The sequence below is a fragment of the Falco biarmicus genome, chromosome Z (genome assembly GCF_023638135.1).
Source record: "Falco biarmicus isolate bFalBia1 chromosome Z, bFalBia1.pri, whole genome shotgun sequence".
NCBI lineage: Eukaryota > Metazoa > Chordata > Aves > Falconiformes > Falconidae > Falco > Falco biarmicus.
In genome coordinates this window covers 55,484,141-55,544,400 of record NC_079311.1, presented here as the reverse complement: position 1 = coordinate 55,544,400, position 60,260 = coordinate 55,484,141, and the positions used below count along the sequence as shown (strand labels likewise).

General features: G+C 44.7%; 2 protein-coding genes across 3 annotated transcripts; one reads left to right on the top strand and one right to left on the bottom strand.

Annotated features, from left to right (window-relative positions):
* Nucleotides 1-31,916: 31,916 nt before the first annotated feature.
* On the top strand, nt 31,917-40,896 carry CDC37L1 (cell division cycle 37 like 1, HSP90 cochaperone). 2 transcript variants are annotated; one of them, XM_056324741.1, is made up of 7 exons: nt 31,917-32,136; nt 33,948-34,229; nt 35,617-35,707; nt 37,774-37,889; nt 38,160-38,282; nt 39,178-39,333; nt 40,166-40,896. In XM_056324741.1, exons 1-7 carry the CDS (start codon nt 31,933-31,935, stop codon nt 40,265-40,267), a joined length of 1,074 nt encoding a protein of 357 aa, XP_056180716.1. In that variant the 5' UTR covers nt 31,917-31,932; the 3' UTR covers nt 40,268-40,896. The 2 variants fall into 2 exon arrangements, with proteins under 2 accessions (XP_056180716.1, XP_056180717.1); XM_056324742.1 differs by lacking the exon at nt 31,917-32,136 and adding an exon at nt 32,190-32,551.
* A 1,783-nt stretch (nt 40,897-42,679) lies between these two features.
* AK3 (adenylate kinase 3) lies at nt 42,680-55,151 on the bottom strand. Its single transcript, XM_056324748.1, has 5 exons — nt 54,923-55,151; nt 50,604-50,723; nt 47,547-47,719; nt 45,141-45,259; nt 42,680-43,765 (listed from the first exon to the last, which is right to left on the bottom strand). The coding sequence occupies exons 1-5, from the start codon at nt 55,068-55,070 to the stop codon at nt 43,642-43,644; spliced, it is 684 nt and encodes a 227-aa protein (XP_056180723.1). The 5' UTR covers nt 55,071-55,151; the 3' UTR covers nt 42,680-43,641.
* Between the last annotated feature and the right edge of the window lie 5,109 nt (nt 55,152-60,260).

Here is a 60,260-nt window from a genome sequence, read left to right as displayed (position 1 = left end):
TATCATAGGATCATCGAATGGTTTGGGTGGGAAGGGACCTTAAAGATGCTGCTTCATGGCGTTTCCTCGTGACTTACCACTGGTCACCAGAGAGAGGAGATCAGCGCTGTCCTCTCCACTGCCCCCAGTGAGGAAGTGAGCAGTGAGACCTGCTGAGATCACACAAAAGCTCCAGCCCGTATCTGGCACTGGGCAATGCTGCCAGACCTTTGAGGGGATTTATATTTTAGCGCGGGAGGCCAAGAAAGCGCACTGACTGGCTACCGGGACTATTGGTCTAGCCCCAGGGGGCTGCCTGTTGGTGTAATCAGTGCTTGGAAGAGGGCAAGGAGGAGTCTTTTTCCTGCCTGGGAGCGGGGATCAAGAGGACAGGAACTGGGAGCCAAGGGTGTGTTTCTCTGAGGAAGAGAGAACATGCCTCTTACAGTGACAGCTCTTGGTTGTTTCTTCCACAGCAGCATTTCTGAACTGTTGAAAGAGGGCACCTTGCTTTTGAATGCTTTTCACTGCGCAGAGCTGAGGGCTGGTGCAGGAAGCAGAGAGCAGAAGAGTTGCTGTCGCTTCCAGAAACAATGTGTCACTTTATATTCCTAAAACTTGTGTGTGTTTCTTGCTGTGCATTTTGTCCTGAAACTTGACGTTGTGTGAGACGTCTCCAGTTCTAAAAATTAAATCTAAAAATCAGAGCAAACTGGGTTCTTAGAGGAGACGATTTTACAAAAAGCTCTTGCATCGTGCCGTGTACGTACTTTAGCGCTTTGGAGGAGAAAAACAAAAGAAGATGAGAGGGACAACCGGTGAGTTCACTGTTGTCTGGGCAGGCTGGAGATGCTTCACATTAGAGCAAGTGTTTGTATGTTAAGCAGTGCGTCTTCTTCTCACTTGTCCATTTTTAGGTGGACAGTTCTAAATGATTCAGCAAAGTCACCTCGCCCTTACCTTATCGTGAGGTGAAGCAAAGTGTCAGACCAGCAAGAGCGTCTCTTGGGTTCCGTGTGAAATGAGGTTCTTGTGATTCGCTGCTAGTAGCGACAGAACAGGGCTACTACCGCTGTTGATACTACTGCCTGCTGCAAACAAATCTTTTAAAAACTCTATGCAGGCTTGTGTTGCTTTTTGGTTCAGATGAATTGTCCCCAAAAGAAAAAACCTGTTTGGGATGGACAGGTAGCAATACCTGGCCAGGAGGGGTGGAACATGAACACATAGGTGGGAGTTCCAGCAAGTCCCCTGTGTTAAGCAGCAATGTGCCTCTGAAGAAAACCAATCCTGAAGTAATTCCAGGAAAAAGGGATCCCGATGTCTGTCTTCTTCACTGACTGAGGCTGTATGTCTTGCCTCAGTTGTTTGTTGTTTCAGCGAGTACCTCTCAGGGTCCCCACCCACAGTTCATTCACATGAATACAAATACTTGGGGGGGGGATAGCCAAATCCCTGCGTCAGTATGACGTTGTCGTGCTTGTGACGTGGCATCTGTTCTGCCCCTTGTCACACGCAAACTGTTCACAATCCAATCAGCATATTGGGAAATGACAAAGAAGTCCTACAGTCCAGGAGAATTTGTGCACTTCTGTTCTGAGAAACAGCTTGGTGCAAATTGTCCCTGCTTACTCATGCATATTTCTTTGGAGCACCCAGAAATTTAAGAGGCGTTGTCTAGTGGAGGCACTTTCCCAGTAGTAGTTTCTCCAGGTGGAAAGACCGTACCACAAGTATGTAACGTATTTGAGATTACACAGAGCACTTCCTGCAAGAAACATTCCATGCGTTATCTTGTCTACTTTAGTGCTAATGTATTGAAAGTACCATTGTAAGATTAATTGCCAATAACAGCCGCTGAAATACTTTGTTCTTCTTTTTTTTAGCTTCATCTTTTGATAACTGCAAAGCACCAAATACCTCAGTTAGGGTAATTAAAAAATAACAAGTGGAAAATTCTGTCTCTTCTGTTACCACGTATTCTAACAGAGCAGTTCCAGGGGGAAGGCTGATGATTCAGAAGACAGTAATGGGTAGTTCTGGTTACCTGTCATGGAGAAAATGTCAGGGGCATGGCATTTTGGCGTAGAGAAGATGAAAGCCCCACAGAAGTAAGCAGAGGCATTTAACAAGAAGTAATAATAATACTTCACCCCAAGTCCTTGATTTTGCAAAAGGCAGCGATAGACTGTACTGAAGTTTCCCTGCCCCACGCTACTGTTCACGACTGTTTACAACTTTACAGATGACGTTTTAATAGAAACTGTAGAGAAGTCTAGCTTCTAAGTGCCCTACAACCAGTCTGAAATGGAGAAGACCAAACGGCTCTTTGCCAATGCCTGCATTTCACCTGGGGGCGTAGTAAAGTAAAAACACACTCGTGTCGGCGCTAGTCTGACTTGCCTGACTATTAGCAGCAGCAAAACTAACCTAGTGTGGTCTTGAATGAGAGTTTCTTGTGCAAATGCAACCTTTGGTGTAGGATTCCTTGTCCAGTTGCTAAAGAAAGTCACTGCCAGCGCGATAAAAGACCTGAACTAACTTGAGACCGGGTCAGTGTTTTGTCATATGCTGCATTGCTACGTCGGACTGCACGGCAGTGGGACCCAAGAAGTGGTCGCTGCGTCAAATGTGCAGAAGGCTTTCAGACAAAAGCTGTAGCTTTGGGGCATATCGTTACGGTGATGTGATCGAGGGCAGCTTTGCTCTCAGTCGTGAATTCAAACCTGCCTCAGATTAGCCGTAGCAGAAAGTGATCAGTATTGATGAGAAAAGGCTCTAGAGCCATTGCTCAGCATCTGCAGGTACAGCCACGTGCTGAAAGGTTTTGTGTCCTGACCATCTCTACCAAGGACTGCTCAACCAAACCACCAGGCTTGTGGCAGAAAACAATGTCTGCTCTTCACGTGCATTATTCTTGGTCATTCTCCGCCTGTCATTCATCAACTATCCTCTAGGTTCAGTCAGACTCCAGCCTTCGTAGCAAGGGACTGGTAGGTCCAAATGTAACGGTATTTCATCTGTTTTTAATGGCTGTCCATGAATAATTGAACTGGTATCTGCTGTACCATCAGAAAGAACACTGAGCAGACAACAGCGGAGTAGCGATCATCTAAGGTAATCACAGCCAGCATGAGGTTTGACGCCTAGCCTGAGCTAAACGTCTCAGCTCTTTCCGTAGGCAGTGGGAAGACGGTGACTTGTTCTTTCACAAGATCACCACCTAAGGCAACTGGCGTTTATCATGCACTCTCAGTTCTTACCTGTCTTCACCGATTATCTAAAATGGACGACCGGTCAAAAGTGGATGCCAAGCTTTCATGTGGCCAGTGTCAAGCGAGATGAACGGCAGAAGTACTAACCTGCAGTCAGTAGTGTCGAGGGGCCAGATTAATTTTGAAGTGAAGCACAGCACATCTCATCACCTGTTCTAGACCCTAGAACTTGCCCTCATCCGTTTTCTTCATCGTCCTCTGAGTAAAGGATCCTTGAAAGGCGTAAGGTAGGTGTCTGATGAGCAAAAGTAGTTTTGGACACACAGTTTTAGGCCCTATCAGTTCAGGCTGTTGTTTTTCTCTCAAACATCAGGCGTGCTGCTAATGATGTCCGATATCAAAAATGAGATCAAACGGTCTTTCAGTATCTCCTGGCTTTCACTGAAGTAAACCGCTTTCATCACAGCGTGGGCTGCTGCTCTGTGCCTTTTGCATTGTTTAGTCACAATCCAGTTGAACTCCCACTTTGCAAATGAAGACGCAAATGCAGGTTTTGTAAAAACCTCTGCCAGGGCCCTTCTGTGTGGCGTGTTTTTCCTGATTCCCTCACGTGTCAAGGGCCAGCACAGCTGGCTGGAAGGGGTGCTCATTAGCCTGATGTGGCAAAAAAGTAAGCTTTTGTAGGCAAAGACAGGAGCAGCTTGCTCATGTTTCCTGTGGTGTCGTAGCCTTCCGCTAATGAGGCAGTATCTGGCTAAAATAATGAGTTTGATTAGCTTTAGTCAGCCCCTCGTCAGCATGAGGAAATCTGTGGCTTTTTTGTTAATTATGGGCCGTAGTTTTAAGGATTTCCATTCCATGTGCCTCACAGTGGGTCTGCGTACCTGGTTTATGTCTTGCCAGCTTACCTCTAATATCCCCCTCATTCTTCCTCTCCATAAAGCGGATGACAACTTTCTCCCTCCTTTTCTTTCCCCCCGTCACTTTCTTTTGTTATCTCATGTGTCAATTCTAGTTATGGAAAGCTGCTTCTTTGTTCCCCAGGTGATCAAGGAACCATCTGAACAGGCTGCTTCTGGACGTGAGTCATCACCTCTTGCAACAGGTGGACCTGTGCGTTGCATGCATTATCCTTCCAGTCGAGAGGGATTCAGGTTTTCACTGTGCAGCTTCAACAGCTTCCTGCCAGCACTTCAAGTCACCTAGTCCAGTTGGCAGTCCCTCTGTGTTTCCAAACAGCTTTCCAAACCTGAATCGAATCAGTTACCTGCGTGACTTTGTGCAGTGAGAACACCAGCTGGATGACTGGGAAGATTTGCTTTCTGACTTCCTGGGCAAATTGAACTCAACGATTCTCAAAGAAACTTCAGTAGAAAAATTGTGACAACTCCTGAGGAAACACTTTCTTTGTACGAATACATGGAAAAGCCATGGCTCGCCTAGCAAGTCTCCTTCAGTGGCTGGGACTAGACATTTCGGAAGGGGGTGTGCAAACCCACGTAGAACACAACTGCGTGAAGAAGCACCCCAAAGAAAGTTTCTGTCACCCCTGCCAAGTGACAGTTTCCTTTACGCCCTGAAACTGCGATTTATGTCCCATGCAAATTCTTTATTTCTCCTTATGATACGCTTTCATTATCATGAAATAATGTCCTGCAGTTCCCTGGAGAGTTCCCCAGCTGAATGATGCCTCAGGTAGACAAACACAATGGGTGCATTCCCTTCCCTTGGTTTCACATTTATTGCTGCTGAATGTCACAGTGTGTGCTCGGGATCCTCGTCTGGAGAGGAACCGCGATTCACTTGCCCTCCCCTCTAGCATACGGCTGCCTGTGTCCTTCTGTTTGAACTGGGTGGCCTTCCCCTTTAATTTGTGTAGGAAGAACGCCACGCGCTCCATTCGTGAAGGCTTGTTTGGGTCAGGAATGTTTTTGTGGGATGTGCATACGGGGTTAGGATTAGTTTCTGAGGACCGTGAGCCACCATTCTGGGCATCTGGAGGAGCGTTGTCTCGCTTTGTGCTGCAGAACGTGCAGCATCTATCTCGCGTCCTCCTTCAGGCCCAGCTCTCCAGCCAGACAGGGCCACCCTGAGCAGTGGAATTGCTCAGACACGACTGGCCGTCAGCTTTGGGGAGGAAAAGCAGGTAGCCTCTCCCTCCTACACACGGTCGCTTCCTTCTCATGGAAGCAGGGCAATTCTGTTTCGCTGTTTCCTCGCAGGACCTTTGGAGATCAATGTGCAGTGGTATGCTGTGGAATGCAAGCTTACACCAATTTCTCTGAGCAAAGGTTCAGGTTAGGCATCCATCCTCTACCAGTGCTACTGAGTGAGAGAGCGCTTTCCACGCTCGCAGGTCTTGCTTAATAGACAGACAGATAAAATAACGTTGCTGACTTTCTGCAGCTGTGTTTTCTTCCTTCCAGTTCAGCACCTGCCATCTACCCGCAGAATGGCTTGGGTCTGATCTAAAAGTTACTCGCTCCCCCAGAGAAGAAAACAGCAACTGCACAGACAAGGTCAGCTTCTAGGCAGGCCACATAAACAGCCCCAAGTGTAGCCTGACCCGGGAGGATACCGTTTGAAAAAGTGCTGCAGGAGCTGCACCCATATAAAACCCTCACCTTGCCGCTGCTTTGCGTGAGGAAGGGTCTTGCTGTGCCTCCATTATGCTGAAGCGGGATCTGCTTGTGCTAGGCTCTGAGTGACAGAGCTTTGCCCCACGTACCAACGACTTGAAGGGACCGTTCTGTTTCCCTTTATGTACCAAGCGTCCTGGCAGTGCGCATTTCCTTCGGCACCCGCCATGCATCTGTGTACAAACACGCACACAGGCGTACCGGGACAGAGTACTTCTTCTACCAAGTAAAGCAATTCTTTTATCACTACTCCTTGAGACCTCAGCCCAGCACCGAAACACAAGTTATCCGAGTTTCGCTGCGGTGGAGTAACTAGACGGCTCATGGGACTGCTCCCAAGAAGTGCTTTGCTGGAGTCGTCCCTGGGCCAGCAATGATTTCTTGCTGACCATTCTGTGCCTGACTGGGACCTGATTTCCACGTCCTGAGTACAGTCCGTTGGACATGAGGGCTGACTGGGAACCGGTGAAAATGATGGCTAGACTAGACTGGGCCGGGGTGCCTTTAGCAGCTTAGGGAAATTCTCTCGCATGGAGAAGCCCCAAGAATATAATGTTACTGTTCAGCCTTACGAGTGGCCTTTTCATGCCAATTTTACAGACACTGAGAACAGATTTCCATTAATCCATAACTTGCAAGGGCAAGTGCAGAAGAGTGGTAAGAATTGTGGGGTTCTCTTTTGTTGGTTTTGTTTGTTTGTTTGTTTTTGTGTTGGGTTTTTTGTGTTTTTTTTTTTTTTTTAATGAAGGGGTCTTCTTTTGTAAATGTGATGCCCTTTATTAAAAAATATGAGCACACTCCTGCCACGTGACAATACTTCACCTGCGTGGATGTTGTCTGGGAACCTGCTTTCTCCTATCTCTAAGCAAATGCATTAGTCAGCCTTTTCACAACTGCATTTGGAATCACAGAATGACAGAATGGTTGAGGTTGGAAGGGGCCTTGGGAGGTCACCTGGTCCACGTGCCCTGTGTTTTTTCCCTGGGTCCTGGTGCTTACCTTTTGCTTGGGCTTTGTGGCGCTTTGAGTAAACCACATGGTATTTCTGTGAGATGGGTTATAAGAGGCATCACGTCCACCTTAGAAAGAAATTGCTGAACCAGAGGGAAATGCTTCATCTTCATCCCAGCTGGGCATTAAGGTGATGGCAGAACAGGCAGGAAACCCGTTGAGGGATTCAGGTGCTGAGCACCAGAGCTTGATACCCTTTGGGATGCCCTGCGTTATTCTGTGTGGGTGGCTGCTGCTGCCGTCTCCAGAGTCCAGGAGCCTCCTGTTGGTGTCCTTTCCTATATCCCTACTTTGCATGGGCGTTTGGGTGCTCTTTTGTGCCTGAAACACCAGAAAAGCTGCCTGTATTTAGGCACCGGAATCTTAACCTCCCAGCAGGAAGGTAATGCAGTTCGGTCTTAACCCGTGTCTTAATTTCTTTCCTGTTTTTACGCTGGTACTTGTTCCCGTGGCAGTGTCCTGCCCAGACTGCATGGAGATGATGGCACTCCCATTAACTTGGCTGCATGCATTAAGATGCCTGGCAGGCTTGTCTGTCTCGTGCCCTTTCAAAGGTGTAGGGCCTGCCGCTGGTGCAGGACGGTCGGGGCTGGTGGGGTGGAAGCAACTGCGTGCACCCCTGGAACCTCTGCTTTGGGCAGGCGCAGCTGGCAGGGAAGAGAGGAGGGGAGGTGAAAAGAGTGTCAAAGGAGGAAGAGAGGAAAGGGAGGCGGACGAGTGGGGGAAGAGACTTTACGGAAGACGCGGAGAAGCAGAGAGGACCCGAGGAAAGGATAAAGTAAGGAAGCATGGCTGTACAGGGAAGGGAGCATTGAACGCAGTGGAGAACAACAGGCCTGGAGGGCAGTCATGGAACTGGAACTGGGGATAAAGGGGAGGGTGCGAGAGCTCCACTGGGAGTATGAACCCTAAAGAAAATGGCAGGAAGAAATCAGCAGCCTGAAGGGGGAAAGGGACAGAAGAGGAATTATTTCTGTGTGTCCCGATCGTGAGACGTGGTATGAGGGGATGAGGGGATCATCGTGAATTTGTGTGATGGTTGGGGAGGATGTGGCAAACGAGGCATTAGAAGTAACGCACCCAAAAGGATCCAGTTATTCACTCCAGAGGGGAACTGAAATGGGGCTGCTGGATCTCTTTTGGCAGGTTAAATTCCAGTTTGGCTCTCAGCTGGGAGAACATCAGCGAGAGGGTGTGGAGGCTTCTCACCTCAGTGCAGGCCAGGCAGTGGCTTGCTTCTGTTGAGTATTAATATTACAGGCCAAGGGCCACTGCTGCTGACCTGACAGTGTCTCCTGCTTACCCACCCTTCCTGGCACGTCAGCTACTGTTCTGCCTTTGGGCCGTCCATACGCCTGTTGCGTTTCTGGTACCAGTTGTCTGCCTGACAAGGCTGGCCGAGCCCAGGACGCTCCGTTGCTACGCTGACAAGGCTGGCCGAGCCCAGGACGCTCCGTTGCTACGGAGTGCCACAGAGCGAGCCTCGAGGGGGTGCCTTGGATTTCTGCTTGTGAACGAGCACAGCAGCGGTGTCCGCAGCATCAGAAGAACACATTTTGTCTGATTTTAAAGTACACGTTTAAATAGCGCTTGTGACTTCAAAGGACTAAGCAGCTGCGTCTGTATGAGCTCACTGTCATGGACAAGAGAACGGGTGAATCACTGCGCTTGTTCTCATTTTCTGGCTACAGTAGTAACGGTTGGGCCCATAGGACATTGCCTTTCCCTACAGTCCACGTGTCTCTTTCCGCCCTGTCTTCCAAAAAGGCTCCCGCAACCCTGCTGTTGCGCACTGGCATACAGAAGGGTATCTCAGCCTGTCGCTGATTTTTATTTCAGTGACGGATCCAAGCCTGAGGTACGTACTTCACAGCCAAGGGAAGGGCTATGAATCCCAAACCACTGATGCTCCCTCCCTCTTCTCTACAGACTGTGAGTGGAAATCGCCCACCTCGGGTGGCAGAGGTGACAGATTTTGTGCTCTTACTCTCTTACGTTTTGGGGCTGTAGAACAGCCTAAACAAGGAGACTGCGCTGAATAATAAGCTCATAGGAGTTAAATGGTAAGAGATCTTGTATGAGTCAGGCTTTCAGGACAAGGCCCTTCATTTCACTGAGGTAATTTCCCATTGTTCAGCTAACTGGTGGCATCTGTTTATGGTTTGGAGTTACACAAACATTGCAAGCCTCGGTTAACCTCACAGTAGCCTGACGGAACCATCCTAGAAGGAAGAAGGGGAACGTGCAAAGGAGGATGAATGAATCAGTGTTGCTAGGCCAGTGCAAGATACAGAAATCAAATTAACATTTCCTTTCGCTTTCTCATTCTGTGGAGTACGTTATTTACCACACCTAGCAGTTGCTGTAAAGAGGCATGTTGCCCACAGCTCCCTAATTAGTTACGAGTGTTTACAGTGATAGGGTTAGATGCTTCACCTGGGGAGATTTGCATCACCAAACCCCAAGCTCTCGGATGATACTTCTCACTTAAATTTATCTGTATTTATGTGGTAGTTGCATTAAAGTTGCCTGTAGCATGATTGCCCACTGTGTGATTCAGCACCTGAAATGGCATTTGCTAATCTGTTGATAACTACAATACAGCAGTGGTAAAATTCAGTATCCAGTCATAAACTTGTTCAGCAGGAATTTGAGAATGAGAGGAGGTGGAAAACGGCACAATGGACGCTTCAGGCGCGGCATCATGAAAATTACAGAAATTACAGAAAATTACAGAAATTACAGAAATTAATACACAGTGCTTACTGTCATAGATGCTCCACTTCCACTCTCAACTGGAAGTCCCAGTTTTTCCCCAAGCAATGCCATGTGCCGATCCCCTTAAGGATGTAAGAGGTTATTTTCACTCTCAAGTATGGAACCGAGGATGGAGAGCAATAAAACCGATGAACCTACTATCAGAAAGCGCTACACATAAAAGACAGCCAGCAGAAGCAATGGTTTACCTACTTGCAAGCGTGATGGCAGTTGCTGTTGTCCTGTCTTCCTACTGTATCTGACCTCAAACACTGAAGAACAAAATTCTTGATGAAGTCAGACAGTGGTTTTTTCCTGACCACCACTGGGTTTCCCGATGAGGAAGCCCACTTTCTGCAGTTGTCCTGAGTTGACTGTGTAGTCATGTCTGCGTCAGTGGGGTTCAGGCAGGAATGGCTGAGGTGATTGAGAATTGACTCTGTATGAGAAACATACAGGAACGGGTTCGGAGGTTGCCTTCTGTTCGCTGACTCCCTGCAGCCCTTTGGAATGTTGATAGCTGCTTACCTAAGTACACTAAACACTTCTCTGACGATACAAAGTTTGTGATGCCAATGAATCCCGTTACCGTTGTTCGGTGTAGCTGGTCTATAGGTCAGAGACTGGTTTTGTTTCAACCTCTAGATGGCGACGGAGGTCCAGAGTTTCTCTTGGCGCGGCTTTTGGCCCTGCCTTGCTGAAGGGCGGCTTAATAGCGAGGCATCCAACTCTCGAGAAGGCTACAAGGGACAGAGCACAGTGCTTGTTGCCCTAAACTGGTTCAGCTCTTTTGGAAACAAGTGGAAGGTTTACTTTGGACTAGGTACTTCTATCAGTTCTTTTGCAGAGAAGCCGAAGTAACCTGCGTTTTTGCTACGGAGCGGCCAAGAATGAAATTGATGATGTCCTTGAAAGAAGGTCTGTCTCGCTGAGGCATTGCCTGTACGACGGCTCAAAGGAGTAAAGTAGTTGTTATCAGAGAGGTAAGCAGCCTAAGCCTTAGCCTTTTGATATCCTGAATTTATTCCAGAAAGATTATAAGTGAGCTACAGCACCGGCAAGATAAACTGTAGTGAAAATAGCCTAAGCAATCCTGTTTCCTCATTCTGAAACTGCAGGTGACTGTGACTCTTTTATGTTTTTTCCTATCGAGTCACTTAAACTGAGACTCTGAGCTCAGGGTTATAAAAAGGGCGTAGGAAAGGCACCGGTTTCTGTCTCTCATCAGTTCTGTCTTTGCATGAAAACAGTTTTTAGAGTCTGCCCATAATTGCTTCTCCATAAAGTTCACAGGGTGTGTGTCTCCCTCATTTGTGCATCTCTGTCAGCATGGAAGATAGATCCTGCATTGGGTATTTTGTGTAGCATTTCTGATTTAACTTTTCAAAGAGGGCAGGTGTTAAGCTATTAAACTTTAGCGCATCATAACGGACCATCTAGCTCTCCTGGACTTCCTGAGAAGTTCAGCTCTTTTTCAGCTCCATCATACCAGTGGAGCAAGTAAAACTGGCAAAACCACAGCTGTGCATTTTGGTGGCAATAGAACTGAAAAACCTATGAGTAAGGCTTGTTTGTTTGCAGGGTTTCCTTTCTCTCCAGGGTCACATTTCTGCACATTTTTTCTCTGCTTGAGTCCTGGTTCTGAGGCATTACAGCTGCATGCAGCCATCAAATCAAATCAAATGGCGGATGCTCTCATCCTTCACCTCGGTGAAACTCCCATGAAGCAGTGTAGGTAAATTAAGCGCGGTTAACAACCACGCAATCTGTGTGCATCTTCTAATTTTGCATTAGCACACTTCCGTAAGATCTCAAAGGCTAAATACAGCGACTAAACACATCTTTCCCAAATGCCAGCAGATTCATACTAAGGCGTTTGCGTCATTTTTCTCTTAACCATGCTTGATTCTAATCTTCTTGTTGGACTCAACTTTTGTGATGAAAACAAACAAACAAACAAACAAAACCAACCAAAAAAACACCAAATCCTGCCCCTGTGCAGTGGTCTTCGCTTTAGGTGATTTGCCTGCATGTAACTGAAAGCAGCCTTGAGCATTTCCTTACGCAGTCACTTAAACAGTGTCCTGAATAGTGTGACAACAACATGTGTAGCACACCAGTCAGGTGGCCAGTTCCTCACATGGCCTTCTCTTGGAAACAGAGTTTGGACCGTCCCCTCAGTCTCAGGATCCCTTCTGCATGAACAGGGTGGGACAGCTGACACAGAGTAATAACGCAGTGTGAAGAACCAGTGGGCCACATCCTGGAGTCTTCACTTATGCAAGACTTAGGATGTAACTCAGTGGGATTTTCATTTTACTAGGGACACAGGATCCGTTCCTTTATCTTTGTGATGCTGACTTTAGTTGCTCTAAAAAAGCACACCAAAGTGGTCTGTGCTTGAGCCTGAAGCATTTTATGAAAAGTCTGTTTCTCAAAGCTTGTTCTTAGGCCCTGTTTTCTCAGAGATCATTGTTTAGAAGTGTTTTGGATAAAGTGCTCTTGCAGATGCTCTGGTCCTTGGGCAGTAAAATTATGCTTGTTTCTGCAGGTGGAACACCTCAATGAATGCTGGATTCTGACCTGAAGAACACGCTGACACTGATGCCTTTTATAGATGAGTGCTGGTTCATTTCTCTCTGGACATATGGCATTTCACTCCTTCCAAGGTTAAGTAGCACTGTTGAGTACAATAAACTGAAGGCTACAGTTAGAGTAGCTAAACATTATGGCATACTGAAGTAGAAATAGAGACCTGTGACATTACTTTTCATTTCTATAAATCACTTTGCCCAAGGTATTGAGTGTGGACAGTTGTTTTAAATAACAATTTTAAAAGCCAATTACTTTCATAATCTTCTAGTGGCTCAGCTGTAACTTTTACAAAATAAAATATTAGTATATTGCAAGGCAATTGGAAAAATTCTGAAAGGCCAGAGCCAGGGTTAATCTGATTCTGTCCCTTCAATTAGTTCTGCCCCCTCCCTGGTATGAAAAGTCCTACATCAGGAATTAATTTTCCAAACTTTAGCAACTGCCAGTAAGGTGTACTCCCCTTTATTTTCTGATATAGAGGTTCTTCATCTGTAGCTTGGCCATAATGGCTACTTCTGTAGTACCATAAACACGAAGTTTTTATACTTAACTTTTTATACTTCAACATGAAGAAAATAAAGCCGCAAGAAGACAGGACACTGCTAGAGTGTTAACCCAGAATAGCACCTGCATCGTGCTATTTTATTGACTTTGTGCTATGAAACCAGTTGAAATTCCTTTCAGCTCATATACTGATAACAAACCTCTATTTATCATCTGAGTCTGAAACTCTTGTCTTTTGGTCCCCTTTAATGGATGATTAACAGTAGCAGAGCCCTATGTATGAAGGGCACAGTGAATCACACAGTGGGCAATCATGCTACAGGCAACTTTAATGCAACTACCACATAAATACAGATAAATTTAAGTGAGAAGTATCATCCGAGAGCTTGGGGTTTGGTGATGCAAATCTCCCCAGGTGAAGCATCTAACCCTATCACTGTAAACACTCGTAACTAATTAGGGAGCTGTGGGCAACATGCCTCTTTACAGCAACTGCTAGGTGTGGTAAATAACGTACTCCACAGAATGAGAAAGCGAAAGGAAATGTTAATTTGATTTCTGTATCTTGCACTGGCCTAGCAACACTGATTCATTCATCCTCCTTTGCACGTTCCCCTTCTTCCTTCTAGGATGGTTCCGTCAGGCTACTGTGAGGTTAACCGAGGCTTGCAATGTTTGTGTAACTCCAAACCATAAACAGATGCCACCAGTTAGCTGAACAATGGGAAATTACCTCAGTGAAATGAAGGGCCTTGTCCTGAAAGCCTGACTCATACAAGATCTCTTACCATTTAACTCCTATGAGCTTATTATTCAGCGCAGTCTCCTTGTTTAGGCTGTTCTACAGCCCCAAAACGTAAGAGAGTAAGAGCACAAAATCTGTCACCTCTGCCACCCGAGGTGGGCGATTTCCACTCACAGTCTGTAGAGAAGAGGGAGGGAGCATCAGTGGTTTGGGATTCATAGCCCTTCCCTTGGCTGTGAAGTACGTACCTCAGGCTTGGATCCGTCACTGAAATAAAAATCAGCGACAGGCTGAGATACCCTTCTGTATGCCAGTGCGCAACAGCAGGGTTGCGGGAGCCTTTTTGGAAGACAGGGCGGAAAGAGACACGTGGACTGTAGGGAAAGGCAATGTCCTATGGGCCCAACCGTTACTACTGTAGCCAGAAAATGAGAACAAGCGCAGTGATTCACCCGTTCTCTTGTCCATGACAGTGAGCTCATACAGACGCAGCTGCTTAGTCCTTTGAAGTCACAAGCGCTATTTAAACGTGTACTTTAAAATCAGACAAAATGTGTTCTTCTGATGCTGCGGACACCGCTGCTGTGCTCGTTCACAAGCAGAAATCCAAGGCACCCCCTCGAGGCTCGCTCTGTGGCACTCCGTAGCAACGGAGCGTCCTGGGCTCGGCCAGCCTTGTCAGCGTAGCAACGGAGCGTCCTGGGCTCGGCCAGCCTTGTCAGGCAGACAACTGGTACCAGAAACGCAACAGGCGTATGGACGGCCCAAAGGCAGAACAGTAGCTGACGTGCCAGGAAGGGTGGGTAAGCAGGAGACACTGTCAGGTCAGCAGCAGTGGCCCTTGGCCTGTAATATTAATACTCAACAGAAGCAAGCCACTGCCTGGCCTGCACTGAGGTGAGAAGCCTCCACACCCTCTCGCTGATGTTCTCCCAGCTGAGAGCCAAACTGGAATTTAACCTGCCAAAAGAGATCCAGCAGCCCCATTTCAGTTCCCCTCTGGAGTGAATAACTGGATCCTTTTGGGTGCGTTACTTCTAATGCCTCGTTTGCCACATCCTCCCCAACCATCACACAAATTCACGATGATCCCCTCATCCCCTCATACCACGTCTCACGATCGGGACACACAGAAATAATTCCTCTTCTGTCCCTTTCCCCCTTCAGGCTGCTGATTTCTTCCTGCCATTTTCTTTAGGGTTCATACTCCCAGTGGAGCTCTCGCACCCTCCCCTTTATCCCCAGTTCCAGTTCCATGACTGCCCTCCAGGCCTGTTGTTCTCCACTGCGTTCAATGCTCCCTTCCCTGTACAGCCATGCTTCCTTACTTTATCCTTTCCTCGGGTCCTCTCTGCTTCTCCGCGTCTTCCGTAAAGTCTCTTCCCCCACTCGTCCGCCTCCCTTTCCTCTCTTCCTCCTTTGACACTCTTTTCACCTCCCCTCCTCTCTTCCCTGCCAGCTGCGCCTGCCCAAAGCAGAGGTTCCAGGGGTGCACGCAGTTGCTTCCACCCCACCAGCCCCGACCGTCCTGCACCAGCGGCAGGCCCTACACCTTTGAAAGGGCACGAGACAGACAAGCCTGCCAGGCATCTTAATGCATGCAGCCAAGTTAATGGGAGTGCCATCATCTCCATGCAGTCTGGGCAGGACACTGCCACGGGAACAAGTACCAGCGTAAAAACAGGAAAGAAATTAAGACACGGGTTAAGACCGAACTGCATTACCTTCCTGCTGGGAGGTTAAGATTCCGGTGCCTAAATACAGGCAGCTTTTCTGGTGTTTCAGGCACAAAAGAGCACCCAAACGCCCATGCAAAGTAGGGATATAGGAAAGGACACCAACAGGAGGCTCCTGGACTCTGGAGACGGCAGCAGCAGCCACCCACACAGAATAACGCAGGGCATCCCAAAGGGTATCAAGCTCTGGTGCTCAGCACCTGAATCCCTCAACGGGTTTCCTGCCTGTTCTGCCATCACCTTAATGCCCAGCTGGGATGAAGATGAAGCATTTCCCTCTGGTTCAGCAATTTCTTTCTAAGGTGGACGTGATGCCTCTTATAACCCATCTCACAGAAATACCATGTGGTTTACTCAAAGCGCCACAAAGCCCAAGCAAAAGGTAAGCACCAGGACCCAGGGAAAAAACACAGGGCACGTGGACCAGGTGACCTCCCAAGGCCCCTTCCAACCTCAACCATTCTGTCATTCTGTGATTCCAAATGCAGTTGTGAAAAGGCTGACTAATGCATTTGCTTAGAGATAGGAGAAAGCAGGTTCCCAGACAACATCCACGCAGGTGAAGTATTGTCACGTGGCAGGAGTGTGCTCATATTTTTTAATAAAGGGCATCACATTTACAAAAGAAGACCCCTTCATTAAAAAAAAAAAAAAAACACAAAAAACCCAACACAAAAACAAACAAACAAACAAAACCAACAAAAGAGAACCCCACAATTCTTACCACTCTTCTGCACTTGCCCTTGCAAGTTATGGATTAATGGAAATCTGTTCTCAGTGTCTGTAAAATTGGCATGAAAAGGCCACTCGTAAGGCTGAACAGTAACATTATATTCTTGGGGCTTCTCCATGCGAGAGAATTTCCCTAAGCTGCTAAAGGCACCCCGGCCCAGTCTAGTCTAGCCATCATTTTCACCGGTTCCCAGTCAGCCCTCATGTCCAACGGACTGTACTCAGGACGTGGAAATCAGGTCCCAGTCAGGCACAGAATGGTCAGCAAGAAATCATTGCTGGCCCAGGGACGACTCCAGCAAAGCACTTCTTGGGAGCAGTCCCATGAGCCGTCTAGTTACTCCACCGCAGCGAAACTCGGATAACTTGTGTTTCGGTGCTGGGCTGAGGTCTCAAGGAGTAGTGATAAAAGAATTGCTTTACTTGGTAGAAGAAGTACTCTGTCCCGGTACGCCTGTGTGCGTGTTTGTACACAGATGCATGGCGGGTGCCGAAGGAAATGCGCACTGCCAGGACGCTTGGTACATAAAGGGAAACAGAACGGTCCCTTCAAGTCGTTGGTACGTGGGGCAAAGCTCTGTCACTCAGAGCCTAGCACAAGCAGATCCCGCTTCAGCATAATGGAGGCACAGCAAGACCCTTCCTCACGCAAAGCAGCGGCAAGGTGAGGGTTTTATATGGGTGCAGCTCCTGCAGCACTTTTTCAAACGGTATCCTCCCGGGTCAGGCTACACTTGGGGCTGTTTATGTGGCCTGCCTAGAAGCTGACCTTGTCTGTGCAGTTGCTGTTTTCTTCTCTGGGGGAGCGAGTAACTTTTAGATCAGACCCAAGCCATTCTGCGGGTAGATGGCAGGTGCTGAACTGGAAGGAAGAAAACACAGCTGCAGAAAGTCAGCAACGTTATTTTATCTGTCTGTCTATTAAGCAAGACCTGCGAGCGTGGAAAGCGCTCTCTCACTCAGTAGCACTGGTAGAGGATGGATGCCTAACCTGAACCTTTGCTCAGAGAAATTGGTGTAAGCTTGCATTCCACAGCATACCACTGCACATTGATCTCCAAAGGTCCTGCGAGGAAACAGCGAAACAGAATTGCCCTGCTTCCATGAGAAGGAAGCGACCGTGTGTAGGAGGGAGAGGCTACCTGCTTTTCCTCCCCAAAGCTGACGGCCAGTCGTGTCTGAGCAATTCCACTGCTCAGGGTGGCCCTGTCTGGCTGGAGAGCTGGGCCTGAAGGAGGACGCGAGATAGATGCTGCACGTTCTGCAGCACAAAGCGAGACAACGCTCCTCCAGATGCCCAGAATGGTGGCTCACGGTCCTCAGAAACTAATCCTAACCCCGTATGCACATCCCACAAAAACATTCCTGACCCAAACAAGCCTTCACGAATGGAGCGCGTGGCGTTCTTCCTACACAAATTAAAGGGGAAGGCCACCCAGTTCAAACAGAAGGACACAGGCAGCCGTATGCTAGAGGGGAGGGCAAGTGAATCGCGGTTCCTCTCCAGACGAGGATCCCGAGCACACACTGTGACATTCAGCAGCAATAAATGTGAAACCAAGGGAAGGGAATGCACCCATTGTGTTTGTCTACCTGAGGCATCATTCAGCTGGGGAACTCTCCAGGGAACTGCAGGACATTATTTCATGATAATGAAAGCGTATCATAAGGAGAAATAAAGAATTTGCATGGGACATAAATCGCAGTTTCAGGGCGTAAAGGAAACTGTCACTTGGCAGGGGTGACAGAAACTTTCTTTGGGGTGCTTCTTCACGCAGTTGTGTTCTACGTGGGTTTGCACACCCCCTTCCGAAATGTCTAGTCCCAGCCACTGAAGGAGACTTGCTAGGCGAGCCATGGCTTTTCCATGTATTCGTACAAAGAAAGTGTTTCCTCAGGAGTTGTCACAATTTTTCTACTGAAGTTTCTTTGAGAATCGTTGAGTTCAATTTGCCCAGGAAGTCAGAAAGCAAATCTTCCCAGTCATCCAGCTGGTGTTCTCACTGCACAAAGTCACGCAGGTAACTGATTCGATTCAGGTTTGGAAAGCTGTTTGGAAACACAGAGGGACTGCCAACTGGACTAGGTGACTTGAAGTGCTGGCAGGAAGCTGTTGAAGCTGCACAGTGAAAACCTGAATCCCTCTCGACTGGAAGGATAATGCATGCAACGCACAGGTCCACCTGTTGCAAGAGGTGATGACTCACGTCCAGAAGCAGCCTGTTCAGATGGTTCCTTGATCACCTGGGGAACAAAGAAGCAGCTTTCCATAACTAGAATTGACACATGAGATAACAAAAGAAAGTGACGGGGGGAAAGAAAAGGAGGGAGAAAGTTGTCATCCGCTTTATGGAGAGGAAGAATGAGGGGGATATTAGAGGTAAGCTGGCAAGACATAAACCAGGTACGCAGACCCACTGTGAGGCACATGGAATGGAAATCCTTAAAACTACGGCCCATAATTAACAAAAAAGCCACAGATTTCCTCATGCTGACGAGGGGCTGACTAAAGCTAATCAAACTCATTATTTTAGCCAGATACTGCCTCATTAGCGGAAGGCTACGACACCACAGGAAACATGAGCAAGCTGCTCCTGTCTTTGCCTACAAAAGCTTACTTTTTTGCCACATCAGGCTAATGAGCACCCCTTCCAGCCAGCTGTGCTGGCCCTTGACACGTGAGGGAATCAGGAAAAACACGCCACACAGAAGGGCCCTGGCAGAGGTTTTTACAAAACCTGCATTTGCGTCTTCATTTGCAAAGTGGGAGTTCAACTGGATTGTGACTAAACAATGCAAAAGGCACAGAGCAGCAGCCCACGCTGTGATGAAAGCGGTTTACTTCAGTGAAAGCCAGGAGATACTGAAAGACCGTTTGATCTCATTTTTGATATCGGACATCATTAGCAGCACGCCTGATGTTTGAGAGAAAAACAACAGCCTGAACTGATAGGGCCTAAAACTGTGTGTCCAAAACTACTTTTGCTCATCAGACACCTACCTTACGCCTTTCAAGGATCCTTTACTCAGAGGACGATGAAGAAAACGGATGAGGGCAAGTTCTAGGGTCTAGAACAGGTGATGAGATGTGCTGTGCTTCACTTCAAAATTAATCTGGCCCCTCGACACTACTGACTGCAGGTTAGTACTTCTGCCGTTCATCTCGCTTGACACTGGCCACATGAAAGCTTGGCATCCACTTTTGACCGGTCGTCCATTTTAGATAATCGGTGAAGACAGGTAAGAACTGAGAGTGCATGATAAACGCCAGTTGCCTTAGGTGGTGATCTTGTGAAAGAACAAGTCACCGTCTTCCCACTGCCTACGGAAAGAGCTGAGACGTTTAGCTCAGGCTAGGCGTCAAACCTCATGCTGGCTGTGATTACCTTAGATGATCGCTACTCCGCTGTTGTCTGCTCAGTGTTCTTTCTGATGGTACAGCAGATACCAGTTCAATTATTCATGGACAGCCATTAAAAACAGATGAAATACCGTTACATTTGGACCTACCAGTCCCTTGCTACGAAGGCTGGAGTCTGACTGAACCTAGAGGATAGTTGATGAATGACAGGCGGAGAATGACCAAGAATAATGCACGTGAAGAGCAGACATTGTTTTCTGCCACAAGCCTGGTGGTTTGGTTGAGCAGTCCTTGGTAGAGATGGTCAGGACACAAAACCTTTCAGCACGTGGCTGTACCTGCAGATGCTGAGCAATGGCTCTAGAGCCTTTTCTCATCAATACTGATCACTTTCTGCTACGGCTAATCTGAGGCAGGTTTGAATTCACGACTGAGAGCAAAGCTGCCCTCGATCACATCACCGTAACGATATGCCCCAAAGCTACAGCTTTTGTCTGAAAGCCTTCTGCACATTTGACGCAGCGACCACTTCTTGGGTCCCACTGCCGTGCAGTCCGACGTAGCAATGCAGCATATGACAAAACACTGACCCGGTCTCAAGTTAGTTCAGGTCTTTTATCGCGCTGGCAGTGACTTTCTTTAGCAACTGGACAAGGAATCCTACACCAAAGGTTGCATTTGCACAAGAAACTCTCATTCAAGACCACACTAGGTTAGTTTTGCTGCTGCTAATAGTCAGGCAAGTCAGACTAGCGCCGACACGAGTGTGTTTTTACTTTACTACGCCCCCAGGTGAAATGCAGGCATTGGCAAAGAGCCGTTTGGTCTTCTCCATTTCAGACTGGTTGTAGGGCACTTAGAAGCTAGACTTCTCTACAGTTTCTATTAAAACGTCATCTGTAAAGTTGTAAACAGTCGTGAACAGTAGCGTGGGGCAGGGAAACTTCAGTACAGTCTATCGCTGCCTTTTGCAAAATCAAGGACTTGGGGTGAAGTATTATTATTACTTCTTGTTAAATGCCTCTGCTTACTTCTGTGGGGCTTTCATCTTCTCTACGCCAAAATGCCATGCCCCTGACATTTTCTCCATGACAGGTAACCAGAACTACCCATTACTGTCTTCTGAATCATCAGCCTTCCCCCTGGAACTGCTCTGTTAGAATACGTGGTAACAGAAGAGACAGAATTTTCCACTTGTTATTTTTTAATTACCCTAACTGAGGTATTTGGTGCTTTGCAGTTATCAAAAGATGAAGCTAAAAAAAAGAAGAACAAAGTATTTCAGCGGCTGTTATTGGCAATTAATCTTACAATGGTACTTTCAATACATTAGCACTAAAGTAGACAAGATAACGCATGGAATGTTTCTTGCAGGAAGTGCTCTGTGTAATCTCAAATACGTTACATACTTGTGGTACGGTCTTTCCACCTGGAGAAACTACTACTGGGAAAGTGCCTCCACTAGACAACGCCTCTTAAATTTCTGGGTGCTCCAAAGAAATATGCATGAGTAAGCAGGGACAATTTGCACCAAGCTGTTTCTCAGAACAGAAGTGCACAAATTCTCCTGGACTGTAGGACTTCTTTGTCATTTCCCAATATGCTGATTGGATTGTGAACAGTTTGCGTGTGACAAGGGGCAGAACAGATGCCACGTCACAAGCACGACAACGTCATACTGACGCAGGGATTTGGCTATCCCCCCCCCAAGTATTTGTATTCATGTGAATGAACTGTGGGTGGGGACCCTGAGAGGTACTCGCTGAAACAACAAACAACTGAGGCAAGACATACAGCCTCAGTCAGTGAAGAAGACAGACATCGGGATCCCTTTTTCCTGGAATTACTTCAGGATTGGTTTTCTTCAGAGGCACATTGCTGCTTAACACAGGGGACTTGCTGGAACTCCCACCTATGTGTTCATGTTCCACCCCTCCTGGCCAGGTATTGCTACCTGTCCATCCCAAACAGGTTTTTTCTTTTGGGGACAATTCATCTGAACCAAAAAGCAACACAAGCCTGCATAGAGTTTTTAAAAGATTTGTTTGCAGCAGGCAGTAGTATCAACAGCGGTAGTAGCCCTGTTCTGTCGCTACTAGCAGCGAATCACAAGAACCTCATTTCACACGGAACCCAAGAGACGCTCTTGCTGGTCTGACACTTTGCTTCACCTCACGATAAGGTAAGGGCGAGGTGACTTTGCTGAATCATTTAGAACTGTCCACCTAAAAATGGACAAGTGAGAAGAAGACGCACTGCTTAACATACAAACACTTGCTCTAATGTGAAGCATCTCCAGCCTGCCCAGACAACAGTGAACTCACCGGTTGTCCCTCTCATCTTCTTTTGTTTTTCTCCTCCAAAGCGCTAAAGTACGTACACGGCACGATGCAAGAGCTTTTTGTAAAATCGTCTCCTCTAAGAACCCAGTTTGCTCTGATTTTTAGATTTAATTTTTAGAACTGGAGACGTCTCACACAACGTCAAGTTTCAGGACAAAATGCACAGCAAGAAACACACACAAGTTTTAGGAATATAAAGTGACACATTGTTTCTGGAAGCGACAGCAACTCTTCTGCTCTCTGCTTCCTGCACCAGCCCTCAGCTCTGCGCAGTGAAAAGCATTCAAAAGCAAGGTGCCCTCTTTCAACAGTTCAGAAATGCTGCTGTGGAAGAAACAACCAAGAGCTGTCACTGTAAGAGGCATGTTCTCTCTTCCTCAGAGAAACACACCCTTGGCTCCCAGTTCCTGTCCTCTTGATCCCCGCTCCCAGGCAGGAAAAAGACTCCTCCTTGCCCTCTTCCAAGCACTGATTACACCAACAGGCAGCCCCCTGGGGCTAGACCAATAGTCCCGGTAGCCAGTCAGTGCGCTTTCTTGGCCTCCCGCGCTAAAATATAAATCCCCTCAAAGGTCTGGCAGCATTGCCCAGTGCCAGATACGGGCTGGAGCTTTTGTGTGATCTCAGCAGGTCTCACTGCTCACTTCCTCACTGGGGGCAGTGGAGAGGACAGCGCTGATCTCCTCTCTCTGGTGACCAGTGGTAAGTCACGAGGAAACGCCATGAAGCAGCATCTTTAAGGTCCCTTCCCACCCAAACCATTCGATGATCCTATGATACCACTCTAGGCATCAGGGGAAGTTCATGAGGACATTAGGAAAAGGCTCTTCACTGAGAGGGTGGTGGGTCACCAAAAAGGGCTCCCCAGGCAAGTGGTCACGGCACCAAGCCTCTCAGAGTTCAAGGAGCGTCAGGACGATGCTCTTAGTCATATAGTTTCGTTTTAGGTAGTCCTGCGAGGAGCTGGACTTGACGATCCTTATGGGTCCCTTTCAACTTGAGATACCCTGTGTTCCTATGGGTATGGCAAAGAGTATGAGGACAATAGTCAGGCCAGCAGCATTAGGTCTGATTCTGCTGCTAAATGGTGCGCAGATGTTTCAATAAGGTTGTGGGATGCCATGTTACTGCTCAGTTTCCACGGCAGGAAGAACTGGTCGTGGATGCGAAGGCCAGGGCCAGCCTCGGCTGCAGCGACCATGAGACACTGGAGTTCAGGACCCTGAGAGGCAGGATCGAGGCAAAAACCAGGAACGCAGGCCTGGATTTCAGGAGAGCAGACTTGGGCCTCTTCAGGAATCTGCTTTGAAAAACCCATGGAAGATGGTGCAGGAAAGAAGAGGCTTCTGTGACACCTGGTTGATGTTCAAGGATTACCTCCCCCGAGATCAAGAAAGCTCCATTCCAACAAGTAGGAAATCAGGCAGCAGGAGACTGGCACGAGTGCGTAAGGAGCTCCTAACTGAACTCAGACTTAAAAAGGTGGTGTATAAGGAGCGGGTGCTGGGGCGGGTGACCCAGGGGTACTATAGACTTGCCGTCTGATCTTGCAGCGATAGCACCAGGAAAGCCAGGGCCGACCTGTAGCTGAATCTGGCAAGGTTTCCGGATGTGAGCACACGGAGGCAACTTCTTGTTCCTGATAGTTTTTCCCTGACAGTTTTTATAAAGAGAATCTTTACAAAGAGAAGCAGGGTCTTCATGGGAAACTAATCCTTGTGGGTTTTGATTTAGATTTCCTCTGAAAAAGCAGAAAGTGGCATCACCGTCTAATTATTTCTCATTTAATAATAAATTGCCAAGGTATAGTGAGTGACCTGGAAACCCATGGAGCAGTCAATTGCTTTTATAATTTTAGCTCATATTTCTGCAGCATATTGACAGTTTCCTTATTTGAATTGGATTCCTGACTTGTTTTCTTGATTTGCCTTTGAATGGTGTGGTTGATGACACGGTTTCACAGGGTTTTGATCCCTAATGGTAATACCAGGGGATAAAGAGAAGATACAAATCCCATGTCTGCCTTTATTATAGAAGATAGCGGGTAACAATGTTCTTGCGCCAGTCCGTTACACCAAGTCCCTGCTGCCCCCTAAAGCATGCAGTCACTGCATTTTATATCAAAGGATTTTGGGTGAATGAAGGTCAGTGCCCTTCCCGCTAATGTGCACTGCAGTTCTTGAGTTTGCTGAACAGGAGGAGAGCCGTATTTTTGCCTAATACTGCCAGTGGTCTGGGATACACTGTCTGCAACAATGCCAATGAAGAAAAAAATTTACCTTGCTAGGCCCTTGATGCTTAGATTTATGAAGCAGGAAAAGCGTATTGACCGAAAGAGGCTGTTTGTACATATGCCTATAAATCAAACAGCCTGAGCAGGACCTGTGAGAACGGGGAAAGAGAGTACGTCATCCTACAAGGAACTTCGGGCAGAAGAGTGTAGCAGAGCTAACTCATGTCTTTGGCAAGAATGAGTCACTTGCTGAGCAACTAGGAGAAGAAGTTGGAGTGTTATGAAAAAGGATATCTTGGCACTTAACAGAGAGAATGTGTGAAAAGGCGGAGAGGTCAAGTTGAGGGGTGAGGCTTTGTGCAGATACAGCTTCCATTTAACTGGTAGAAACCAGAAAAAGAGTTTTGGTACAGATGCTTCTGGGTCTGGAGGAGTCCCAGAAAACATGTATATTTAGAGTAGTAGGTGCCAATAGTCAGTCTTGAAATGGGAGTAAATGTGAGGTACACTGTTGCCTTCTTTTCCTTTTCTGTGTGTCCTGCCAATGTGTCATGCAGTTAGCATACCAAACTTGAATCTTGGTTACTTGGGATCAGTGTCTGTAAGACTGGTGTTCCGGCCAACAGCTGCAGGACAGGTAGCCCTCCACAAACCGCCCATGGCAACCGGGTTGCTATGCATATTCTCTTTGATTGCGCTTGCAGTCTATATTTGCTCCACTGTTGTGGTTTCTTCACCGGTTTGGAGACTACGTGTTTTCCGCTATATAGTTCTTCACTACATCTTTACAATGCATTGTACTGCTTTCCTCTTCCTACCTAGAAAAAAGGTGTTCTTCCTTTATTGAGCTATTCTGTGAACAAGGGCTTCTACTGATTTCAGAGCTCCTTAATTTGCCTTTAATTCAGAGAACAGTAGTGGTCTTCCAACTATCACGACCATTTTCTCACCCCTGGGTGCAGCTCAGCAGTGTCCACATCAAGATGCACCATTATTTTTCTCTCTTAAAGATACGTATCTTTTGCTGTTGCTGTTGTGTTAGCTTCACTAACCATGTTTAGCTCTGTCCAAAATTTCTTCTATTCCGTTTGCAAGTATCATAGACCAAATTTTGTTACGCTGAGTTAGCCAGTGTAACACCTGTCTTGGGAACACTCTCACTTTCCTCTTGAAAAATGGTCTTGTTGCCATCATCAGTACAGCTTGGGCAGTGAGAGTTACTCAGTATTTCAGCTAGATGTGCTCTGGGCAAGGTTAAATGACAATGACTAAACCAGTGGCTATTATACTGTTCTCCAGCTACTAACCTTTGTGACACCGTTTCAACAGCGACAATGATGGGAGATTTTTAAGGCAGTTTCTGAACACAGCCTCTGTAGTTGGATTCTGATGTTTTGTAGCCTTCAACTGCTGATTCCAAGATTCAAGGGTAGACAATATGTTGAAGAATACAGCTTAGCTGATTTAGGTGAAGTGTCACGACATGAACCTTATGTAACATTTGTTTGGGGTGTAGAGCAGGTTTTTGATCATTTGCACCCATCTGTTTCAACCAGGTGATTATGTTTGGCTCTGTCTTGAAACTGCCAGCATGCCTAACTCTTTGTAGTCTCACACTATTGATTTATGTTATATGAAGGCTGTGAAATTTTTAGATTGTCAATACTGTTTTGCAAAGTAAAAGAGAATGGTGTTTTGATCAGTCTTTCTGCCTAGCTACTGTTACTGTAAAAGCCATTAGGAATGGGGTATGCAGAACCCTACAGTCTATCTTCTGTTCCAGAACTATGGAAAAAAAGTGGTGTTATTTAATTCACCTAAATAACAGTCACAATATTCTCTGCTTCGCTGGGAGCCTTACACAGAGCTTAAGGCTGTGAGTGATCTAACAGATGCAGAATTGTTTCAGCAAAGCAAAAAAGCGACATGACAGACTGGGGTGGGCTGTGCACAGGAAGGTCATGTTGAGTGACATCTCCTTGTCTGAGAACCTGCAACGTGTAAATATACTCATCATCCTGTACAAGGGAAAAAGGGTTGGGGGACTTTTAAGGGAAATGATGGTCTTTGGTACTGCAAGATCTGCATTCCTGTAAAATGTTAATTTTACACGATTAACATTGTTACGGTGTTAAAGATGCTAGGAACATATTTCTAATGGAAACCTAATTAAAGCCAACATACCAAGCATTTGTTTGCATAAATACAAATGGAAGCTGGAGATAAAATTCACCCTACAGTACTGAGACAGTCTAGCATATGCAAGAGAGTCTTAACATTTAGGGTCAAGACAGTAGATATATATTCTTAACTATTACATACACGAAATGTAATGCTGGGTGAGACCAACAACAGTGCTCGCAGGCCAGTATCCCATCTCCTTCCACAGCAGCTTTAGGAGGAAAGCTAAAGAACCTCTCTAGATGATCAGCACATCCCCAGGAGATCCCCTACCAAAACCCCAAGCAATTACTTGTGCTCAGAAACACAACTTCCTTGTTTTCATATATACCAACGCAAGTCAGGTAAACTAAAGGTTAGAGAAGATAAGTATGCTTACCTACTCCTGGCCTACAGATATGCCAAATTGGGTTTGGGGTTTTTTTTGTTTATTTTGTCATGGTTTTTTTAGTGGGAATTTCTGTTCACTTGTTTTGGGGATTTTTTTTTAGAGAAGTTAGACCGTAAGTTAGGTACTCGGCTGGCAGATGCTGTGCAGGTGTCAGAAATGTTTGCAGAGGCACAAAGCCCTGGCTGTTAAAAAAGAAATTGATTGTTTGGCCAAGGTTCCTGTGAAAATTGTAAAGCCTACGTAGGAAAACAGCACAAATGCAAAGTCTGGAAATGTGGGCTGTGCTGTGAACAGATCTGTAACACAAACCAGTGCTGGTGTTTGGTGTCTGTGATCAAAGATCCAGAGGCAAGGCAGGGCTATATTATCTATGATGCGGAATGTATGCAGGAAACTGGGACACATCACCCCATCTACAGTTTTGCCATGGAGTTAGCACCAGATGCCCCTTGGGATGAAGAAGGGGTAGAAAGCAACACCAAAGGAGAATGTGAGGACACATGTGTTACGGAGTTTATTCAGTTTTTTGTGGACATAAAGTTTTTGGGGCTACACTTCCCTAGAACATTCCAAACGCTGAGACAGCTACTTCGTTGTTAGTCAGCTTCTGAACCTAAGAGTGCATGTGCAGTTTATCACCCAAGGTGGTGAATTCCTAAGCATAGTACCCGGCCTCAGCATATGTTTCATTAACTCTTTAAATTTTCTGCCCATGAAATTAAGCAGCTTCCCCCCAGGCTTTGGGTATCGGGGGCTCCAAAAGTTATTTCCCCCATTTTTTTCAACACTACTGAAAACCAGATTTTTATATTATGCTTCTCCCACCACTGGAATGCTATGGGGTGGACAGCATGATGCTCGAAGCGAAAAAAGCAGTTCTCACACAGCTAGTCAGGAGGTTTTTGACTTGCAGAAACAACTGAATTACTCTTGTCAGCAGGGTGTAACAACTTTCGAAATCACACGGGAATGACATTATATTGATAACCCATCGCACATTCGATGAGAAAGAAGACAGTGAAAAGGTGGAGGTAACGTTCCCTTACAGTGTACTACACTGGCCTCTACTTGTGTGTCCACACGCTGGTTGATGTTTCTTACACCTAACATAGTAGCTCTCTTCCTTTAGGTGGCTATCACTTGAAGAAAAAGAGAGATACAATGCCCTTCAACGGCACACGTATGGGGCTGAAAAAGAAACTCTTAAAATCTGTCAGTCATTAAAAAGTGGCAAACATTAAATAGGATCCTACTTCTTGAATGTCTATGCATTTATTGATGGGGTGCCAACAGCTTTTGAATTTAATGCGTGCTTTTTCCGTGGCTGTATCAAATACTACCATGAAAATGACAAGAACCGTCTGGAAGGGAGCACCTTTGGATGTATATATTACTCAACACAATAAAAGAGGGACTGTCTAAAGAGAGGCAGTTTTCACATCAGATCTGTATGGAAACATGAGTAGGTTGCTATGACAAAACCACGTGGGAAGCTTGCCCAGTTCTTAGCCAGGACCAAACTGCCCGCACTACTGGTCCCCAGAGATGTGCTGCTTGGTGGCAGGACAAACAGCATTTGTCCATATAAGAAAGCAGCTCACAAAAAGATAAATTTATGTGATTTTACTAGCCTCTCTCCCTTCATCAACAAACTAAAACAATAGTCTTTCAGACTCTACAGAGTTATTTTTGAGAATTTTGACAACCTGACAATCTGCTTTGGGACTGTCAAAGAAAAGGTGCACTTGCCTTGTGGGCTGTTTCTTCCCTGTTCTTCCTATGCAGACAGAAGTGGAAAAGCCCTCTGAGGCTCCTGAGGCCTCTGACCCTGTAGTTCAGAAGGTGTTAGATTATGTACAAACACAGCATCAGAAGAAAGCATAAGTACACTAGAGCAATAGGAGCGTATTTCTTCCCGGAACAACCAGGGAAGTTGTGCTATTCATAACCGTGCTCGCTGATCCTGGAGAAACGCAGTCTCTAGGGAGCCAGTTGCTCAGGTAAACCCCTAGAAATGTTTCTTTGGCATAGGGGTCTGCTGGAAAAATCCAAGGAAGCTGTTCAGTGTCCATCCTCACACACAGTCAAGGAGCATGTGTCTCCACTGCTTTATTTCTATGATGTCAAATAGCCTGTACACAACCATATTAAGAGTGGTGATCAAGGCCCCTGCAAAGTGTACTTCTCCTTTCAGGTCTCCTGGTTTAGTCCAGGAATAGTGATCAGCACATACTTTGTCTGGAGACAGGTCAAAGGCAAACTGGGTACTGCCCCCTAAATCATGCAGTCACTGCATTTTATATCAAAGGATTTTGGGTGAATGAAGGTCAGTGCCCTTCCTGCTAATGTGCACTGCAGTTCTTGAGTTTGCTGAACAGGAGGAGAGCCGTATTTTTGCCTAATACTGCCAGTTGACTGGGGTACACTGTCTGCAACAATGCCAATGAAGAAAAAAAATTGACAGATGTGAAAGGGAACAAAATAGGATTCTACAAGCACACAAACAACAAAAGTAAAAGTATAGAAAATATGGGGCCTTTCTGAATGGGGTAGAGAGGGGCTGATAACGAAAGATATGGAAAAGTCTGAGATATTCAATGCCTTCTTTGCTCAGTGTTCACCAACAAGTTTTCTATGAGGAATCCCAAGCCTTAGAAACCAGAAGGAAATTCAGGAACAAGACCTAGCCTCTATGGATTGAAGACCAGATTAAAGAGAACTCAAACAAACTGGACATACTTAAGTTCATGGGGCATAAGAAGTTTCACCCAGTAGTGCTGAGGGAGCTCCATGAGGCCATTGCCTGTTCAGTCTTGATTATCGTTGAAATGTCATGGCAACTGGGAGAAGTCCTTATGACCAGAGGAAAGCAAATGTCATTCTTATGTTCAAGAAGGGCCAGAAAAAGATCCAGGTAACTACAGGATGGCCACCACAATCCCTGGGAAGATAATGGAGCAACTAATTCTGGAAGCCATTTTTCCACATACGTCACAAGACAATAGTCACAAATAGTCAGCATCGATTTATGAAGAGGAAGCCATGCTTAACCAACCTGGTAACTTTCTACAACGAGATGGCTGGCTTGGTGGATGAGTGGAGAGCAGTGAATTTTGTTTAACTCGACTTCAGTAAGGCTTTTGACACTGGCACTGTGACATGTGACATGTTTCCCCTGATAAAAATGTGTTGCTTCATGCTAGTTAACACTAATAATGAAGGTCAAAGGCACAAAAACACAGTACTGTAAGGTAAGACAAAAGATGAACTTATCTAACAACATCTACTTCATGATAATTACTTTGATACTCCTTTAAAGACTCAGTAAACGTACAAGAAACTATTCTTCTACAGAAGTGGAATATATTACCCACTTCTGGACAGAACACAGCTATGGGCTTTTATTGCAGAGAGACAGAGCAGTCATGTTTTCAGAGCTCTGTGGATCTTGAGAAAAGGTAAAGGCCTTAATTAAAATTGTACTTTGTACCTTTCAGCTGTATTAACTATGTAGCTTTTCACTTGTGTAGATAATAAGCACTGGGAGGAAAGGGAAAGTAATCATGTCCCTCAAAGGAAAGCTTTTAGTGAGCCAGATGCAAAGAATTTTAGAGAAGCAGACAGGTAGAGTCAGTCATTTGAAAAAGAAAGAGTCTGAAAGAAATGGATGAGAAAGATAACGTTTCTCTAAACTTCATGTATTGATGTTTTGCAATGCTTCAGCACAGTTTTGCTTGCCAATAGACATAGCCGTTCTGTCTTACACCACGCTTTAGAAACCTGTTTTCAAACACAAAATACCTTTCACCAGAACCGTAGCCAATGAACATACAGTGGATTACAGGAACAAAACATTGAAGACTCCTGTTCTCAGTAGTTCCAGGTGTTAGGTGTGGCATGTAAAACAGCAGCAAAGCCATGTTTATCATTTATTTGCAATTTCATTTAAATTACATCTGCTGTACTGACAAAAATCTTGAACAGATGACAGCCATATCAGAACTGAGGTATCATATTGCTTCCAGAACAATCATATCTGAAACAGAATAAATTAAATTAACCTCATATACACTGTTGCCATTCCTGAGATTAGGAAAGAACTGTCCATGTGAGAGATGACCTCTCATAACAATTGCTGTCAAAACTCCAGACCATAAAATTCTAAAGAAATGCTGAAGTCTGCTCCATTACAGGAACGGGCCTAATAGTTCATCTTATTATGTTGAAATACATGTGAAACAAGAATAATCTATCAGTTGTAAAGAAAAACAAGATTACACACAAATTACAGCTTGTACACGGCTTAAGACGTTAGACTTTCTAGCCCGAGGCATCTAACAAGTGAAGTTACCTTTTCAGAGCACATCTCATGAAACAAGAGAGGGAAAACAGGAAGAAGGCACTCTGTCTCTTTGTGTTGACGCAAGATGCACACACTGAGAAAATGTTGCATTTCCCAGGCAGAAACAAACCAGGACCTGTAACCTTGGGAAATAAAAAAATATGTTCACATGAGACTACTTAGTCCAGTCTCACACACATGCATTCAGTGCAAGTCTGCAGGACTCTGTCTCAGAATGGGCTCAGTAGGCCCTTGGCTTTACTACTGATAATCTCAAGCGGGTGCCAGTTTAAGGCCTGTCATTGGGAGTTTGCTTGTTCTGTATTTTGGACTTCTTTTTAATCATGTCATGTAACAGGGTCTGATTTCATAGACCTTAGTGTAAGAGAAACACTTGATACCTACAAGGAAATGAAGGAGTGAAAACCAGTTTCTTTTCTTACATCTGATGAGAAGACCTGTTATGAGCCACGTATTAGCATCACCCATTGCACAACAGCAGTAATCCCCATAATTAAATAAATGTCACACAGCAAGGGAAACCCCACATTTAATGTAACCATTTCCTCACACACTCTTCCTAGCGGACTTTATACCTGCAGCCCCAAAGAACCAGTCAGTGCCTCCTGTTTGGAGGAAGAGCTAAACAACCCGTGGATGAGAAACCATGGCTACAAGGAGGGCTCGTTTTACCCTTCGCGGGGGTATTACACCGCAGAGGCATGGCCCACTGCAGGTTAACTTACACCCCAGCTGAGCCTCAGCCGTTACCCAGCAGACAGCTCCCCAGGAGCTCTGGGAGCTGAAGGCGCGTTCGCGGGTGTACGCGCACAAGCACCCACACGCAGCATACGCGTACACACCGCACCCCCGCGGAAGCGTGCTGCACAGCCCGGGCGCACACCCCGCGGGTACGCGCACCTTTCCTTTACGGCGCGGCACCGCGGGGTCCGGAGCGGCCGCGGTGGCAGGGTGCTGGCCCCCCGCGCCCCCCGTTCGGCGACCACCTCCCGCCGCAACGGGCTGGGCGGGACGGCGGCACGGCCCGGCCCGAGCCGCGTTGTCACGGCGACCGCGGCGCCTCAACGGCCGCGGCGCGCGGCCCCGCCCCGCCCCCTCGCGCGGTGGCGCCCTCGGTCGCCGCGCGCCCGGCGGCGCCCCTTACGGCGATGCCCGGCAGCGCTGGGCGCGCACCGGCTCCCGCGCACGCACCCGCAGGCGCGCCGTCTTTATTTTTCTTTTTAGATACGTCTGGTTTTATAGATCGACAGGCACAGACTTGCGTACGCACATACGTTTATTTTGCCAGCGTCCTGCGGCAGCCCCCAGGGAGGCGGCGGGCCCCCCGCCGGCACGGAAGAGCCCGACACACGGTACTCCGAGCAGGGGGGCGCGGGGCGCCTCGCCGCCACAGCCGCTGGCCGCGGCGCGCCACCAGCGGCCGGGCCTCGCGGGGGCTGCGGCGCTCCCCGGGGGGCGGCCGGGGCCGGGCCGGGGCCGGGGCGGGGGCGGGGGCCGAGGCCGGGGCAGGCGGACGCGGCCCTGCCCGCCCCCGTCCGGTGCGGCTGACGCAGGCCCCGCCCACTTAGGCTGCCGGAACTGGTGCGCTGCCTCATTTCCGGTGAGGTGTGTGCGCGCCGCGGGTGGCGGGGGACGGCGATCGTCGGGGGCTCGGCGGTGGGGATGGCGCTGTGGCTCCCGCGCTCACGGGACGGCGGCCCTCCGTCGGCGGAGGACGAGGAGTGGGGTCAGGGTCCCGCCTCCCGCCCGCGCCTGCCGGAAGTGCAGGTACATCCGTGTCCCCCACCCCTCGCCGCCTCCCGCCCCCGCTGGCGCAGCTCCCCCGGCCCGGCCGGCGCGGAGCGGGTGCGGGCCGGTGCTGCGGGCGCCCCGCCTCCCCCGCGCCCGTCGACCGACGCCGCTGCGCGGAAGTGGCCGCGGAGGGACGTGGGTCACGGCGGAGCCCGGTGCGTGTCGGGGCGGGGGTGTGCGGAGCGCCCGTCCCCCCGCGGGGCCCGGGAGGGGCAGATGTGCCGCCGCCGCGGGGGGGGGGTCTGGTGTCTGCCGCCACCCGGAGCAGCTCCGCGTTTGGCAAGCGGTGCGGAAGGAGCTGCGTGGAAGTTATTCCAGCGTCCTTACGTCTAAAAAGCAGATAAATAGGCGGTGTGTTTCTCTGTTGGCTGGGGCGAGGTGGCGTCTTACAAATTCGTTGTCAGGAATTCTGTGGGTTCTTGCAAGAAGCTGCCATGGCGCTAGTTTTCCAAACAGCGAAATCTTCATCTTGTTGTGAAAGAAGTAAAAATGCTGAAATTCCCAAACAGAAGTTGGCACAACTTTGATGTACCTGCGTTAAGGTTTCCTTCAAATAATCTTTCACAACTTGTGCTGTCCTTAACACCCCTCTGCCAGATGTTATCAGCACCACGAGTTTCATAATATGGCACAGCAAGGCTGAGGAACTAATGCGTATGGGTGTTTTTTCTCCGCTCTTGGTGAGAAGGCTTGGCATACACTTTAGAGGATAATTTCTTAAGTTACCCAGTATGAATGCCCAGCAGACACCTGGAAGCAATAGAAACACTGTTGCTAAGAGATCACTTTTCTGTCCCAGCTGTGAGTGGTGACCTCCTCAATAGATTTGACCAAAAGGAACATACGCTTCTACTGGGCCTCAGCCCACTTCATAACTTAAATTCCACTTTCACTGTCAGTTCAGGGGAAGATGTTGGCCATCTGTTAAGTACTAATCCATATTGGAATGCAGGCAGCAGCAGTTCCTTTACTGTTGTGATCTGACCACAGAACCGATACTTTGTTTCAGAGGTACATGTTCAGGGTATTCTCACCCTTGGCTGTGGCTAGCAATGCAGCCCAAAGATAGGCAGAGGGGTTTCAGCTGTGTCAGAAATATTTTTACAGTCTGGAGGCTATTACTGATAGCAGTACATGATCCAGGATTTTGCAAATGCATTTAACAAAGTTCAGACAGCTTGAATTAGAAATGTTTTTCTAAAAAAAAACCAGCTGTACCATACCGTGCTTTGTCACTGCTGCAAATATAATGCTGCATATCAAAGGTGCCTTCCAGGCACGTTGGATATGGGACTTAGGCCTGTCTGCTCCTGTGCGAACTGTAAACTGTCAATTTTCCCTCCATAAATAGCATGTCTGATTTTTCTCACAGACATACAGCCAAAGGGTTGACTTAGCCTGCCAAAAAGAAAGGGAGTTCATGAAGCACTCTGTAGAATGCACGTGGAACCTAGCAGAAGCCCAGCAAAAACTTGGTAGCTTGGCACTGCATAATTCAGAATCCTGTGATCAGGAATTCGCTAAAGCAGAGACTGAAGCTGCAGAGTTGAGACAGAGAGAGGAAGAGTGGAGAAGAAAAGAAGAAGCACTAAACCAGAGGGAAAGACAGAATCTATGGAACACAGATCCTCTTAGTAAGGAGGTATTTAATAAGGTATGACCCATATCAGTGCATGAAAACAAGTGTTAGCCTCTTTTTTTTTTTTTTTTTATTCCCCTTGTTACTAGTCTTGAATGTCTTCTGTGTTCAGTATAGCACAAAACCACAGCATGTGTTAAATGGAAGATAATTTTTTTCTTACTTTGCCTCATGAAAGAGAGCAAGCCGTGCTCATACTACATACAGGATGACATTTCTCTACCAGCAGTGCGAATCAGAACTTTAGTGGGTCATCTAGGTATTACCAGCTGGCTATGTGCACTTGCAGCCCAGAAATCCTGTTGTATCCTGAGATGCATAAAAAAAAACATGGCCAGCAGGTCAAGGGAGGTGATTCTCCTGCTCTGCTCTACTCTTATGAGACCCTGCTTGGAGTACTGCATGCAGCAATCGGGTCCTCAGTACAGGAAAGACATGGGCCTATTAAAGCCGGTCCAGAGGAGGGCCATGAAAATGGTCAGAGGGATGAAACACCTCTCCTATGAAGAGAGGCTGAGAGACTTGAGGTTGTTCAGCATGGAGAAGGTGTTAGGGAGCCCTTATGGGCCCAACTGTCGCCTTTCAGTACACTTAGAAAGGGCTTATAAGAAAGATGGAGAGAGTTGGGGTTTTTATTATGGCCTGTAGTGACAGCACAAGGTGCAATGGTTTTAAACTGAAAGAGGGTAGATTCAGATTGGGTATAAGGAAGACATGTTTTATGATGCGGGTGGTGAAACACTGGAACAGATTGCCCAGAAAAGTTGCGGATGCCCGATCCCTAGAAGGGTTCATGGTCAGGTTAGATGGGGCTTTAAGCAACTTGATGTAGTGAAAGATGTCCCTGCCCATGGCAGGGAGGTGTGGAACTACGTGAGCTTAATGTCCTTTCCAACACAAACCAGACGCTGGCAAATGTGCTGAACAATAGTTCCTTTGCATGCAGAGTGTGCTTCTCTGCTGTGCCAAATTCTTAAAATGTGGAACTATGAGTTTGCCTGTAGTAATGACTACTATAATACATATTATTTAGCACAAACTTTTTTTTTTAATAGTAGAATCTCAGCTGTAATTTCGAAGTTTAATTTGAACAGCTAGCACATCTCCTAAGCTCACTGATTTAGCTGCATTCAGGCTGCAGTGTACATGATTCACACTGTTGACAGATCAGTAAGTTCCCACCTAAGGACAGAAGTTTCTCCGAGTTCTTTGGTCGGTAGGCTATAATGAGACGTTTAAACTCTTAGTCTGATTTTTAAAAGAAAACCTTCTCAAGAATATGACATGACTCTAAAACTAGAGCATACCATTTAAACAGTAATATATTAAAATACAATACTCCTTTATATAACAAAAAGTATGTCTGGAGTTTCTGTGATAGTACAATTTTTCTCTTCCTCAGAGTTTAATTAATCAAAAAAGAAAAGAAATAGAAGATGAAGATGTGTCTGAACCACTTATGCAAAAACATGAACAGAAGATTAGACACTTTGGTGAGTGTGCTTTTTCCAGTATTTTGCAGTTCACATTTCTACAGAATTTGTGTGGGTTTGCTCCTTAGTGTACCGAATACTAACAAATGAAAGGCATGGCTAACAGACTGTTCAGATTTATTTTATCAGGGCAGATAATAATTTCAAAGAAAAATAAGGTCTAAACCGTAGAAGCTTGTTAGTTCTTGTGACCAATAAGAACTTAAATTTAAAATGGAAAAAAAATTATTACTGAAATGAGCTTAAGCCCCGGAAACTGAAGTTCTCACAAGTTTTTCTGCTGTTCAGTGGGAAAAAGGCATTCATGGAAATAAAAGTTGTGTGTGCGAAAGTGCATGGGATTATCCACAGCTGTCTCCTTTGAATCTATGTTTTTCTGGTAGTTGCTAAGCTACAGGGGTAATCATTGATTAAAGGGGAATGTAAATGCCTACTGAGCGTATGTGTGCATGAAATTGTGCATTTCTTAAAATTATATTTTATTATCCACTAGGTGTCACTTCAGCTCTCATAATTGTTGAACCCAGTTAAGCACAAAGCTGATCTTGTAATCTGAAATTTTGATGGTTCTCTGAAGTGCTTTCCATTCTTAGTTACGGTCTGGTTTCAGACTATGGTATAGTATGGCCGTATTTGGAATTCCAGAACAATAAAGAACAAGAGTGACTTGGGAAAATTCAGTTCTTCACACAAACTTGTTTCTACTGAGCTATTTGGCTTCTAAGGATCTTAAACTGTTTTAAAGAAAGGGTTCCTAGCCCTGTTAGCTGTAGCAGGCCTTGTGAGTACCAGGTACCAAGGTAAGGTACAACAGTGTCAGAGTATGCGAACAGCAGTGAGAGGCACAGGTACCTTAACTGCTAAGTGTAATGATAGTGGAATCAGAGGACATCTCCCCTGCTGTGTATTTCAGCAGAAAAAAAAAAGAGGCTTTCTTGTAGGCTTCCTAGCTAAGAGTTGGGCAGAATACTTTTTTGTCTAAATTCAGATTAAGCTGTTACAGAAGCAACCTTATTACAGAAGGTCACAATTTTTTTCCTTACCTACTAAATTCAAAGCCATGTTGTTATTTTAATTCAAAATGCCCGAGTCCATTGTAAAAAGGGACAGTACATCAATGCTCTTTCAAGTCTCTTGTTCTGTGCTAGCTGCTGCCAAGGGGCACTGTGGACTTCGCTAGCCATATTGCATGAGTCCTGTTTCTGGATCCTGCTCTGGCTTCCAAGCAATAAAACTTATGCAGAATAGCTCTTAAAAACAGCCAAAAGAAATACTAGCCATTGCTTTTTCTTTAGGCATTTGTTTGCTGGAATTAAGATTAGCTTAGGTCATTACCACTGAATTATCTTTAGCCTAGTTATAATTATACGCTGATGGACGGGTAAAGCTGTACTTCTGGTACCTGTTGCCAGTAATGACTCAGTGATACACGAAGGACAATTTTAAGAAGTGGTCTGAGTGTCAAGTTCTGATTTTTAAACTCAGCTCTTTACATGAAGATAGCTTCATGCTATCACAATTCAGTCTTCTAGTTAATTTTCTGATACTGATGTGGCTGCTTTTTGGGTTCAAGCTGTTCCTGTAATTAAATTCAAATTTCCTAAAAACCTAGCAAATCATGTTAGAAGCACTTTCATTTTTGACAGATCACACATTCTTTTCTTTGCATTTTTATTTACAAACATTTAGAGAATTTGTGGTTGTGAGGATCACTGAATGTAAATCTCTATCCACAAACTTTTTAAACTATTTGATGATTTAACTAATAGATACCTACACCACTTTGTTAGTTTGTATGAGAACTGATTAAAAAAACTTGTCGACAATGCTAGAGATGCATTAAATATAGGAAATTGACTGTTAAAATCACTTTTAATATCTTCAGAGTCTGATTATACCTTCTGGTAATGTATAAATAAACCCCCAATATTTAGCTGCATGCTGTCATTCTGAGGTTAGCACATTGCAAAGGTGTTATATATACTGGGGTATCAATGCAAGCAACTTCCTTGCTGCATTAAATAATTTATCCATTTAGGATATCTTAACTATGTTTCTCTTACTAGGTATGCTGAGTAGATGGGATGATAGTCAAAGATTTTTGTCTGATCACCCATATCTTGTATGTGAAGAAACTTCTAGATATCTCATGTTGTGGTGTTTTCATCTGGAAGCTGAACAGGTATGAAGATTTTTGAAGTCTTGAAAGCATACAGTTTCCCACCTGCACTGTTCTTCCCACCCTCTAGTTTTTTTAAGAAATACTCTGTAGTGCATTGTCAGATATATATTTCTACCTATGGCTAATTGTCACTCCTCTTGCCTCTGTGAGCATCAGTTCTCACCTATTTAGGAACAAGAGCAAAAGGAAATTATGCTGAATTTTGTAAATATCATCACAGGAAGTATCTTCAAATCATAACTTAATTTTTGTTTTTGTTTTTCTTTTCAGAAAAGAGCTCTGATGGAGCAAGTAGCACACCAAGCAGTTGTAATGCAGTTTATAATAGAAATTGCCAGAAGCTGCAATGTGGATCCAAGAGGCTGTTTTCGTCTCTTTTTCCAGAAAGCCAAAGTAAGTCAACCTGGGTAATGATGGGAGAAACCCTTGATGCTATACAAAGGACCAGTGTTATAGAGGAGGTTTCTTCCTAACCATAAGAGGCTAAATGTTTTTTGACTGACTTAGGCTTATGGGAAAGTGATTTGTTAGCAATTCTTTTCTAGACAGAGTATTTTGCTGACATTCCAATTCTGAAAATGAAAGTTTAGTGGATTTTTGGTTATCCCAGAGGGAAAGCAAGATACAGCAGGGGAGCAACAGGATTGTTGCAGACTAATAACTAAGTAACAAAAGCGTGCACCAGTTGAAGGACTGATTTTGGCTAATTACAACTGTGTTTTCACAGTGTACCTGTGTATGTATTGTCACAACTTCCCATGTCATTTGCAGTTTGGTGTGGTCCAAAATAGTGTCCCTTTCACATTACTGAAATAGAGCAATCCAGAACTATGCAGCAGAAATGTGGGAAGACTGAAACTGTGGTTTGCTGTAGACTATTCAGTTATTCAAGACTGATGGATTTCAATATTGCCTAAAGGAGTTCAGTTAAAGTGTGAATCAACTTGTCCTTTACTTTTGAACAGAGTGCTACAGCGAGCACCTGTTCTTCTAAGGGTACTGGCTTCTGAGTTGGAGTAAAGGAAAGGCTAAAATTAAATTTATTTTTACATGTCCTTAGATAAATCAGTTAATTTGCTTCTACGTATGAATACTACAGATTGTCTTAAAAAGAAATCTACCTGAAATTTTATTTTTAATTGACTAACATTATTCTTGAGTTGTTTGCAGTTGTTATTCCCAAAAGGGTGTAACATGCATTACTGTGTGGCTTTTTTCAGTGCTGTGTATGTTACAGCTGAAAAGTAAATGTGGCTGAAGTGAAGGCATTTCATTTTTCTTTTTGCAGACAGGAGAAGGCTATTTTGAGGCTTTTAAAAATGAACTTGAGGCGTTCAAGACCAGAGTGAGAATTTGGTCACAATCACATGGCTTTCAAACTATGTTACTACATGACCTCAGTGTCAATCCTGGTCTTGTAGCAGAGCTGACATCCTTTTCACAGGTAGGTTTATTACTTTTAGAAATTAATTTAACTAAAGTAGCATTAGGTGCTGCCTTGAAAAGCTGTACCTTTCTGAAATACAAAGAAGATTATTCCTAGAACTGCTAATGCTCGGCATATAATGTGCAGTATTATCAATATGCAAGGCGTATATGGGCTTTCTTTTTACTTGCTGGAACTGACAAAGCATCAGCATAAGGTCAAAAGCATACATTAGTTCAGTGCCCTTACATTTTCATGCTTAAATAAACACTGCATCATAAAACTGGTCAGGTGCTAGAATTGTATTCAGAGTCTTTACCACAGGCAGTGAAATGAGCTTTCAGTGTAAAATGACTAATCCTGTTCATGCGATTGTTAAGGTAAGGGAAGCCTGCTGTTGTAAAAAAGGAAACTGAGGGTACTCTAGGTCTTTTGTTACAGTACCAGAGATGGCCACCATCCTGGAATGAAGAAGTGACTTAAAAGACTGTCAAAATTAGGTATTAGGGAAGCAGTCACAATGGAAACTACTTATTTGAAATAATTTGATTAAAATGTCTCTCAAGATCAAACAGCTTAATTTTAAGTAAATGTGCAGTCAAGTGCTAGAAATACTGAGACTAAATACAAGCTGTGACAGCAAATTTAAAGAATCCTTGACACAGTGAGATGATATTCATTGATTCATTTTTCAGACCTGACTTCCTTACTATTGCAAATCTATCTCCTCTTAAGATGGACAACACAAAGAATCCAACTTAAGCTAAAATCTCTAAATCTCTGTTTCCCTCTATCCCTCCCCCATATATGGTTATAGAGAATTAAGCTGTCAATTTTTCATGTTTTGCAGAACATAGGTGATCTACAAGGTTCCATAAACACAGGTGTCTACAGTTTAAACTCTGTGATACAAAACGATGAAGAAGAATCCAAAATGATGGACACAGTATAGTACTCTTTAAGACTGACGCCAAGTACTTTTTTTTTTTTTTTTAAACTCTTTTCTCCCCCCAAAGAAACAAACATGGCTATTTTCTTGACACTTATTTTTCTGGGTACTGCACTTTATTTTTAATGTCAGATTTTTGTTGTTGTTGTTTGGTTTTCAGGGGGAAGGGTGGGTAATTCAGAAAAACTTGTAATATCGTTTGAAAATGTGCTGCTAGGTTTTTGGTTGTTCTTGAAGAGCAGGGTTCTCATTGCCGAATGTGAAACTGGATGTGTTTTCTGCTACTAACCTTGCCTTTCATTACTTTAGAAATTAAAAGTATGAAAAAAAAATCTGCACAAATAAAATGTTTACAAGAAGCAGTAGATTCTTGGTAGAATCTACTATTATCTTACTACAGATGTGGACATGTTTCACTCTATGAATATTGGAGATCACAACTGTATCCATGCTACCTTGCTGACATTATAAGCTCTCAAATTTGATTCTCACTAATAGCAATAAATCAGTATCTGGTATCAGTATTTCAGATCTGAATGGATTAGATTAAAACACTGGCTTTCTACCTCTACTAAGGGGATTTAAATGTTACATTGTGCTTTCATTAAATGTAACTTGTTTTTGACCTAAAATGCAAGCATTGCTCGTCTCCATATGAGTGCTGGGTTGTGTGATTTCTGAAAGTCTGAGTCTCTTCGAGTTCATAAGGCTAACTTCAGATATTTTTTTTTAAACCAAGTTTAATTATACAAAGAAGAATTGATGGAGGGAACCTGAGGTACAAGGGTTAGGCTAAGACTTCCGTTTAAACAGAAAGCTTTGTTGCAGTTCATGTGGGGCAAGGTGTCATGCAGGGTTTGAAAGGCATTTCATATGCTGCTAAACTAAACAGGGTTTCTGACATCGCCAACGCAAAGTGGAAAATCATTAAAAACTTCTTGTTTGAGGAGCTGGAAATCCAAATAATTCTTCTAGACAAGGCCTTCCACTAAACCTGTGCAGTGTTCTACCTTGCCACTATTACAGCGGTTCTGTCTATAAAAATGTATGCTTCAGTTGAAAGACTCCAGTGAAGACAGGTTGTATCTCAGATAATGACATTGTCATTACATTGTCAATGTACCAACACTTTAGGTCCTTTACTGCATAGCTCTGATTGTATGTAAGGTCTGGAATGTATCTAGATTTCAATAGTTTGATGCACAGTCTACATGCAGTTGCTGATTTGGGCAAAAGCTGTGCTGATAATCCAGTAATTTTCAGCTTTGGCTATAGCAGAGGTAAGGAAACGTCTTAAGTCTGCAGTACATATGAGTATAAATGCAGCAGCAAAAGTAGGAACTCCAGATCCACTGACAAAAGTAGCTTTTCATGTGCCTTGTGTTCTGTAGCAGTTCTGCAGGCAGACTGAGGATGTAGGAGGCAAGCAGCAGCTCTGTCCCAGATGCAAATTAGAGATAACCAGCTTCAGTAGTCTTTTTTTTTTTTTTTTTTTTTAACGTTTGACAGATACTCCGGAGAGGATAACTAAATACTGCTTTCTCTTTAATAATTAGTTAATTATTAAGGGAAACTAATAACTTCAGGCTTTTTACCTGAATGTTACGTACAAGTGATGCAATTGCTACCATTAGCAGTAGAGCCACAACATAGAGCAACCTGTGATATACTGAAACTTATTTTTTAAGTTTTTAAGAGGCTAAAGCTGGATGGTGTGGGAATAAATAATAAGGACATTTCCTCCTCCTCCTCGCTAACTGAAACTTATGTAGGTTGGCCATAAAACAAGCATAGCTGCTTTTTATTGAAATGAATGCATAAATAGAAGTGAGCAGCACATCAGAGTTTCTTATTGTCATGTGGCAGCTACTGTTTTCTAACCGTGACTCTTTCAAGGAAGTGTATCTCTAAACTCACTCAGACTACAGCCTCCATATAGACATTTTTGAATATGAAAGTACAGGTGGTCAGCCCTTCTTTAAAAGGTAAGGAGAGCTGCTTGCAGTGACAGCTGCTGCCTATACTGCTTATTTACTGTAACAGGAAAGCTTTGAAAATTCTACAACAACCACCTTTTTTAGGCTCAAATGTGTCTCAATATCGATAATGTGCTAAAACTAGACATGGAAGTGTAGCCCAAGGTACATCAACACCACAGCTCTGCAGTTGTTCAGAGTCAGTGTGAAAGGAGGTTGGGACCTGCATTAGTAGGACACAGCTACTTCAGACTACGCCTAAGCGGAGTTGTTTGTTCCTCAGGTTTTGCTGACTCTTCTTGAAATTCTCAAATATGATGAGCATGAAAAAAAGGGGTTAGAGAGTTCACTTTAAAACAGCAGTGTCTGCATTACCGGGACTACTAGAAAGTGTGGCCTGTGTAACTCCAGTTATGTAGTGAATAAATACAAGAGCTGGTCAGAGACATGAATTAGTATGAACTCATGAAAACCAGTCAAACTCACACAATAAAACTTGGTACAGTAGTAAGATGAAGTTAATAATTTGACCACTGGAAATCTTGGCACATGCATCAACAATCAGTTGGTTTTTTGAAGACAGTTTTCACTAGTCAAGATCATCTAGCTACAAGCTTACCAGATTACACTTAATCTATTCAGTATCTGCTGTCTTTTTACTAATAGTCTTAAACAGCTGCACAAAGACAGAGGCTTTAGCAAACATGTTACACGTAATTGAAACTCCCATTTCTTGTGCCTACAAGATAGCTGCTCTGAGAGCAGAAATATAAACATAGTAATAAAGCAAATCATCCAAGCAAGTGTTAAGGGTAATTTAAACCCAGCAAAATCAACGAGTATCTGTGCAAGCAAAGCTAAAAGAAGGTGACTGTCTTCCATGACATATATATATATATATATATCTATATACCTATATATCAGTTCTGGTCTGAAATGACTTTTTGCAGGATGGCAGTAATGGTTCTGCACAGCTTCTGGCTGGCCCCAACCAATCGCACATGCAAGAAACATGCTTTCATATCCTTATCATTGCTTTGCACTACATTTCATAAGTGAGTAAATCAATGAACATGCTTTCTAATTAAGCTGTATTCTGAAATGCGTTTCCTTCACCAGAAAGTATTTGCAAACAAGTATTTTCTGAACAAAAGACAGAAGAGTAGCTGCTTTTGATAAATCAGTTACTATATTATAAAAACTAGGTATATTTAATACATAAAAAATACAGCATTAAAGTGAGAACCACAGGCAACAAAGTTTTATCATAGTATAAGTTAAGGACAACATTAGATTTTAGTTATTTATCAGTCTGGTAGACTACTTAGAGAAATCCTTGATTGCTGCTTCTTATGTAATCAAGTGTGAGCTATGACAGATGAGCAGAGGTTAGACCTGTTTTCACCTGGGTGTGGCAGCATCTTGCTGGCTCACATCTGGCAACTTTGTTTGGAGGAAAGCATAGATATGTGGCCAGATCTTATTGGTTTCTGTTCCAGAGAAGGATTTCAATAACCCTTTTTCCCTAAGAAAGAAAAAAAATAAAGCATTACAGAGGTCCAGCTGTTTAATTGTTCCAAGATCTGCACCTCACTTTAAGATTGCCCTGGCAGGAGTGTGTGAATACGCGTGTGATCTAACACCAAGAACAGCCATAACGTTGTTGTGGTTGTAACACTGCAGGCTGGGCATGCATCCTCAAACAGTGAGCTGTTGGCCACATCAGTTCATAAAACTGGCAGCTGTCCACAGAGTACTTAATAACAATGAAAGGCAAAAATAAGAAGCGATGCAGTTGTATAGCACATGCTACAGGGCACTCATCCAAACAACTGTGACTAACCCAGGTGTTGTAAAGTTACACCTCAAGGATTAAAGAAGATACATCAGAACAAGCAAGTAAACCAGGCCCAACCAAGTTATTCTGAATTAGTTCCAGTAGCTAGTTTTATCTGTGAAGTATGCTATTATCAGTAATAGTAATAGCTTAGGCCCATGTCTTACTGTGGTGCTTTGAGGCATTTTCACTTCAGAAAAGCCACCAGTCAGGAAACCCATTGTCAATCCAGAAAAACTCCTTTAAAACTTAACCACCCCAAAGATGGAGCTTCTAGTCTTCCACTCAACAGTTTCAGTAGAGCATAATGAAGGGTGGTAGATATGGAGACTTGAGGAAGGACAGTCACTTCAGGATGTTGTCAAAGGCAGTCTTGTTTCTTTGTCTAGGCACGGCAAGACTACAAAGCTCTACATGGTGACCTACTATTATCTATATAGATTAGCAATGTGATATTTGCAGCTTTACATTAAGAGAAACTTTGTATATAATTCTGGCTATTAAAAGAACTAATAATGTGCTATAGTTCGACAGTGCAAATGGCTGTATTCTTAAATAGCTACTTACTGCCAAAGAGTCTTGCTAGCTGTGCCCATCACAGTCCTGTTCTTAGAACAGCCAATTTTAAATCCCTATTAACAGTTCTTCTATTTATGTATCGCTTCTTGACCCCTTGCCCTTGTTAAGAGGGCTTCTACTTACACACCCAGAAGAGAAAGGACTGTTAAAATCTTCCAAAAAAAGGAACTGTCTGCTACCTTACTAACCAGAGCTATGTTGCTCGGAACAGTACTATAATGGACTGAATAATGCAGAGCACTCTTTTTAAAGCTAAATATGGCTACGGGGAAAAGGTCTTTTGCTAAGCAGGCTCGTGAAGAGGTTTCCTGCAACAATGGAAAACTACTAATTTTACTAGGTTGTTTTCTTACTGAGTTGATGAAAGATCCACTGCTACTCACCGCATTCACCGTTGCAGTATCTCTGTAACTGAAGAGATCTGTTCCTCGCTATGCTAATGGAGAAGCTTTTAGAGTGTGGAAGAATAGATTTTACTACTTACCGATAATATTCTAGAACAGGTTTTGTTTGCGCATCATAAGCCTGCAGCCTCTTGGTAACCGTCTCTGGTTTATCATCATCACGCTGAACAAGTGGCTCTCCGGTAATATCATCAATGCCCTAATTATGGTTAAAAGCAAACACTGGTATATATTTCTTATTTCTATTCTTCATTTTCTATTTAAATTACTATCAGTTTCCAGTTAGTCAAGATGTAGATTTCTGCTTTTAAAGAGAAAAGCTATTGCCTATATCTCATCTGGAAATAAAGATGGACTGTTTTACTGGAAAGTCAACATCAGTTAAAAATATTTTCTCGGTATTGGCAATGAACACCAGGTCATAGTAACTTGACTAATTTGTCCTCTGGAACTTTCATTGAATATGGGAAATACGTAGAAAAAAGCCCTGCATATGAGGGAAAACAATATTGTTGGTAACGCGTTCCTGTAACAGGAAACAAGCAAGAGACCAACTGGTCCTTTGTTTGACAAGACTGAAATGGGGAAAGGAGTTAATGACCCTTTGATTTTAAGTTGCAAAACAGAACAACAGCTGTACAAAAAATGGCATAAAAGCCAGCTGAAGTTTTTCTAGCATTCAGTGAACAGTAAATATAGTCCTGTGGACTATGACAGCTTCTACTTTACTGCACCTCTCACCTCCAATTTACTGAAGTGCTTTAAGTGATCACAGAGCTTTTAAGCCTTGAAAGCAGCAGTGACTGAAGAAATTACTGACCACTGGCATATCTTATGAATGACTAGCTAGTGACATAAAAATTGGTTCCTTCTTAGGGGCACTGAATCATCATGCATCTAAGGACAGGACATGACCCACCACAGATAGGAGGCTTTTTGGCCCTTTGTACATATTAACTAAATCCTCAAGAATTTTGATTTTCCCTAAAGACAAGTTTAATCTGACATTTGGAGTGAAAACATGAGTGATCTTGTAAGTGCAAAGCCAATTACACCACAAAAAGTTTTTCTTTCCTGCTTGCATTCTGGCAGTCAGTTTCAGAAAATCAGTAGCCATCAGTGTTCGGTAAGCTGCTCAGTTCATGAAGGTGTGAAGAAAACCTGTTCCAGAACATCTGTATCATACTAGAGATGGATTTATATGGTCAAACTTACCTTGTTTACATAATACAATCATTTAAAATACTCAAGTGTTTCTTTCTAGGATCTGTGCAGACAGCCATACCAGTGCCCTCACTGCCTATCAAATACTGAGCCTTCAGCCTTGCATTAACTCTAAAACCATAATCTTTTGGTTCTGTGCAGTAAGTAAACATTTTGCAGGTCTATTAGATAAGAGTCAATGGTGTTTCAGCTGTTCAGCTCCATTCCATGGTTTCAATTAAACACTGCAGTCTACTTTACTGTGTTGTGATACGCCTGCCAATTACTGGAAGGTAGAGTCAGGTGTTCCTAATGGCAAAGCTGTTGCAGCTGAAGCCTGCTCTTTGGTAGGTCTGGTAATTCTCTGTTGCAGCTTGCCTATGCTCTTCTGCAATTAAAAATAACCATGTCTTAAACCACACATTTTAAACAATGCAAAGGCAGTGTTTCCAGTTACTCGCTTCCAGTGCCTACCTGCTATTTCAGCTTGCCTCTTTTCCTTCAACACCGAAATCCAAAAACTAGAGGGCCTGCTATGCTTCCCATGTAACTTAATAGAGCTTCCAGGTGAAATGTGATGCTGCAACAGGTAAGTTACGTAGAATTACGGATGAAGTACTGCTTAAGCTGAGATACACTAAAGCTAATCCAAGTTCCTCAAAAATCTTAAGGTAACAATGTACAATCATTATCTTCAAGTTTACTATTCTTCTTCAGGATATCTCGAGCCATAACCTCATTGATCTGTTTAGAAGGTTCCCTGGCTGGCAGGCTTCCACATTGAATTCCTTTGAAAATACCCACCCTGGTTAAATATAAACACAGGGAAAGCATTAAGTGGATTCTTCTAACTGATGATTCAGTGTGCTTCCTAGATACAAAAAATGAGTCCTCAGGAGGAAGGAAAAGGAGACTACGTTTTGGACTGCACAGGCTGCAAACTTGCAGAACAGGCTAAGAACATGTCCAACTCCTACAGCAGCATGCAAGACACAGAGCATTCCAGATCAGTGAACAGCTTTAACAAGAGCTTACAAAACACCATGGTGTTTCATTCTGCAAGGGACAAAACACACTGTCCATCAGCTTGAGCTTCTACCACGTCACTAACACACCCTCAGATGCAGGATGTTACCAGAAAGGTTCCGCGCTCCTAAGGGATAAAATGAGGCTTTTTCTTCTGAGCTACTGTGTTTGCAACAACACAGGCAACAATATTTTACTGCAATTACCAAATGCAATGCAATGTTTATTTAGCACCAACGCCAACGTGTATTGCTTACCTGCACTTTGGGAGGACTGAATTCAAGATTGTATACTCTGCCACTGGCAGGGTGGATCCAACGTGCTGTGAGCCGACATTTTATGGTCTCAAATGGCACATCTAGGTCAATCACAGTGTCTATTTGACATTCTTTATCCAGGGCTTCTGCCTGAGCAACCGTTCTGGGGAAACCTTTTTAAAGGAAACAATTCCATAAAAATCCAAAGGCAGAGTTATAGCAAGAACTACCTGGATTCAGTCATTAAAAGAAAATAACTGTCAGAGAAAAAAAAAAAAAAAGCATCATTATACTGTAAAGGTTGAAGAGCTATCAGAGTTTCCAAGTATTTTTCAGTGTGTCATGGCATTTCAACTTGTTTAATGCCTCACAGCTTCCATTTCCTCATTTCAGTTAACCATCTTCCCAAAAGTATAACAAATAAATGCAAAAAGACCCTATACTCATATGTACTACATACCACTATATATATCGAATAAAAGCACTGTATACACATTTTGAACAGTAGAAGCTACAGGCAGATCACTCAGAGGTCTGCAACAACCTAGAAATGTTTATGATAACTCTTATTTCCACAGTTGTGCAAGTCTGGCTTAAGGAGATGACCATTACAAACCTATTTTATTCAGTTGCAGTAAGCCTAGTTTTCTACCTCAGGCAGTCCAGGATTAATTTTACATAAAAGAACAGCTTTAGAAAGAGTTCTGGAAATTCTTTTGTATTAAACCGTCCACAGGAATGATGACTGAGAACACTTCAGGCTGAACAGGAATCTCTCTTCATTAAAAGACACTGCATTTTGCCCCATGAACTCTATGGCTCTGATAGTGTGCCTTTAAAGGCCTGTGTTAGGAGGAATCAGGGGAACTTAAAGGAAACAGTGAACAAGAAGGGCAACTTAAGGGGGAAACAGTGAACAAGAAAGCTCTCCACAAATAATTTAAAATGAAAAATGCACAAGATTTTAGTAGTCAAAGCTACTGCAGAAAATGCTATAGCACCATAAATTCACTGAAGCAACACCTCTACCCACAAAGTTCTTGCACTGTCTCACATTCTTCAGGGCTTGTAATTTTCATCGTACTATACAAGTAAACTTCCCCATAAAGGCAAGGACTTATAAGTACATACTTGAGAAACTCTTATTTGCATAACATTGGTTGATGGGTGTTCCTGAGCAAGGAACCAGCCAAGAACTAGACTTACAACAGAAAAAAAAGAATACTTTATGATTTAAGGCTACTGTGTCTTGTCTAGCACATTGCAAAAGGAAAGATTTGATTAACTCAGACCAGGCTCTTGCTTGTGCATTAATGATGCACCTGCTTCGCACCACAGTCATCAACTGCCCTCGTCCTATTTCTCTCATGTTCACCTTATCTCATGGAAGTGCTTCTAAATGTTAAGAGAAGACTTCCTCAAGAAATCAATGTGCCTTTACAAAAGCATTTCATTGAAACGAAACCAGCATTTTCTGCATACAGTGTTTTCTCAATAGAGAAAAAATAATATACCAAATGCAATGAATAATGAATTCAGGAACAGAGAATAGTGCCCTAATTATACAGCACTAAAATCTAGGCAGATCATACCCACACACACGACTCAGACTGCTACATTCTGCTATGACCAGGAGCCACCAACCTATTGTAAGGTAGTGGAAATGAGTATTTGGCTAGGTGAGCACACAAGCAGCTCAGTGACTATTTAGTTTGACCTAACTGACCTCAACTGTTTGTTCTGAGTTGCAGTTACCAAACTAAAGACTTCTGGTTAACATATTTCAATAGAACAGTATTGTTTCTACAGAGCTGATTACGCCAGAGCTACCACTAGTTTAATTCACTAAGTCTTATTACAAATGCCGATGCAGACAAAATTTCTGCTCTAGAAGTTTAGAGAAGGCAGCACATTAGCATGCAGCAAAAATTGATTTATTCTCTTACAGTCTCCACACCGTCCTCCTGTTAAGAGTTGCCAGTATGCCCAGCTATACTGCTACACATCCAGATCCACAAGGCTTGGAACTGTGTGTACACAGGACCTGGAACTAAAGAAAAAAAAAAAACAAACCACATCTGCAGCTCTTTCCTTTACTGATTAAGTTTCATTGTGCTGTTCGCTGTGGGAATTAAGCCTTTGTCTTTACTAAAGAGGAACACAACTGTGACTAAAGCCACCAGAACCGATCACAGTACTAGAAGCAATTATAATAAACCACTAAGGGACAGAGAGTACTGTGGATTTTTCACTCCCTCTAAATAAAAAGCCACACCAACAACTTTTTACTTTTATCTACTGAGACAGGTTATGACAAGAATCCAAAAACACACGCATCCACCCTAGACATTATCTCTGTACTGCGCATCCAACTGTTCTCCCATGGGCTGCAGTAACAAGAGCCATTCAGTTCATGAAGACAACAGCAAATGCATTTTCTCTACCATGAATGCTGAAGCAATGAACTTATACTGCGGAATTCCAGAAGAATTCACTCTAGAGAACAGAACCACAGAGCAAATGAAAGAGCCCTTTTGGAGCACTTAAGCAGTGTTTTTCTTAGTGATTTAATACACCCTGCACTGCTGCAATTCTTGCTTTCCATGCTTACTTCGTTCCTGCATCACGTACCTACCTTTCTATTTAAATAATTCCTCAGCCCCATTCTTCTAAAGTGTTCCATTCCCCAAGGACTTTTAACAAGAAAAGGCTTTAAAAAAAAGAAACTTCTCAATGCATATTTTAAAGGGGAACTAGAGCATAAGAATGACCAGAATTGAAATTTTACTGGAGTGTTGAACTACCCTTTTCAACAAGAATTAAACATAACTGTTAATGCTCTGAAGGTGGGGTGCACCCAAAGCATTTTACAGCCAAAGAAACTGGGGCAGACTAGCTGCTGAAGGTTTCATAACAAGCTGGCAACAAATACTGTCCAGTTACTATGACTCGAGGATGGCTACTGGATTGTAGCTAACCACAGGTGACCAAAACACTCCAAGCTTTCCAGTGCAGATTTTCTGGCCATACGTTGTGATACCAGATATACTAACTTACCATCCAACAGCCAGTTGTACTGATCTAGACCTTTTAGTTCATTCAGCATTAGTCGTGTCATGATGTCGTCTGGAATAAGCTGCCCTTGATCAATGTAGGACTTGGCAAGGATTCCAACTTCTGCAAAAGTAAAAGAAGTTGCATTACACTATCTCTGACTGCCAGCAAGCAAAAAAAAAAAAACAACCCCACAAAAAAAATGAGCCTGCAAAAAAATTGTTTTGATCAGGATGGTACAGAACAGTAAAGCTGTAAACAAGACAGACAGTATGCTTGCTGTATCAGAATATGTATCAGATTGATTTGATCAGTCTGTAGTTCCACAGATGGCAACAGGGTATTCAGCACACCTCTATCCCTACACCCTCCAAATAATAACTAGTAAATATTTGAAATATTAGGTTCCAAAAACTAAAATCAGGAAAAGCCATTAGGTAAAAAGAGTCTTCAACAGGAGAAATGTAAATGATAACACGTTCGTTAAAATATCAGCCTGATAACCTTGAAAAAAATCCTGTCAAGAAAGCTATTTTCTCAGTTTTGTGGCTAGTACTAACTTAGAGCTTCACTACAAAGAGGAACACCTTTGGTATTTAAGAAAGCAGTATGCAGTGGGGCACACTTGCCAGATATGTATCTTTATGGCTACTAGAGTTACAAGAGGATGTTTATAGATATTGTACGCTATTTATGGGAGTGTGCCGACACTAGTATTTTCCCATGGAACTGACTAACCTTTAATACCAGTCATTTAGCCCACTGGCTCACTAAAATGCCATCCACACATCACAATTCCAGATATCAGACCATGCTCCTACATGACAGGCAGCAGCATGCTGTAGTTCACCCAAAGCATGGTATAGCCACGAGGAAATTAATTTGCCTGGGCTGTGTCTCAGACACAAAGTCTTTGTGGCCTTTGTTTATAAAACAATTGCCCAATTATCTAAGTTACCCAGAACAGCAGCTAGATTGATTTTATTGTGTACCTGCAGAAGCCTTTACTTGCAGCCAATTCGTATCTAGTTACAGTAAACTAACCAGAAAACAGGATGGACTGACATACCAACACAAGATACAACCGCTTTCAGCAGAGAGCAATGAAGAATGCCAGGCCCATCACTGGATGCAGTACTGGCACATGTCAGAGTACAGGGGCCCTTCTTCAGACAAAGCAACTGAAAAGCAATATATGCCCTCAAGTAATACAAACAGTAGCTCTGGTACTGGGAGAAAAAAAAAAGTAATACAGGGACGATTTCCCCTTATTGAGTGTTCACGTCTACAGTCAGGATTTGAAAGGTTTGCAGACCATTGTGGAAAACAGTCAGACTCTCGTGCTTGAGTCCTCCAGCCCATCACAAACTGGAAGAAGGTCACAGTCTGCCTGGGTACAAAGTGTCTATTCTTTTCTGTACTTCCTTTCTTTGAGGTCAGCAAGTCACACTTCTTTTATTACTCTAGTGCACTTTGAACTATATGCCCTGAAAAAGCAGGCTGACAGAAGGAATAAATGACAACTAGATAGTTTAATGTGTACTTGACGCTTGGATGTGTTACTGAGCTGGGCTGCAGCATTGCTTTAGCCACAGTGATCTAAGAATACGTACAAGGCAAGGCTGATAAGAGATTGGTACTAATATACTTTGGAAAGACAGGTGAGCTTTTGGGCCCGGAGAGCTTTAGAGTACAGCATGCTGTAAGGGCCTATTATTAGACCAACAGATCTGGAAACATGCTGCCTCTCTCTACAAACCTCAGTTTTTTTAAAAAGTCAGTATTACATAAGAAAAAGACAGGCACAACTGCACCCAAACAGTTACATATTAGGACAAAAGGTTTGTACACCAGACCATAGCTGCTTTTTTTTTGCTTTTTTTTTTTTCCCCCCTATTGCTGGGTGTGGGATTTTGTGACGGTTTTGTTGTTTTTATTTTGTTGTTTTTTTCAGCTTGAGCCTGAAACCATTACAGGCATGGCAGTCTTTGGAATTAAAGGCAACACAGGTTTCCTTCCTGTCTAGGTGATAACAGGTATCCAAGTTTCATGGTTTCTCAAAAGACTGGCATGTATTAACCACGGTACAGCAAACCAGCCCTAACCATATTCAGACAAGAGGTTGCTTAGCACTAGAGAGATGGTCATAGACTCTCCACTCTCCAAAGCAGCAGAGCGTGGTAGTAACTGCAAATCGCTAAGGATGCTCACATGTTCAACAGGACTTTTCAATAAAGTCCATTTTCAGAAGACAGCAAATGCCAAAAAATGGCACCATATAACTATTGTTAATTATATTTAATTTTCCAAGGGTTTTAACCACTCAACTTAGCCTAACATAGTTCCTGAAGAACTGGCAATTGCAGGACTCTTCGATGATAATCAAAACTCACAAACTCTTTGCCTTGACCAAACTTGTCAAAGCTCTCTGAGTGGCCTCTCAGTCCCTCTCCTTCCTTCACCACACTACTTAACTCCTGCTACCTCACTATTTGTCTCAATCCTTTGGAGACTTTTCCTGCAACGAGTGGCTCACTTTCAATAAAATTAAAACAGAGCTTCATCCAGGTTAATTAGTGAATGAAAAACTGCAGCAGATCCTGTAAGTTCTACGCTAGCTTATTCAGAGCAAACTTCATCATCTCTTACACCCTCCACTGGCTTCTCTCCTCATATTCAGGGTTTTAATGTGTCTGCTACACTTTCATTTCACATCTTGGTTCTCATTCTTTCATCTGTCAAACCCACCTAGAACACTTAGCCAAATCACTTTTCTTTCTACTGCTTCATAACTCCCTCCTTAAATCAAGCAGTGGGGTATTTTCCACTTCCAGTTTCCTCTTCTCACACACCCTTCAGCTCAATGGTGCTGCACTTTGATCTTGCTTCCGAGACGTATTAAAAGAGCACAAAACCTTAAGTATTTATTAAACAACCTATTTCCTTCATCTTCTGGGACACCTTCCATTCTCATTAGGTCTTACTTACACTGGAAGCTTGTAATAGCAACAATTTTGGTTCTCTCATCCTCTGTAAATAAAAACTTAAGCTTATGCAGCCAGACAGACAGAAAAAGCATGAATGTGATCAGACATGCCCGTGCAGGTGGTGCTCCTAGCAAATGTTTAACTTGTAGATATCAATTGTAGTGAAGTCAGTCAACTAAGCCGAAGTCATCGTTCTTACAGAGCAAACAGAATTGGTGTGAAAAGAGATGTAGAAATCACATCACAACTGATTTCATAATACAGATAATTTTTCACCTTCCAGCATGCTTATAAGCTTCCAAAACCAAGACTGCCAGTTCCCTGATCATAACACTGCAGTGATGCTTACAGGTCAGTGTGGTCCTCTGCAGCTTCAAAGTCCTGGAAGTAACAACACCCTCACTTCATGACATGCAACCTGAAACAGATCTGACAAGGCTTTCGACCCCATCACATAGAAAAGTGGATATGGAAGTCAGGAGGGGACCTTTCATCACTGCAGCAATCCACTGGAGCTGTGGCATCTCCACAGAGCCAGGGGTCGAGCCTGGCTCAACCCAGCGAGTGTAACACACATCATCCCCTGACACAAGCAAGTGCGCGCATGCACAGGCCGTGCTGAAACCTAGGCACTGCAGGAGCTTGTGGCAATGTAATAATAATTTCAAAAACACAAGGCAAGCAGTTTGGAGATTCTGCCCATTGCTTTTTGAAAGCACCACCACTGTTATGCCAGTCACGTTGGGACCAGGCTGCCTAATTTTGGAATAGCTGGTAATGCCAGGCACCTCCACCTCCAGCCATCTAATGGAGATCCAAAAAGGTCCCATTGCGCAGAACTCCTCCTTTTTGCCCCATCTGTTAAAAACACGAGTATTTTCCCCTTTCAAGGCATTCCAGCTGGACGGCCGTCAGAAACATCTGCAAAGAACCTGGGTGCTTACGGCGGGGCGGTGGTGAGGTGTTACAGCGCAAGGAAAAGGGCATAAACCGCTGGGATGGCCGGCTGGGCTCGCAGCGAGGATGCCGAGGAACAGCCTTCAGAGGAGCCCCAGCCCGAGCCCGGAGGCTCACCGCCGGGGCCCCCCGCAGAGCTGTGTGACAGCGCCCAGCCTGGGGGGTGGGCACACAGGGCGGCCCGGGAGCGGCGCGGGGCGGGGGGCACGGCAGGGCAGGGCAGGGCGGGTGGGGGAGGCCCGTCCCCCGGCCGGAGCGGGGCTGTGTCAGGCGGGAGCTGCCCGCCGGCCTGCGCGGGGCCGGTGTCTTGGCGGCCCGAATCCTCCCCACAGACACACATGCCCCCGCTCCCCGGCTCTGGAGCCTGCCCATTCCCACCTGTCTTCTTCTGCATGTTGTCTCTCAGCAGGTCGCCGCTGGAGAGGTGCTTCATCCCGAAGTGTTTGATGATCCGAGCGGAGACGGTGCCTTTCCCGGAGCCCGGCGGCCCCATGATGACGGCGCGCAGCAGCGGCGGCACCACCATGCTGTGCTACGGGCCGCGGCCGGGCGGGGCGGGCGGGGGGAGCGCCGCCTTCCCGATCCGCCGCCCTCCGCCCAGGGGCAGGCGGCGGCGTCTCCCCCGGCTGCCAGTCAGGGGCGGGAGGGAGGGAGGGAGAGAGGGAGCCCTGACGTCGCCGCGCCGGGGCGGGGGCGGGCCAGGGCGCCGATCGCGAGTTGAAGGGAGGCGAAGCGCCGCAGGGCGCTGGAGTCGCGGCGCCGCGCTCCCGAGCGGCCCCCTCGCCCCGCGGCCCCGTGCCGGCCGCCTCGGTCCCCGCCGCTGCTCCCGCCCTGAGCGGCCGTGCGGGCTGGCCGGCACAGCGCGCGTTGCCTGGCGCTCACCCGAAGGCTGCTGGGGCTGGCGGCACGTCCCGTCGCCCTCGCTGCCCTGCCCGGGCGCCGCGGGGCTGCGGGTGCGGGCGCGGGCTGCGCTGGGCCCCGCTGCCGGCTCCGCCGCCCGCTGCCGCAGCCCCGTGGCCAATAACCTCCGACCGTGCGGTGCGGTGCGGGCAGCTACGCCAGCAGAATGCGGGGTCTGCGCTTTCGTTAAGGCGCTGGAATGTGAGCTGCTGCCGCAGCTGGCCTCGCGTTGGGCGGCGCGGCGCCCTCCCCGGGGACACCCGCAGGACCCTTGCTACAGGCGCCCAGCGGAGCGGCAGCTCGCGGTGCGTGCGCGCCCGCCCGCCCGCAGGCCGGGGCAGCGAGCCTGCCTGCCGCTCCGCTGGGTGCTGCTGGGCCGCCGCCGCCGGGAGCCGGGAGGGCGGCGGTGGGCAACTCCTGTCACAGAAAGGCAGAACTAAAGCCGAAACACGGATTAAATTCGGCTTTGCGTTTTACAACCTCGTCGAATTGCAATGGTTTCACAAGATACCCGCTACAGCGATAAGAAAGCGTCCAAATGGACATGTGGAGCTTAACAACAGGATGGAAATGGGAATACAGCCCAAAAACTGCCCAGTCGGTGAAATAAATTGCCTTAACGATTAAGTAGGAAGGCACTGGCTTAGCATGGAAATCTTGGCACGACCATAAGCCTTAACTAGGCTGAGCACCGTGAAACTCTTAACTGCACCTAGTAGCACCTTCATTCTCGAGTGCAGTACGGTAGGAAGAAGGAAAACGTTCAGAGCTTTATGAATGTTCCCAGGGCAACACCCCAGTCTGCAAAAGCACCACAGTCTTAAACAAAATTTGACAGCAGAAAGCCATTTAAATGCTAGGAGCCATGCTGTTTGTTTCAAGCTTCACACTTCACAGACGTCTGAAAGGTGTAATTCCACAAAAGTGTAGACAACATCTGAGTGTTCCTAAAGCAAATCTGTGGAAAAATGGAAGGTCTTATATGAAAAAAATATGCAAGAAATAATTATACTTGTCAGAGAGATCATTAACCCTTATCTCCAAAATCATCATGTATAAAAAGAAGAAATAATTTATCTGCCTATAAAAAGGGAACCTGAGGTTCAGCCTCTTTACAGGTACTACTTGAGCAGCTGAGAAAAACCCCACAGACGACTGCTGAAATAAACCCACTATTGAAGACTGCTTAGAAGCCTGTCTGAATTTCATAAAGGATACCCAAAGAAGGGGTGGAAGTGGATAGAAAGGTCTCTCTTGCTCTCACTCTCACTCTCTGTGTCACACATAGGGCCCTCACAGGATGGAAGTGGGTACTTCTGTATACATAAATAAATAAATATTACATAGTAAAGTAAATTATAGTTCCCCTCTCCTTGGCTGTCTCTGCTGGAGTCCAAACCATGTCCTAGTGGTGTTGTGCAATACTTTTGACATATTCAGAAATGGAAAAACAAATCATGGGAGGAACTGTAGTACTGAAATATGTTTTACACAGCTATTCAAAAACATGCACATGATTTTTCCTCAGCAACCACTTTAACATTTGGAATAGGACATCTGATTAGCCTCATTCAGACTTAATTATTCCTATCTTAGCACAGTAACCAATGCTTCATTAACACAACCTGCACTGTGTACTGAATTAACCTTTTTCTGCTTACACACCAGATACCTTATTCACACATGTAGCATATAGGTATAAGTTAAAATCCTGACTCTTACTGAGCTTGCTGAAGTTGCCTTCATGCTGGCTGAACAGGAATTGAAATCTTGTTTCAAACATGTCCAAATGTTCTTTCCAATAGAAAGTCTTTCAGATTTCTCGGCATTTTTTTTCAAGCATCAGAAATTCTTTACAGAGGCTTGTTAAGACTTAAATTGTCAAAAGAGTTCCTGCTGTATCTTCTCCTTGGAGATCTAAACCTTCATTTGAGTTTGATAGAGAATTTGTTTAGTACTCTCAGGTATCTACTTCCCAAGTGTTCTATTTTATACCAAAATTGTTTCCTATATAAGATGTTAATATTGACTTTGGTAGGGCTTCTGACATGGTATCCTACATCATTCTGTACCTCATCTGAGTGTATCACTGAACAATTAGAGGGGTGAAAAACTGGCTGGAATCAAGGTCAAAGGGTAGCGGTTGAAGTTTTGTACCCTACAAAGAAGCTGTTAACAGGTGTAGTTTGTCAAGGTCTGCCCCGGGACCTTGGTCTGTTTATTATCTGTAAATAACCCCAAGAAGGATACAGAGTGCACCCTCATCAACCTTGCAGGTAACACTAGACCATGAGACCTTGCTGGACAAGCCCAGGGGCAGGGCTGCAGTTCAGCAGGATTGATGTCTAGCTATGCCTTACTGTTGTCAACACGAAATTCTTTTCTTCTAGTGAAGTTAGGTTAGTCACATCTCTGTAGCTCTGTATTGATGGCTGTGCCCTGGAAGGAGAACTACAAGCCTGGTACGGGGAACATTCTGCCCCAGGAGGTGCCAACAGCCAGCCGGCTGCAACAAGGACAAGAAGTCGGCAGAATGGAACTGTAACGAGGGGAAAGGCAAAGGCGGGGGGGGGGGGGGGGGGGGGGGGGCGGGGAGAGACTGTGACCACTGACTCAATTCAGGACTACAAGACCCACCCCCCCAACTCCCTCGGATGTGTAGTGAATTAAAAATACACTGTAACTTTAAAATGAAGTGTGAGATATACAGACCAATAGAAAGCTACAGTGAAAAACTAATTACCAATAAATAGTATCTTTTAAGCAAAGATTCAAAAATATGTATGTATAACTAGACTGTATAAATATTATTCTTGTTCTTCTGAGTTTTGGGCTTGCTTTGTGGAATACCACCTAGCTCCCAGCTTTGCACAAATCTGTAATAAAGAAATACCTCAACTCTCTGTGTCAATTGATTGGGTGAATTATTCCACTTTTTTGGACAACAGGATCAGGCGGGAAATTGGCCAAGCAGGAGCCTGCCACCTGTTTGACAAAGGCAGGCGCGAAGTCCTGCACCAGGATGAAACCTACTTGAAACAGTACAGGCTGGAGAATGGCCAGTGAGGTAGCATCTCTGCTGAAAAAGTCTGGGAAGCACTGGTGGACAGCAAGCTAAGCACAGCCCAGCACATGACCTGGCAGCAAAGGAGGCCAGTTAACATCCTGGGCTATCCTAACAGGAGGGTAGTCACTACATCAGGGGAAACAGTTATCCCCCTTTAGTCTTCTGAGGTGCTCCTTAGACCACATCTGGATACTGTGGCCAGTTTTGGGCCCTCTGGTACAAGACAGACATTGATTAGTTGGAGCAGGTTTAGCAGCAAGTGACCATCATGGTCAGGGGCTGGAGAAGAGGCATACCAGAGGCTGAGGGAACCACACTTGCTCAGCCTGGAGAGGAGAAGGGTCCAGGGGTACCTAATAGCAGCCTTCTAGCACCTGTGGGGAGGCTACTGAGCAGCCAGGGCCAGGCTCTTTACTAAGGTGTGTGGCAGGACTCATGGAGTCAGGCAGTGGAGCCAAAGTAGCAGCAGTCTCAGCCTTTCAAGGTTTTTAAGACCCAGCTGGTTAAAGCCCTGAGCAACCTAGCCTGACCCTGCTTTGGGCCACAGTTTGGACTAGAGATCTGGATCCCAACCTGAATTAGGTTGGGATGTTATATTTTTTAAACAAGATACCCCATTAATCATGATTTTTAAAAAAGGCTTCAAATACTTATCCAATGAAGGGTAGCACACATACGTAACAAAGCTGCAAATTGTCCCTCAAAAATGTGTACCATCAAAAACATTTGAGGGGCAAATTTTTCTTTTTTAATTAGATATAGGATGAAATATGTAGTGTGAAAAGTTGTTAGCTTTAATTATTTGCCCATACTTAAAGTAGCAAATGTACCCTGACAAGTGTTCCAGCTGGAATTGCTATAGGAAGAGGGTACCGGAGAGAAGGGAAGGAGCAGAGGAAGGGGCAGGTTGCCTCCTTTCACACAATCTATGCAACCGCGGCTGGCAGAAGACTGATGTGCAATCTGTAAGGAAAAGGGACACTGGAAGAAAGAATGCCCTCAAGGCGGGAACTTGGATTCTGCTTTGCAGGCCATTAAGTTGATGACATTAGAGGAGACCTGAAGGAGACCAGGGGAGTCATCCCCAGCTGAACCCCTGGTTATATTAAAGCTGGGGAACGATGAGATAGAATTTTTGGTAGATACAGGAGCTACTTACTTTGTACTCAATACTTGTAAAGGAGATCTTAGTCAAGAAACTGTAAATGTTGTTGGTACCACAGGGAAAATCGACCTTTCCTGCAAACCTTAACATTTAAGTTAGGAAATCAATGGGTAACTCGCCAATTTTTATATATTCCTATATGCCCAATGCCTTTGGTGGGAAGAGATTTATTGAGTAAACTAGATGCACAGTCTTCAGTTATGGAGAAGCACAATTGTTAATACCTGAATCAAAAGCTGTGGAGGCAAAGATTTTTATGTTACAGAATACACAAAGATCAAAGGAAGAAATCCCTGAAGAAGCAGAAGATGTACTTAACCCCTTTGGTACAGGCTAATGAAGTGTCAGGACAATACAGGTTGACCATGCCAGTAAGAATCATTTTAAAGTCTAAAACTAAACTTGTAAGACAAAACCGGTATCCTGCTAAGTGGGAGGATAGGAAGGGATTGGAAAAGTTAATACTGAATTTTTAAATTATGGATTATTAGAAGAACATGAATCAGAATATAACACTCCAATAGTGCCAGTAAAGAAACTGAATGGGGAATAGAGATTAGTTCAAGACTTAAAAGCTATACATC

What these genes read in the sequence shown, in the direction of transcription:
- CDC37L1 (XM_056324741.1), top strand. Translation starts at nt 31,933, where the DNA reads ATGCCCGGCAGCGCTGGGCGCGCACCGGCTCCCGCGCACGCACCCGCA. An exon ending in ACGGAAGAGCCCGACACACG is followed by an intron (nt 32,137 to 33,947) that starts GTACTCCGAGCA and finishes TTTTTCTCACAG; the next exon opens with ACATACAGCCAAAGGGTTGA. An exon ending in TTCATCTGGAAGCTGAACAG is followed by an intron (nt 37,890 to 38,159) that starts GTATGAAGATTT and finishes TTTTCTTTTCAG; the next exon opens with AAAAGAGCTCTGATGGAGCA.
- AK3 (XM_056324748.1), bottom strand. Translation starts at nt 55,070, where the DNA reads ATGGTGGTGCCGCCGCTGCTGCGCGCCGTCATCATGGGGCCGCCGGGC. An exon ending in GTACAACTGGCTGTTGGATG is followed by an intron (nt 47,720 to 50,603) that starts GTAAGTTAGTAT and finishes TCCTTTAAAAAG; the next exon opens with GTTTCCCCAGAACGGTTGCT. An exon ending in CCTGTTCTAGAATATTATCG is followed by an intron (nt 43,766 to 45,140) that starts GTAAGTAGTAAA and finishes TTTCTTTCTTAG; the next exon opens with GGAAAAAGGGTTATTGAAAT.